Here is a 72,089-nt window from a genome sequence, read left to right on the forward strand (position 1 = left end):
TGACATCAGATCATTTACAGCAAAATGGTGGGATCTTGATAACATTATAAGGAGTGAAATAAGTAAATCAGAAAAAAACAAGAACTACATGATTCCATACATTGGTGGAACATAAAAATGAGACTAAGAGACATGGACAAGAGTGTGGTGGTTACCAGGGGTGGGGGGAGGGAGGACATGGGAGGGAGGGAGGGAGAGAGTTAGGGGGAGGGGGAGGGGCACAGAGAACTAGATAGAGGGTGGCGGAGGACAATCTCACTTTGGGCGAGGGGTACGCAACATAATTTAATGACAAAATATCCTAGACATGTTTTCTTTGAATATATGTACCCTGATTTATTAATGTCATCCCATTACCATTAATAAAAATTTATGTAAAAAAAAATAAACAAATTTAATGCAATTTTCCTAAAAACCCCAATTTCATTTTTTAAAAATAGAACAAAAATCACCAAGTTTGTACAAAACTATAAAAAACTTTGAATAATCCAAGCAATCTTGAGGAAAAAGGAATGAAGCTGGAGGTATCACATTACCTGACTTCAAATTATACTATAGAGCTACAATAATCTAAACAGCATGGCATTGGCAGAAAAACAGACATACATATCAATGGAATAGAATCAAAAGCCAAGAAATAAAACCATACGTATATGGACAAATTATCTTTGACAAAGGAGCCAAAACACACACAATGGAGGAAAGAAAGCCTCTTCAATAAATGGTGCTGGAAAAATTGGAACACCACACATAAAAGAATGAAATGATTAAAGTTTTTCCTCCTGCACAAAAATAAATTCAAAATGGATCAAAGACCTAAACATAAAATCTGAAACAATAAATTACATGAAAGATAACACCAGCATTAAACTAATGGAACTTGGCCATAGAGAACAATTTATGAATTTGACCCCAAAGGCAAGGGAAGTAAAGGCATAAATAAATGAATGGGTCTATATCAAACTAAAAAGCTTCTGCACAACAAAAGAAACTGACAACAAAACAAATAGGCAACAAACTAAATAAGACATAATATTTGCAAACAACAACTCAGATAAAAGCTTAATATCTAAAATATAAAAGAACTCACAAAGCTCAACAAGCAAGCAAACAATTAAAAAATGGGGAGAGGACCTAAACAGACATTTCTCCCAAAAGGACACACTAATGGTCAACAGATATATGAAAAGATGCTTATCTTCACTAACTATTCCAGAAATTCAAATCAAAACTACAATGAGATATCATCTCACACCTGTTAGATTGGCTATTATCAACAAGACAGGTTGTTGGAGAGACTACGGAGAAAAAAAATCCTCATTCACTGTTGGTGGGAATGTAAAGTAGTACAGCCATAATGGAAGAAAGTATGGTGGTTCCTCAAAAAATTAAGAATAGAACTACCATATGACTCAACAATCCCTCTACTAAGTATTAACCGAAATAACTCAAGAACATTGGTACATAAAGACACATACTCCCCCATGTTTATCACAGCATTATTTACAGTAGTCAAAACATGAAAACAGCTAAAGTGCCCTTTGATAGCAGATTGGATAAAGAAGATATGGTACATCTATACAGTGGAATACTACTCAGCCATAAGAAATGATGACATGTTGCCATTTACAACAATATGTATTGTTCTTGAGAACATAATACTGAGTAAAATAAGTAAATCAGAAAAAGCTAAGAACTATATGATTTCACACATAGGTGGCATATAAAACTGAGACTCATGGACATAAATAAAAATGAAGTGGTTTCCAGGGAGAGGGAGATGAGGAGATGGGGGTGAGGCTAAGGATGTAAAAAGGAACAAATATATGGTGATGGAAAACAATTTGACTTTGGGTAATGGTTATACAACATAATCAAAAGTTCTAATGCTATGGAAACATTTTCCTGAAATGTATGTACATGTATTGATCAATGTCACTCTGTTAAATTTAATTTTCTAAAAAAAATTTTAAAAATTAAGCAGATTAGATCTTTTATAAAAAAATTGACAAATGTTTAGGTATACTAAAAAAAGATGACTCAAATAAATAAAACTAGAAATGAAAAAGGAGACATTACAACTGATAAAACAAAACTACAAAGGTTCACAAGAGAGGAGAGTCCAAGATGCCAAGATGGTGACAAAGTGGGAAGACATTCCAACTGCCACCTCCTAGGACCAAACTGGACTACAACTTAATTTATGAACATTTATCTTGAAAAACCAACTTTGGAATAAAGGAGGAAGAGTCTATAACCAAGGATCACTGAAGAAGCCACACCAAGACTGGTAGGAAGGACAGAGATGCAATAAGCGCTTCCTTGATCCCAGGAGTGAGGGGTGGCTGAGGGTCTAGAGAGACTTTCACTCAGGGGAGGGTTGACCTGAGAAGTGTGGGTGCTCAGCCCCAAGCCTGGAGCCCCAGCCTAGAGCCCCAGAACCTAGAAGAGGCACCCACACAACATTTGGTGATGAAAAGAACAGGGTTCTTGTCTGCAAGAAAGAGACTGAGCTTGCTGAGATGCAGACTCCATCTTAAAGCACCCATGCAGAAAATCTCATTCACAGCCACTTACCCAGGGTTCTGATAGAGGGAGAGCTGAGAGGACTGGAGTTGCATGATGAAAGTGTAGAGTTGGAGGCCCAGGGAGAGACGCTGTGGGGGACGGTCACCAGAACCCCTGTGCTGGGTCATTCTCCAGTACTGCAGTTACCATCTTCCTAAGGCAGAGCATTCTGTTTGTGCAGCATCAGCCTGGGGAGAAGTACTGCTCTGCCCTTTGAAGTCTCTTCTGTCCCAGTCATGGCCATCAGTCATTCCAAGAGACCAGAAAACAGGGGTCATGTCAATGACTCAGTTTCCAGGTGTTTAGACTGGAGCTCCCACCCACACACTCCCAACTCTAGGACTGGTGCTTCTACCTCCTGGGAGATTCAGTAGAAACTGTCCAGAGAGGGGGCAGACCACACCTCTGTGTCACAGAGGCCACACACACTGAACTCCTGGGCCATACCCTACTGAGGTCTGTGAAAAAGTCTAGACAGACTGACACCTGGGCCCTAGGGGTTTAGCCACATCCAACACCCTTCCTAATCCCTGAATTGCGGTAGGCTCTGATGCTAGCAGAGGTTTGTTCAGCAGCTGAGCCCAACAAGCAGCCAGCAGACAAAGGCTGCAGAAGGATGGACTCAGGGAAACTTGGCCTTTTAAGCGAACCTTGACCCAGGCCCAGTGTGGGTAAAAGCAAGCCTAGGAGTGCAGTTTGATATTTCCATATACAATTGGGCACCAGCAGTGACAGCCACAAACTCAGGATTGCTTGCAGCTCCAGGAAGTTTTCTGAGGGCTAGTTATGGGCAGTGTCTTGCATTGGTTTATACCAGGTTCCTGCAAGGAAGGCCCAGGGTTGGCACATCCTGGAGCCAGCTGTGGAAAGCATTGGTTCAAAACCTAAAAACCCTTGCTAGAGTGGTATCCTAAGGAAAGGCTCTTCACATCCAGCCCAGTTGAGGCAAATTCACCTCACTGTAATCAGCACTGGCACAGTGGCTCAAGTGCATTGGATAGGGTGGAACTTCACAGTCAGCTGGCCTGAGTGCTAGATATCCTCTCCTGCAGGACTAGAGTACACAAGGGGAAGGGATAGAGGCTTGGAGCATGAATATTTAATGTGGAGGGTCTCAGTGAGTCTATTGTTAGATTTGGTCAAGAGACCTAGCCACATTTGTGGGGGCACAACCAGCCCCAATAAGGTACTTTGTCAGTCTTCCTCCCTGATACCAGGTACTCACCAGCTGAAAGAACTTTTTCAGAGGGGACTGTTTGCCACATTTTCTCTGAACCTGCCACTCACTTTGTGGGGAGAAATAAAATTTGAGTGCCCAGTAATGGCTGAAACATTAAAGTAGGGGGCATATTCCCCATACTAAGCTCCTAAGCAAGAGACCCAAGATGTAGTGGGTTCCACTAACATGGTATTCACAACCTCAGCTACACTAACCCACCAAGCATGCAACCTTTAGAGGGGTTGGTTGGGTGAGGCCAGTCTGAGCCTACACTACAGTCTTACTACAGAAGACTATGTGGGAAAACCAGGCAACTGCAAGAGAAGGAGAAGCAGCTGAAAAGTGGAGACAAATCATACAGAGCTTGGGGCTTTTACAGAGCTTCTGTCATCTCTAAGAAGGAGGAAGTTGATTCTTATACAAAGGCTGGTCCTTCTCACACTACCCAGGCACAGAAAACACAGACACAAACAGTGAAAAGTGAAATAGCTCCAGACAGGTAGCCAACAGTGGGTTACAACCAGCTGATGCCAACCCAAGAAAATCTAGAGCCAACGGAACTGGTAGTAGGTGGCAGACTGCAGCAACCCCAGACTCAGCTAATTATACAAGCAGCACACCCAAAGGTGAAGTCTAGTAGGCACCAGACACTGTGGAGAATAAATATGCCCAACATGACAGACATTATACAGTGTGCAATACACATGATCAAGGTTGATCCTTACAGCTCAACAGCCTGAAGGGAAAAGACCAAGTGCATTTAATACTCACATACAACAAGAGAGAAAATAGTACCCTCAAGAAGAATTCCTAGAACAAGGAAAATAGGTGGCCTGGAGTTTAGTACCACCAGGACCATCTTCTTTACAAAGACACTAAGAAATTTCAAAGTCATACAGTACTACCAAATGCAAAGACAAAATGGGCAAAGAAATGCGACCCAAATGAATCAACAAGAAAAGTCCCCAGAGAAAGAAATGAATGAGATGGAAGTAACCAAACTACCAGATGCAGGTTAAAAATAATGATTTTTAGGATGCGTAAAGATCTTAGCACACTAATGGACAAAGAGAACAAGTACCTAAATAAGAGAGAGCAAGCATCAAAAAGGACATTGAAATCATAAAAAAGAACCAGTCAGAAATGAAAAGTAGAATATCAGAAATGAAGTCACCACTAGAAGGAATCAATAGTAGGCTGGATGAAGCAGAGGATCAAACCACCAATTTAGAGGACAGGATAAATGAAAGCACGGAAGCAGAGCAGCAAAAAGAAAAGAGGCTCAAAAAAACCTGAGGAAACTCTAAGAGAGCTCTTTGACAACATGAAGAGCAACAACATCCACATAATAAGAGTTCCTGAAAGAGAAGGAAATGAACAAGGGATAGAGAACCTGTTTGAAGAAATCATAGCAGAAAACTTTCTTAAATTGATGAAGAAAAAAAGTCACACAAGTTCAAGAAGCACAGAGTCCAATTAAAAAGGAATCCAAGGGGGTCTTCACCCAAGACACATCATAATTAAATGCCAAAGTTAAGAGAAAAAGAAAAAATACTAAAAATTGCAAGAGAAAAGCAATTAATTAACTACAGAAAAGCCCCATAAGGATGACATCCAACTTCTAAACAGAAACAGTTGAGGCCAGAAAGAATTGGCAAAAAATACTCAAAGTAATGCAAAACAAGAACCTACTACCAAGACTTCTTTATCCAGCAAGGCTATCATTTCAAACTGAAGGAGAAATAAAAAGCTTCACAGACAAAAAAACCCAAAACCTCAAGAAATTTATTACAACCAAACAAGTACTACACAAAATGTTAAGAGGCCTGCTGTAACAAGAGCAATGAGGAGAAAAAATGTAGAGAAAGAGGATTGTAAATTTAAAGAATAAAATGGCAAAAAAATAAGTGCATGTCAATAATAACTTTAAATGTTACTGGATTAAATGCTCCAATCAAAAGATAGGTTAGTTGCATGGATAAGAAAAAAAGAACCCATACATATGTTGTGTACAAGAGAACCAACTAGAAGCAAAAGATACACATAGACAGAAAGCTAAGGGATGAAAAAAAGTATTTCATGCAAATGGAAATGAAGATAAACTGAGGCAGCAATACTTATATCTGACAAAATAGACTTTAAAACAAAGGCTACAGTAAGAAAAAAAAAACACTACTTAATAGCAAAGGGAGCATTCCAACAGAAGGATATAACCATTGTAAATATTTATATGCCTAATATAGGAACTCCTAAATATGTAAAGTGGATTTTGATGGATATAAAGGGCAAGATCACAGAAATACTATAATACTAGAGGATTTTAATACCCCACTAACATCAATGTATAAATCCTCCAGACAGAAAATTAACAAAGAAACAGTAGCATTAAATAGCACACTAGATCAACTGGATTTAATAGATAACTTCAAAACCTTTTACCAAAAAGCTACAGAATATACATTCTTTTCAAGTGCACAAGGCACATTCTCTAAGATAGATCACATGTTAGGACATAAAATGAGTCTCAATAAATTTAAGAAGATTGAAATGATATCAAGCATCTTCTCTGATCACAATGGCATAAAACTAGGAATCAACTCTACTAGAAAAACTGAAAATAATCAAACACATGGAGGCTAAATAATATGTTGTTATATAACAAATGGGTTAACAGTGAGATCAAAAAAGAATTTAAAGATTTCCTTGAAACAAATGAAAATTAACATACAATAATCAAAATTTATGGGACACAGCAAAAGCAGTCCTGAGAGAAAAGTTCATAGCATTAGAGGCATACCTTGAGAAGCTAAAAAAAGCTCAAATAAACAACTTAACCCAGCATCTAAAAGAGCTAAAAATAAATAAATAAATAAATAAATAAATAAATAAATAAAACCCAGAGGAAGTAAAAGAAAGGAAATAATAAAGATCAGAACAAAAATAAATGACATAGAGGTTAAAAAACAATATAAAAAATAAACAAAACCAACAGCTGTTTCTTTGAAAAGGTAAACTAGATTGACAAACCATTAACAAACTCATCAAGAAAAAAAGAAAGAGAACTCAAAAAAATTAGAAATGAAAGTGGAGAAGTAACTATTGACAATGCAGAAATCTAAGGATTGTATGAAGATACTATGAAGATCTATATGGAAAAAAATTGGACAACTTAACTGAAATGGATAAATTCCTAGAAAGATACAATCTTCCAAGACTCAATCTTGAAGAATCAGAAAACCTAAACAGAGCGATTACAAAAATATGAAGTTGAAATAGTTATCAAAAATCTTCCAACAACAATAAAAGTCCTGGATCAGATGGCTTCACAGGCAATTTTACCAAATATTCAAAGAACTAACACCTATCCTTCTCAAGCTCTTTCAAAAAATTCAGGAGGAGGGAAGATTTCCAAGATTCTTTTATGAGGCAAGCATAACACTCATTCTAAAACCAGGTAAAAACACTACAAGGAGAGAAAACTATAGACCAATATTTCTGATGAACATACATTTTAAATTTTCTACAAAATATTAGCCAAACAGATCCAGCAATACATTAAAAAATAATACATCATGATTAAGTGGGCTTTATTCCAGGGAGGCAAGGCTGCTACAATATTCTCAAATCAATCAATGTGATTCATCACATAATCAAAAGGAAAGATAAAAATCGCATGTTTATATCACTAAATGCAGAAAAAAGCATTTGATAAAATCCAGAACCCATTTATGAGCAAAACTCTCAGAAAAATGGGAATACAGGGAACATATATCAACATAATAAAGGCCATCTCTGGCAAGCCAACAACCAACATAATGCTCAATGGACAAATTTAAAAGCAATCTCCCTGAGATCAAGAATAATCACCACTCTGATTTAACATATATCTGGAAATCCTAGCCACAGCAATCAGTCAAGAAGAAGAAATAAAAGGCATCCAAATTGGAAAAGAAAAAGTAAAACTATCATTATTTGCTGATGATATGATACTGTACATAGAAAACCCTAAAGTCTCAGTCAAAAAACTACTAGACCTGATAAATGAATTTGGCAAGGTGGCAGGATATAAAATTAATATTTAAACATAAGTGGCATTTTTATACACTAACAATAAACTGTCTGAGAGAAAAATTAAGGAAAAAATGCTTCACTATTGCAATAAGAAAAATAATGTATCTAGGAGTAAATTTAACCAAGGAGGTAAAACATTTGTAATCAAAATATTACAAGACATTGAACAAACAAATCAAGGAAGATACAAACAAGTGGAAACATATACTGTGTTCATGGATAGGAAGAATAAAGATCACTAAAATGTCTATATTACCCAAAGCAATCTATAGATTCAATGCAATTCCTTTTTTAAAAAAAACTAATGGCATACTTCAAAGAGATAAATTAAATATTCCAAAAATTTATAAGGAACCAAAAAAAAGCACTAATAGCCTCAGCAATCTTGAAAATGAAAAATAAAGTAAGAAGTATCACCCTTCCTGATATCAAGTTATTCTACAAGGCCAAAGTAATCAAAAGAGCTTGGTACTGACAAAAGAACAGGCATACAGATCGATGAAACAGAACAGAGAATCTGGAAATAAACCTACGTCTTTATGACCAATTGATATTTCACAAAGGAGGTAAGAGCATACAGTAAAGTAAAGACTGTATCTTTAATAAGTGCTGTTGGGATAATTGGACAGGTACATGCAAAAAAAATAAAATAAACCAAACCACCAACTTACACCAGTCACAAAATACTCTAAATAGATAAAAGACTTAAATGGAAGTCACAAAACCATAAATATCTTAAAAGAAAACATAGCCAGTAAACTCTCCAATATCTCTCGTAGCAATATTTTTGCCAATTTATCTCCATGGGCAAGTGAAATAAAGGACAAAATAAACAAATGGGACTATATCAAACTAAAATGTTGTTGCACAGCAAAAGACACCATGAACAAAGTAAAAACAATCCACAAAATGGGGGAACATATTTGCCAATATGTCTGATAATGGGTTAATAACCTCATTTTATAAAGAACTTCTTAAACTCAACACCAGGAAGGTAAACAATCCAAATAAAAAATGGGCAAAAGAACTGAATGCACACTTCTCCAAAAAGGACATAAATATGGCCAATAGGCTTATGAAAAAATGTTCAATGTCACTCATCATCAGAGAAATGCAGATTAAAACCACAATGAGATTCCACTTCACACCAGTCAGAATGGTGCTCATCAACAAAACAACATAGAATAAGTGCTGGCAAGAGTGTGGAGAAAAAGGAACCCTCCTGCACTGCTGGTGGGAATGCAGACTTGTGCAGACACTGTGAAAACAGTATGGAGTTTCCTCAAAAAATTAAAAATGGAACTGTGTTTTGACCCAGCTATCCTTCCTACTTTTAGGAATATATCCTAATACCAAATCACTGATTCAAAGAAAGTTATGCACCCCCATGTTTATTGCAGCATTGTTTACAATAGCCAAGATTTGGAAACAGCCCAAGTGTCTGTCAGTGGATGAGTGGATTAAAAAGCAGTGGTACATATACACAATGGAATACTATGTGGTAATTAATTTTTTTTTTTTAGATTTTATTTATTCATTATAGAGAGGGAAGAGAGAGAGAGAGAAAAGGGGGGAGGAGCAGGAAGCATCAACTCCCATATATGCCTTGACCAGGCAAGCCCAGGGTTTTGAACCGGCAACCTCAGCATTTCCAGGTTGACGCTTTATCCACTGTGCCACCACAGGTCAGGCATACGTGGTAATTAAAAAGAAGGAAATCTTACCTTTGCAAGGGCATGGATTGACTTGGAGATTATTATGTTAAGTGCAATAAGCCAGGCAGAGAAAAAGAAATATCATTGAGCTCACTTATATGTGGAATCTAATGAACAAAAATGAACTGAGAAATGGAATAGAGGCAGAGGTGGGGTCACAAAAAGCAGAGGGACAGTTGCCAGAGGGAAGGCGGTAAGGGAATGGGATCAGAGAAGATGAAGGGATTAGTAAAATTATATATACATAATAGATGATAAGGCATCAAATCTCAAAGGGAAGGGGGGAAGGGTGGGCAAAGGGGGACAACAATATGGAGGTAAAGGAATTATATTGATTGGGGGACTTGAATTCATGTTAATACAATAAATTAAAATTAATAAATAATAATAATAATAATAAAAAGGGTCACAAGAGAATGCTATAAGCAATTATACACCAGGAAATTAGATAATGTGGAAGAAATGAATAAATTCTTAGAAATATATATCCTTTGAAGACTAAATCTTGAAAAGTAATATACAAGGACCAAAAAATTACAAGGAAATTGAACCAGAAATTAACCAAAAAAAAAAGTTCAGGATCTAATGGCTTTATGGGTGAGTCCTATAAACCTTTAAAGAATTAGTATCAATTCTTTTCAAACTCTTACAAAAATAAAAGATGAGAGAACACTTTTAAACTTATGTTATGAGGCCAACATTACTCTGATGCCAAAATTCAACAAGGCATTATAAGAAAAGAAAACTGAAGAACAATTTCCTTAATGAATGTAAATGGAAAAATCCTTAAAAAAATACTAGCAGAATTCAATAGCATATTAATAAGATTATTCACCCTGATCAATAAAACGTATTTCTTGAGAAGCAAGGCTGTTTTATAATATGCAAATCAATAAATGACATACACCACAATAACAAAATAAAAAATAAAATGTGATTATTTCAAAATATGTTGAAAATCATTTGACAAATTCAGCATTCTTTCATGATAAAATGTGTCAACAAATTAGGTATACAAAAAGTGCTCCCCAAGATAGTAATGAACATATATAACAAATCCATGGTTGCAAGATTTTGCTCTAAGATCAGAAGTAAGAAAGACAAGGACGCTCACTCTCATCACTTCTATTCAACATAGTAGCATGAGACGTTCTAACCAGAACACTTAATCAAGAAATAACAAGGACATTGAAATCAGAAAGAAAAAAGTATAATTGTCTCTGTATGTAGATGACATTATTATATATATATTATATAATTTATATATCATCCCTAGATAAAGATTTCACAAAAACCTCTTAGATCTAATTAATAGAAGCAGTCAAATTGCAAAATACAAAATCAATAATACTTTTTTTTTTTCTTTCTTTCTTTTTGTATTTTTCTGAAGCTGGAAACGGGGAGAGACAGTCAGACAGACTCCCGCATGCGCCCGACCGGGATCCACCCGGCACGCCCACCAGGGGCGATGCTCTGCCCCTCCAGGGCGTCGCTCTGCCACCACCAGAGCCACTCTAGTGCCTGGGGCAGAGGCCAAGGAGCCATCCCCAGCTCCCGGGCCATCTTTGCTCCCATGGAGCCTTGGCTGCGGGAGGAAAAGAGAGAGACAGAGAGGAAGGGGGGTGGAGAAGCAAATGGGCGCTTCTCCTATGTGCCCTGGCCGGGAATCAAACCCGGGTCCCCTGCATGCCAGGCCAATGCTCTACCACTGAGCCAACCAGCCAGGGCCTGTTTCTATACTTAAAACTAAGAAAACAATCCAGGCCCTGGCTGGTTGTCTCAGTGGTAGAGCACTGAACCAGCGTTTGGAAGTCCTGGTTTCGATTCCTGGCCAGAGCTCACAGAAGAAGCAGCCATCTGCTTCTCCAACCTTCCCCTTCTCCTTTATCTCTATCTCTCTCTTCCCCTCCTGCAGCCAAGGCTCCTCTGGAGAAAAGTTGGCCCAGGCACTGAAGACAGCTCCATGGCCTCTGCCTTAGGCTCTGTAATGGCTCCAGTTGCAGTGGAGCAATGCCCCTGATGAGCAGAGCATTGCCTTCTAGTGGACTTGCCAGGTGGATCCCAGTCAGGTGTATGTGGGAGTCTGTCTCTCTGCCTTCCCACTTCTCACTTCAGAAAAAAAAATAGAAAACAATCCAATTCACCAAAACCTCAAAAAAATATACTGCTTAGGAACAAACTTAACTAGGGAGGTGATAAATTTGTATATTGAAAACTATATAATACACTAATGAAAGAAACTGAGGAAGACACAAATAAATGGAAAGATAGTCTGTATCCATGGATTGGAACAATAAATATTGTTAAAATGTCCATGTTAGCTAAAAAAGTCTATAGTTATAGAGCAATCTCTATAAAAATTTCATTGATATATTTCACAGAAATAGAAAATCAATCCTAAAATACAAAAAGACCATAAATAGACAAAGCATCTTGAGAAAGAACAAAGTTGTAGGCACCAGATACTCTGATTTCAAACTATATTACAAAGCCAAATAATTAAACAGATTTTATTATCTTAAATACAGATTCGTAGACTAATGGAACAGAATATCACCCAGATATAAACCGACAAATATAAAGGTAAACTAACCGTTAGCAATGGCACCAAGAACACACACTGGAGAAGAATTCTCTCTTCAACATTTCTGGGAAAGCCAGCTAATCATATGCAGAATCTAAGTGACAGTAGTCACAAAAATTAACTAAAAATAGGTTAAAATTTTAACTATAAGACCTACAGTTTTAAAATTAGAAAGAAACACAAGGAAAAGCTTTTTCACATTGGTCTTGGCAATAGTTTTTTTGATGTGACATCATAAGCATAGACAACATATGCAAATAAGAAGGAAAAGAAGAAAAAGAAGAACTACATTAAACTAAGAAGCTTCTGTAGATCAAAGGAGACAATCAACAAAATGAAAAGGCAACATACAGAATGGGAGAAAATATTTGCAAACCTTATATCTGATATTCAAAATATATAAGGAACTGATACAACTCAATGGCAAAAAGCCAAATAACTCAATTGAAAAATAGGCAAATGATCTAAATAGAAATTTTTCCAAAAAAAAGATATACAAATGTAAAAGTGGCCAACAGTTATATGAAAAGGTGTTAAACATGACTAATCATCATGGAAATGCAAAGAAACACCACAATTAGATATCACCTTATACCTGTTAGGATGGACTTCATAGAAGAAAATATTTAACAAGTACTGGCAAGGGTTTCTAGAAAAAGGCCCCTTGTACAATACTGAAAAGAATGTAAATTAGAACAGTCATTATGAAAAACAGTACGGAATGTTCCTCAAAATAAATAAATAAATAAACAAACAAACTACCATATGATCCAGTAGTTCCATTTCTGGGTATATATAAAAAAGAAATCAGTATCTCAAAGAAAGATATGCACAGTCATGCTCATGTATCATTATTTAGAATAGCCAAGATAGAGGAGAAACTTAAGTGTCCATTCATGAAATAATGCACATATGTGTATACACACACACACATATGTATTATTTAATCAGAAAGAATACAATTCTTCTATTTGCAACAACATGGATGAACCTAGAAGATATTATGTTAAGTGAAACTAGCCAGATAAAGACAGATACTGTATAATCTCACTTGGAAATGAAATCTAAACAAGAAAATTGAACTTATAGAAGCAGATTAAAATAATGATTATCAGGGATGGGGTTGGAGGGAGATTGGAAGATGCTGTTCAAAAAGTTCAAGTGAGCAAAGACTTCAGTTACAAAAGAACAAACTTTGGAGATCTAATGAACAGCATGCTGACTGTAGTTAATAATATGTAGTGTACTTAAATTTGTTAAGAGATTAGACCTTAAGTGTTCTCACCGCACACACAAAAAGAGTTTAAATATGTGAGTTGATAGATGTGTTTTAAGTAACCCTATTATGGTAATCATCTCACAATGTATACATATGTTAAATCATCATGTATACTTAAACAGAAAATTGTATTAGTCAATTCTACTTCAATAAAGCTAAAAACTTTTCTTTCTTCCTTTCTTTTTATTTTTAAGTGAGAAGAGGGGAGATAGTGATACAAGACTCTCGCATGTGCCCCAACTGGGATTCACCCAGCAACCACTGTCTGGGGCTAATGCTCAAATCAACAAAGCTATCCTCAGTACCTGAGGCCAATGCTTGACCAATAGAGCCACTGGCTGCAAGAGGGAAAGAAAGAGAGAAGGGGAAAAGGAGGTGAAGAGAAACAGATGTTTGTTTCTCACGTGTGCCCTGACCAGGGGTTGAACCCAGGACATCCGCAGGTGAGGCCTATGCTTTATCCACTGAGCAAGAGCCAATAAAACTAAAAATGTTTAATAATTAAGTTACCAAATGAAAAATACTTCAATGCAACATGTTCTTTAAAACTACTAGAAACTAAAGGATTTTAATATGCCCTTTTCTTTTACAACATATTACTCCCAATTAAGCAAGCAAATAATGATGAGGCAAAAATTGCTGTGATTATCTTATCACTGATTTGAAGGACATCTACATATCAACCCTTGATTTTCTTATGTTTTCTAATCTGTTATGTGTCAGGTCCTTAGTCACAGGACAGCAAACATTTTTAAATGAAAGGAACCAGGTGAATTGTCTTCTACTTTTTTTTTTTAATCTCTATCAATTTGTAAAGATAATCTAGCTTCCTCATATTTGCACAAGTTTTCTGAAACAGATGCTCATGGACTGAACATATCCTGTGGTATTTATATTACTATAAACTAATTATAAACAAATAGCTGGTTATAGCATTAGTAGCAAAGATTTCTGTTTTGTGAAATATTGCAAGTTTATCTGTAGCATAGATTTCATTTATTTTATTAAGCTTAAGTTTGAACCATTTTTATTATAACAATTTGACATTCAATCTTTATTGATTGTCCACAATGTGGTAGTAACTAGGGATAGAAAAAAAAAGAGTAATCTACAGCACTGATGTTTAAGTGAAATGTAATTTTATGGTAAATATAGATACATAAGAGATAAAAAGGAGGTTCTAGTCAAGAAAGTAGCATAGGTAAATGAAGTACCCAGAACCTTCCACAACCATACCAAAATTACAACTACATAACAGAATAACTGTGATTCAAAACCACTGAAATCTAGGTGAACAGAAGTCCTATACTTTAGATTCTAAAGTTTAGAAGTTAAAATAAAAGTCACATTGACACTAGTATGAGGGGCAGAGATGAGAAATTAGCTGATTCCACATCGATGTTTGGTGGATAAAAATCTGGAAGGATATCTCACTGTAGAGGTTCCCACTAAGAAGCAAGTCTTCTCAACCCCACATCAGAACTCCCCGTCCAGGGTTTCTGTGCCAGAAAGAGAAGGCCCCATAACTTCTGGCTGTGAAAACCAACAGGAATTGAAACTGAGGGAGACAAAGATTGCTGGAGTCCACATGTTCCTCTTAAAGAGCTGGCACATGGACATAATCAACTCACTCACTCTGAGTTTCAGTGCTGGAGCAGCAGCTGGAAAAATCACCTGGGACATATGGGGAGGAACTTAGTTGTCTGGCTTCAGGTCAAGGGCTGGAAGGGCAAATATATCCCATACAGAAGTTCTGACAGAGTCCATTATTTCTTTTCTGAGCCCTCCCCCAACAGAGCTGGCAGGTGGGTGCCATATTTGAGTCTCCATCCACTTGATTAATAGTTAGTCTCCACATATTCACCCCTTCCTAATTCATGAAACCCCCAACCCTACCCAACTTGTGGGCCCACCCAGGTAATATCCAGTGGCTTTTCCATACAAAAATAAAACAAAAAATCTATCTTGCCTAAAGCTCGAGACTTTCCTAAAGTATTTCAAGTAAGCAACATCTGACCTCTGCATACCCCATATCTCTTGTTAAGTGGTTCTATGCCTGGCACTAGGGACAGATAGCTTCTATTTGTAGTTTGATCTCTCCTAGGCACCTCCAAGTTCAGCACTAGCACCAGCCATCTGAAGATCACTCTATAAATGATGCTGGGTAGCCTCAGTAGTACATAAGTGGTAGCTGACCTTGCACTTTCTAGGAGAACCCAGAGTCAGTGCAGCCAGTGGACAGCTTTAGACCAAACCAGATAACAACCAGCTGACTCCATGAGTGAAACACTCAAGGGGCAGAACTCAGTGCAACAAAACCCCACTGAAGCAAGTCCTGCTTTGTAGAATCACCCCTGCACAGCAGCTCCTCCTCTGTAGTCACATCCCATGCTTGCATCCCATCAGCTTGGAGGTCATTCCCCTCCAGTGATGTACCAATACCAAAAAAGGCTCAACTACAACAGGATACTTCACATAGTCTACACAGGCGCACAACTGAAGTGTCCAGCTCAAGTGAATGGAGAGGCTGCATCACTGGAGATTACAGAACACCTACTACATAAGGTCACTCTACCACTTCATGAGACACAGAAGCTCTGCCTCATCTGTAGAAAAAATCACAACAAAGCATCTAAAATGAGGAGACAAAGAAACAGGTCCCAAATGAAAGAATAGGAGAAATCTACAGAAAAGTAACTAAATGAAAGGAAAGCCAAAAACTACCAGAACAGAGTCCTAACAGTGGTTATAAAGATGGTAAAGAAACTTAGTGACTTCAACAACATAAAAAAGGACATGGAAACCATAAAAAAAAAACCAGTTAGAAATGAAAGATACATTCACTCTGAAAAAATTATAGGGAATCAACTATAGAGTAGAGGAAGCAAAGGATCAAATCAACTATTTGGAATATTTGGAAGCAGAAGAAACACCTAATCAAAATGGCAAAAAGAAAAAGAATTTAAAAAATGAGAATAGTGTAAGGAACCTTGAGCCACTTCAAGTGTACCAACATATGCATCGTGGGGGTACTGGAATGAAAAGACAGAAAGCAAGAATGTAAAGTCTACTTGAAAAAATGATAGAAAACTTTCTTAACCTCATAGAAGAAATAGCCATACAATTCCAGGAAGCATAAAGATTTTCTATTAAGATGAACCAAAAGAGGCTCACACCAAGACACATCGGAATTAAAATGCCAATGGTTAAAGACAAAGAGAGAATCTTAAAAACAGCAAAAGAAAAGCAGTTAGTTACCTGCAAGATAGCACCATAAGACTGACAGCTGATTTCTCAACAGAAATATTATAGGCCAGGAGGACTGACCTAAAATGCTCAAAATGATGAAAAGCAAAGACCTATAATCAAGATTACTTTACTCAGCAAAGTCATCATTTACAATCAGAGAATAGAAAAAGAGCTTCTGAGACAAGGAAAAGCTAAAGGCTTTCATTATCACCAAGCCAGTATTATATAAAATGTTTAAGTGTCTTCTTTAAGAAGAAAAAAAAAAGATCCACAATATGAATAATAAAATGGCAATAAATGCATATTTGACAATTATTTTAAATGCTAATGGATTAAATGTTTCAATCAAAAGACATACAGTGGCTGACCAGATTACAAAACAAGATTCTTACATATGCTGCCTATAAGAGACTCAGTTCACATCAAAAGATATACACAGCCCAGGCTGGTTGGCTCTGTGGATAGAGTGACAGCCTGGAGTGTGGATGTCCAGAGTTTGATCCCTAATCAGGGCACACAAGAGAAGCAATCATCCACCTCTCTCCCTCTCCCACTTTTCTTCCTCTTCTCCTCTTTCAGTCATTGACTCAATTTCTTTGAGTGTCAGCCTTTGTCACTGAGGATAACTCGGTTGATTCAAGCATTAACCCCAGATAGGGGTTCCTGGGTGGATCTTGGTTGGGTCACATGTGAGAGTCTGTCTCTCTATCTTCACTCTTCTCACTTAGAAAAGAAAAGTAAAAAATAATTTAAAAAATTAAATGTGAAAAATATAACACTAAATAGGTTGTGCAAAGAACACTTATCTATAGTGTGGAGCTGAATCATTAAGCAGAATGTCTCCTGTTCAACTGCAGCTGAAAACATCTGCATAAGACAACCCAAACTCTTGCCTCTCTATATGTCCACACATGACTGTGAAAAGACATCAGGTATTAATTTTGAGCTTACAAATTGCAAATAGGCAAATTACCAAATATGGAATCCATGAGCAATGAGGGTTAACAATAGTATTTGGTTTTGCCTCTGGGGAGTTTCCTTACTATCTTCAAAACTTAATTATACATTTAAAAATATAATTGTAATATTTTAATCATTATTTCAGATGTTCTCTTAACAGAAAAGTGTCCATGTTATCTACTTCAGCATATTGCTAGAAAACAAAGTCCTTTCTATTGAATGGAAGCAAAATTTGTCACCCAAGATGCATCTTTCTGGCATAAGGATTAATTTAAGCTAATTATTTTCAGAAAACAAAAGACTCGGGAACCTTCTCTCTAACCACCTAAATAATTTAGAGAACCTTCTCATTGGTAATTATAGTACAATACAAACTAGGCATGATAAACATGGAACTTAGTGAAGTTCTTTTGATCAAAGTTCTCACTGTGACCTGATGTGTCTATGACTCCATGATGACAAAGCAAAATGCTGCACTTTCATATGGCTGTTACTGCTTCTTTGTCCCGCTTTTACTAATTCTGCCTTTTTAGCTTCTATAAACCTGCTTCCACATTCTGCATACTTATAACTCCACCCAACCTTGTGAACTTAAAGCTCAAAAGACCCTGTCAGTCAGGACTCATTAGACCATAGAGAATTAACTTCTCTGAGCCTGCTGGTGTATTAAACTGGTTCTCCCATTCTCTGGGTGTTGCTTGGCTTCTTGGACATTCCAGTCTGCTGCAACATTGGTTCCCTGACTGGGAAGCCAGCCATGCTGGCCTCTTGTACCACCGGCCCTGAAACAAGAGCAACTGAATGGCGGGGATCTTCCATGTGAGTGAGGTGGAGCCACTCGACATTTCCCAAGGGACCTCCTTTCCAGAGGCTCCCCCAAACCTACGCCTGAAGAGTAACAGAGAGATTGACTAACTTTTTGGGACGCGCATCTAGGTAAGGCCCGGGACCAGTTCCTCAGTCAGGTCTGTCCTGTCTCCAGATGGAAGGGAAGCTTGATCACCTTCCACAGTCTCAAGATTGAGACACCAGACAGGGATGCCTGGGATAAGGGGGGAAAGTAATAACTTCTGAGTGAATGAATGTGTGAGTAATTATTTCTGGCTCCACAGTGCTAGTTATGGAGTCTGACTAGGCCCTAACCTGCAGTTCTGTGGTGACATCATCTTGCATAATGGTGACTCATTTTCTTCTGGGAGACAACCAAGCCTGGAGTTTATATGGGTGCACCTTAACCAAGACTCACCTTAAAATCTCGTGAGAGATGCTGCCAGCAGGCAACTGAGTGGCCTCTGAAGAAGGGGCTCCCATCTTTTGTCTGTTTCACAGCTCCAGACAAAAGAGGGGTTATCAGAAGTACATTTTTAAACTAGAAATGGGGTCTGGTCAGTCCAAATTTACCATCTTGCACTGCATGCTTAGGAATTTTAAAAAGGGTTTTTCTAATGAATATGGCATGAAGTTGACCCCCGGAAAACTCCGCACCCTATGTGAACTCAAGTGGTCACCCTTTCAGATTGGGTGTCCTTTAGAAAAAATCCTAGTTTTACCAACAGTTCAGGAAGTGTACTGGCTCATGACAGGTAATCCCAGCCACCCAGATCAGTTTCTCTATATAGATTCCTGATTACAGATAGCACAGACCCTGCCCCCCTGGGTTTGGTTCTGTGTTAATAAGAAGGAACAGTGCAAAGTCCATAAAATTAGGCCCTGAATGTTCATGGTCAGCATGATGGTAGGGGGCTAGCCAATGACTTTTATGGTGGACATGGGAGCAGAACACTCAGTAGTCACCATGCTGGTCACATCTTTTACTGACTGAAGACCGCCATAATTGGAGCCATGGACACTCAAACCTCTTGCCCCTTCTGTGGTCTCAGACATGCCAACTCGGAGGACACCAGGTTATTCATGAGTTTCCTGTATCTGCCTGAATGTCCTATCCTTCTTCTGGGATCCCAAATAACTTTTACTCCTGGAAAATCTGCCAGCCTAACTTTAAGAACACAGGAGACCCTGATAATGTCTGTAATAGTTTCTAGAAAGACCGAATGAAAACTCCATGCTCAGGCAATAAATAAGCAAAACCTCCTGAACTACTAGAGGAATTCCCACTATTGTGGGCCATTAAGAACCTCTGCCCCAAGACTAGCTAAGAACCACACACCTTGTTGTGGTAAATCTAAAGCATGGAGCCATCCTGACAAAGCAAAGGCAGTACCCAGTGCCAGGGAAGCTCGGATTGAGATTCCGGAACACATTAAAAGACTCAAAGAAGCCAAGATTCTGGTAGAGTATCAGTCCCCTGGAACACACTTTCACTACCAGTGAAAAAGCCAAATGGGAGTTGATACCAGCCCATCCAGGAACTGCAAGTGGTCAATAGCACAGCTGTTACTCTGCACCTGGTTGTCCCAAACCCCTATTCCCTCATGAGTCTTCTTCCCCCTGGAGCGAGCTGGTTCACCTGCCTGGACCTTAAAGATACCTTTTTCTGCCTATGATTGGCTCCAAAGAGCCAGCTGCTATTTGCATTCTAATGGGAAGAACCTCACACAGGCAGGAAAGTTCAGCTAACCTGGACACACCTGTTTCAGGGATTCAAGAACTAACCCACTGTGTTTGGTGAGGATTTGACAGCTGACCTCACAGCCTTCCTGGGGGAAGAAGTACATTTTGCCCTCCTACAATATGTAGATGATCTCTTCACAGCCAGCGACTCCTGAGATGATTGCTAGGAAGGCACGAAAATCCTGTTACAGTTGCTGACTGACACAGGATACAAGGTGTCATAAAAAAAGGCCCAGATAGGCCAGCACTGGGTCTGATATCTTGGGTTCATCATCACAAAAGGGCATCAGTCTCTTGGGTCTGAGAGGAAGCAAACGATCAGCTCAATCCCTAGACTCAACAACAAAAAAACGAAGCTTTGAGAGTTACTCGGAGCAGTGGGGTTCTGCTGCATCTGGATCCCCGGGTTCTCAGGAAGGCAAAGCTCCTGGAGGAAACATTCAATGGGCCAGAAGAGAAACCCGTTGGCTGGGGTGAAAAACAGGAGATGGCATTCCAAGAAATAAAGAGACTGCTCACCAGTTCCCCAGCATTAGGACTGTCAAATGTAAGTCACGGATTCAATCTCTTGGTTTACAAAAAAGACCATTGTAGCACTAAGGGTCTTCACCCAAACTGTCAGACCATGGCAAAGACCAGTAGCTAAACTCAGTGGCCTCCAGGTGGTCCCCTTGCCTCCGGACACTAACCACCATGGTGATGCTAGTCAAAGAGCCTGACAAGCTCACCTAAGATCAGAACATCCATGTGAAAGTCCCACATGCAATGACAACCCTGATGAATAGTCAGGGGGTACTGGTGGCTCACCAGTACTAGGATGGTCCAATGTCAGGGACTATTGTGCAAAAACCCACAGACAACACTAGAACAGTATGCACACTGAACCCAGCCACATTCCTCCCCACCAAGGCTGGGCCACCAGATCATGACTGTGAGGAAACCATGGATGAGGTCTACTCTAGCCAACCTGATTTAACAGAAACCTCCCTTACTGAACATGAACTAGAACTGTTCACAAACAGAAATATCTTCATTTAAAATGGGGAACAGAAAGTTATCTATGCAGTGACCAACTGGAACTGGGACATTGAGGCAGAAGCATTGCCACAATGAGTAGATTTGTTGGTTCCCTCTCTGTTAAGATGTCTGCTCTGAGTGGGGCAGGAAAAGATTGCCCTTACATTTCTGTGTGTGTGTGTGTGTGTGTGTGTGTGTGATAGAGACAGAGAGAGAGAGATAGAAAGAGAGACAAACAGACAAGAGAGAGATAAGAAGCATCAATTCTTCATTGTGGTACCTTAGTTTTTCATTGACTGCTTTCTTATATGTGCCTTGACCAGGGGGCTACAGCAGACTGAATGATGCCTTGCTCAAGGCAGCAACCTTGGGTTCAAGCTGGTGAGCTGTACTTAAAACAGATGAGCCCATACTCAAGCCAGCGACCTTAGGGTTTTGAACCTGGGTCCTCTGCATCCCAGTCCAACACTCCATCCACTGTGCCACTGTCTGGTCAGGCTACTCTTACATTTCAAAGACATGTTATCAGGTATGCTATTTGTAAGAATGAGATGGCACTCAAACTCCAGGTGTGCAGGCTTTATTAGAGTAGAAAGACCTGCCGGGGCACTTCTCCAAAAGAAGGGCCCCCAAAACAGACTGAAGTAAAACTTTATAGGGTTGGGGATAGCCTCGAGCAAGGGTGTGCTGGTATGTTTGGCTTTCTGGAATATTACTTTTTGGGGTGATTGACCAACTTCCTGGAATTCCTTTGTCCTGGGGTGATTGTCCAGTAATTAAGGGTGGGGTCAGGCAGCCAAGCAGAACAGCAAAAGGGCAGTTGTAATTCATATATCTATCATTTCTCAACTCTGTGGTTACATATAAAAGAAAGGCAGTTATTAATTTTATAATATATGGTGAGGGGTGACGAGGAGAAAAAATTGGAAAATTATTGCTTTTTCTGGAGAGAACTCAAGAAAAGAACCTTGCCAGCCAAGTCCCCCATCCAGTTAAGGAGGTCATCAATTTCCGTGCTGTGAGGTCTGAATCAGGCGATGTCTTCGAAAACCTGAGTGAGGAAGTAAAAAAATCTTGCAAGGTAATAATTGTCAGTTGCTTGCTGCAAGTGCCGATTGGACAGGATGACATGGTGATACATGGTCTCCTGGATGAGCCTCATGAGACCTGCTGGTCTGGTTCCTCTCAAATGGGAGGACATCTGGAGAGTTTTAGAGACAAGGAACTTGTTGGTGTAAGTTTTTAGAAGGACTGAATATGTGTGGTTTAAAAGAAAGGGAGTTTGGAGAATATTCAGGAGGGACTTCTCAGGCTGAGGGGTGGCTTCTTCCTGCTGTCATCCCTACCTATTTGATATTTCCCTTGTGAAGTTCTCCTTGGGGTACTGGGTAATAGGAGTGTAGGAGCATTTGATTGTAGGTAATTCTAGAGATTTCTCTCATCCAGGCCTGTAGGAACTTGATAAAGAAGGGGGCAAGTATTTGGAGATCAGGAATGCAGAGATAAGGAGGGTTGTATAGCAGGGGGTAAAAGTTCTTCCATGGTAAAGTTAGAGATATTCTTTCCTGGCAGCCCTGGAGAGAGCAGTTAGCTTGAGCTAAAAGAAGTGTTTCATGTCCGTTTGTAGGCTCTTCTTCAGCCAAGAAGACCCAGCGATCTTGTCCCCTTACTATGTGAAGGGTAAAAAGATTGAGAAGTGTTAAGAGGTGAATGCTATTGATTCTTCTAGTTCTTCAAGGATATGGGAGAGCTTTAGGATTAGGGGACCTGTAGGTGTTGAAAGATAGGATTTAGGAGGTTTACTGATATAGGGTTTCAGATTTTCTGTTTTGTGAGGGCAAGTTTCAGGGTTGGTGTGTAGAGTTAGGTAGATTTTTCCAATTTTCTGATTGGCGAAGGTCTTCATGCAGTTATGTAAGAAATTATTGAACAAGCATAAGAGGCAGGTTCCAAAAGTTAGAAAAATAAATAGGAGAATGAGTGGACCATTAAAAGGCAACAGTCAAGACACCCAGTTTGTGTGAAACCACTGATTCCATGACTCAGTTTTTCTTTTACAAATTTGCTGGGCTTTAGAGATAGAGAAAGTAGGAATAAGACAGGGCAGTGGCCAGTCCCTCTGCCCCTAGACCTATTTTTGTAGAGATTTTTAAAGCAACATGAAGAGGGATTACCTGTACAGCTTGTTTGGTTCTTAGATTGATGGGTAATGTACAAGAAATTAAAAGAGGCTCATGGGGTAGGATTAGGTAGGTAGTTGGGGTGAGATAGATTAGGGTACAGGGTTTTGTCTAATTAGTAGGAAGACACATATAGGTTTTGGTCCTACACGAGTAGAAAGTCCCTGATTGGGTGAGGTAGTCTGAGAGGTAAATAGAGAATAAAAGGACAAGGGGTCAGTTTTGTTTCTGTTTCTTAGCTCCAGATAGTCAGAGTGGAGGAAAGAGTCATCCCAATAAGTGGGGAGAGTAAAGGATTGTTAGTTAGGGTGACTAATTAAACATTCTTTGAAAACCCGTTTTCTGATTGTTCAAATTCCTTTTTCTTGGTACAAACCTCCTACAACCTGCACAAACTTTATAAACCTTCAACTTTCATAAACTTTCTTATCTAGAAATAACTGGCCTGCATAACAACTTGCTTTTCCTTTTTCTTTCTAAAGTATTTCCATACCTTATACCATCTATTATCAAAACCATATAATTCTTTTCTAGTCAGAACTCTTGACTTAAAATTTTTTAACATTTAGTGATAATTAAGTTGACTTTCTTTTTACCCTAGTTTCCCTTTTCCCAAGGTTTGATTAAAAGAGTCTTTAGTTTTTCATATATTCACCATACATAGACCAACCAACTTCCGGTTTGTGGTGGAGTAAGCCATGCTGTTTTTCTATTTTAGCAGCAGTGGGAGTTGTCAGGATCATGGTGTGTGGACCTGTCCATGTGAAAATCAGTTTTTGGGTGATATAATGCTGGAAGCACTTCTTGGACAGTCTTTGAACAGTTTGCTGAGTAACCTGTAAATCCTGAAAGTACTTAGGGAAAGGGTGGTTACATTTCTACACTTTGCAGTTAGAGTTTAAGTCCTAGTGACCACTGTTTCTAGCTGGAATTAGCAGCAGGTCCCAGCCTACAATAGGCATGGGGCATTGAGACAAGAGGAATAAAGGAGATACTATACATTAAATAAAGTAACAAAATCAGATTGTCAATACCCACAGTAGAGATCTTCGAGGGATAAATAAAACTTAAATATTCAGGCAAGGTATAGTAGATGGCCCTTGTGTTTACAAGAAATGAGATCAGTTTATCTGCTACTTGGAAGAAACACCTTAGGCTCGTGAACGATGTCCTTGGGCCTTCAATGGCAATTTCCAGCATGCTGGGCAAGGTCAGGTCACAGGTAGCTGGAGCAGGGCTAGAAGAGACTGAACCGTCCCTCCATGGGGCAAGGAGGCAGCTTACCTTCTCATGTCCCTCTTTCCACAGCACAGGTGTGTCCCTTGATGGGGCCAGGAAGCCTGGTAGGCTTCAGTTCAATGACCTTTTATCCACTCTTGAAGTAGGCCCCTGATAGAATCCTATGAAGCCCTTTAGGGCACTGGAGCCTTTAAGAGTGTATGCCAAAAGCTAGAATTTCCTGACTTCTTTTGGGCCTTCTTTGCCTTCTTTGTTACTTCCTTGGCCATTATAGACTTTAAAAGCCATGCTCAGAAGATTTCACTGAGGGGCTTGACTAAGAGAGAAAAATTGGGAATCCAGTGTTTAAAGAAGCCTGTTAGACTGAGGCGAGAAAGGATTTGATCTGCGGTGGTAGGTGGTTGGACTGCAGAGGGTCTGAGTTTGATCTAGGGTGAGACTTCAGGTGGTGGGGGTTAAGGCAATGCCCAGATAGACTACAGACTGAGAATGAAGTTGAGCCTTAGCAGAGAAGATGTGATATCTCTTCATGGTGAGGAAGTTAAGAAGGGTGGTGGTGTGTCTCCTTGAGGCAGGCAGGAAGGGGCTGCAGAGGTGTAAGTCATCTACATATTTTAAGAGAGTACTAGTTTTGAGATTGCATGCTGCTAAATTCTGAGCTAATGCTTGCCCAAATAGGTATTGGCTGTTTTTGATCACCTGGGGTAAGATAGTCCATGTAAGTTGCTGGGCTGCATTAGTGTCCGGGTCAGTTTAAATAAAGGTAAACAGAAAGTAAGAGTCAGGGTGTAGAAGAATGGTAAAGAAGGCATTCTTGAGGTCTAGGACTGTGAAGTGAGTGGTGTTTGAGAAAATGTGTGACAATAACTTGTAGAGATTAGGGACTACTGGATAAAGGGGAATTACTGCCTCATTGACTAGGTGTAAGGCTTGTACAAGGTTATAAGCTCCTGAAGGTTTTCAAACAGGAAGGGTGGGGGTATTGCAGGGAGTGTTCATGGGGATGGGTAAGCCTTGACTTAAGAGGTGGGTAATTATTGGTTTAAGGCCTTGGAAACAGACACAGTTACACATTAAACAAAGATTTTACAAATTATGAATTAAGGAATTTAAATAAGCACTCTTTACTTGTTTCAGTTAAAATTATACTAGAGATATTTTCTGACAAACAAAGAGACAAGACAGATTACTTACTCACATAGCTTAATATACAATTCTGCTTTTTTAAGTTTTTCAAGATGGCAGGGAGTTGCCAGCATAGAAGGGAGGAAGAGAGAAAGCAGACAGATGGACAGTGTGAGCAGCTGGATGGAAAGGAGGATCAGAATCTGCAGGAGGAAGGGCGAGAGCATAGCTGTAGTGGAAGCTGGTGGGGAGAGGGAAATGGGCAAAATACAGCCAAAGCCAGTGGGGAGGGGTTGAAGAAAAGGGACAGGCACCATAGCTGGAGCCACAGCTTTTAAGGAGGGAGGAAGGAGTTAAGAACAAACTGGAGAAAGGAGGGGGTTTTCTGGAGGGAACAGTCTGGAGCAAAGAGATTTTCAGAGGGACTAGAGAGGGGTTCTGAGAAAGGGGTGCCCTCAGGGGTCAGGTAGGAGGAAGAAGAGTTGGGAGTCCACAGAAAAGGAAGGATTAGGAGTGGAGGTTTTAAGTGAGGTTTCTCTGGCCAAAAACAGCCTGCGTGTAGAACAAGCAGCACAGAGATTAAGGACAGGAGCAAAGGGAGAAGAAAGGCCTGTGCATAAGGAATCTGATGCCCTCCCTGTCTGGTGGCAAAAGTTGTCAAGATTTTTTAGGATATTGTAATGGTAGTAGAAAGCAACTGGCTTGGCACCTAGACTTTTGAGGAGGTCCATAGAAGCAGGCCACTTGGAGTAGAAACCTCTCAAACTGTGAACCTCAGAGAGTAGGGTGAGTCCTGAAGGAGTAGAGGAGTAGCCTCTGAGGCCTGAGATTTGGAGGAGCCCATGTTCCAAGGGGAGCCTGACTGGATGGTTTGGACTGAGAGGAGTCCACAGTAGAGGAGACTGGTGAGAGAAGGGGGCATCCCCGCCTTCAGTCACAGTTCTGAGAGGAGAAAATATCCGTAGAAAGAGAGTCTCAGACAGGAGGTTGTCACCCCAAGGCTGTGATCCCAGGACATAGGAGAGGGGCCTGGCTAGGCACGCCTAGACTTTCATAGAAGTCCATAAAGGAGTAGAGGCAGACCACTTGTAGATATGAGGTCCAAAGTCAAAACCATCTGACCAGGAATGGATGTTTTTAGAGAGAAATTTGGAGGCCAACCGGGGAAAAGGAGGGAGAAACTTACCATCCTGGTCTGGCAGGGTTCAGGACAGGGTCGAACTGCTGGTCGCTCAACTGCGCTCGCACAGCTGAACAGAAGTTTGGCTGGCAAGGGGATCGTCCAGGCAGCCGGTGCCCCATCCAGGGTTTCAGCAGCAGATGTAAGAATGAGATGGCACTCGAACTCCAGGTGTGCAGGTTTTATTAGAGGAGAAAGACCTGCTGGGGCACTTCTCCAAAAGAAGGGCCCCCAAAACAGACTGAGGTAAAACTTTATAGGGTTGGGGATAGCCTTGAGCAAGGGTGTGCTGGTATGTTCGGCTTTCTGGAATACTCCTTTTTGGGTTGATTGACCAACTTCCTGGAATTCCTTTGTCCCAGGGGTGATTGTCTGGTAATTAAGGGTGGGGTTAGGCAGCCAAGCGGAACAGCAAAAGGGCAGTTTGTAATTTATGTATCTATCACTATTGTAGATGCAAAAGACAACAGACAAGATTAAGGTAAGCATTGACCTTTGTTAGAGAAAAATACCTCCCTAAGACATGACTACCCACCATGAACTGTTTTTAGTTAGAAAGTTTTTGAATTTCAGACCATACTGTGTGGTTACTTTAGATCTATGGCCTCTGAGTTTGCAAGGCCACCATTCAGGCTTTCCCTGAGCATGTCAGGTTCCACAATTGGCTCCTTTTTTTGTTCACAGCCTTTAGTTAAAAGGGGCAGGCAGGCACAGGGTAAGCAGTCCAGCATGCCAGGTAAAAAATTCAACTTGAAGGAGCATTGGAGCCCAGATGTGGATGTGATCAGGGAAAAGCAAGTCAGTGTGGCTAAAAGGCCAACCGCACGGTGCAAGGTCGAGGGTTGAAAGATGAGGCTAATGGGAGGCTGGGGCTGTGCTTGCCATACTAAAACATGTTCTTTTTCACTTGAAGTCCAGGGTCTACCCAATCATTTTCCCCAGTGGTTGGTATATGGGCTCTATAATCAAATAACTCTGGGAAACTCTGATAAACATGTTTTAAATGGGTCCTTTCAGAAGGATTGGGAAGTGTCCTTAAAATGCTAGCATACTGTGAATTTCTAAGAGAGAAATACAGCTTTTAGTCCTCCCCATAGATTTGGAACCATTACATGCTTTTCGTTACATAGCAGCTGTAGGGTTGATGCTGGACATGGCCCTTCTGCCTCTCCAACTATATGGCACTGTGGTAAACAAGTGTGTACCCTTCCCCCTATCCCTACTTACATGCTTAATTTAGCTTGAGTAATGGCCAGAGTTTAGCTGTTTAAACTGGGACCCCACCCTGTAGACAGAACTTTTATCTACCCACCACCATTGGTACTGCTCCTGCATGTAAGGAATAAAAGGTATTTTAGCTCCATCTGGTCAACTTTGTGGTTTCTTTGGGATCCTGCAACAACACCAGGTCCATTTTCTGGGTCTGGACTTCCTGTGTTACAGCATCACATAGGACATATTGTCCCTCAGAACTCACTGTGAAAAACATATTGCAGGCAATGGGGACTTGTTTAGTGAACACAGCAGAGAAGTGTGATGACATCCGTGCACTCGTGTTGATCCTCTGAAGCATATAGGTGATTTGGATCTGAAAAAGTCAAAACAGAGTATTAAGAGACTAAGAACCGTGTCCATGCTAAGTAAAATTATCTTTAGTCCATTGATACCTTCCTTTTCAAGAGCCTTTTCTCCCTACCTTATAGCTTCCTCCACCTCTCCTCAAATTCTGGACACCTTATTTTGGGAGTTTGACCATTATTGCCAGCTAAGTCATCAACAATATCTGACACTGTGTCTAGAATATGTGGGATTAAAGAGTATTAGGCTGCAAGTATTGTATAGAATGTTGAAAGCTTATGGAATTTTATTTTTTAAAGATGGTCTTGAAAACCAAAATATCTTCAAGATTCAAAAGAATAAATTGTAATGGTGGAAATGTAGACACAGGAGTTGATACTTTAGGAAAGTAGAAAGCAAATAGCTCCAGATATACAGATACCTTCCTAGCTTTGTGATAGGGTTGCCCTTGTGATAGATAACCTTTATTTAGATAAGATCCATTAAACTTTCATTTTTTTAAACCAGTAAAATGTGAAATATCAGAGTTGCAGCAAATATTATAGAACTAGTGACTTAGTTTTGAGAGTAGTATTCTACAAAGTATAAGAGAAATCTAATGAACAAAACAAGCTAACAAACAGAATAGAAACAAACTCATAGATATGCAGAACAGACTGAAAGCTGGCAGAGGAGATGGAGGTTGGGGAGCTGGGTGAAAAAGTGAAGGGATTGAGCAAAGAGGAAAAAATTTATAGACACAGACAACAGTGTGGAAATTGCAGGAGGGAAAGTGGGTAGGGGGAGGTAATAGAGGGTAGTGGGGGAGGTAGACGGTGGCAGAGGGAAATTTGACTTGGGGAGGTAAACACACAATGCAATATACAGATGGTGTATTGTAGAATTTGGCACTTGAATCTTGTATAATTTTATTAATCAATGTCACCCTAGTAAATTCAATAAAATTTTAAAAATAAATAAATATTAGGATTAGACTTAGAAAAGTATATATTTATAGAACTTGTGAGCATTAATATTAATTATGAAAATATTAGCCATTAAAATTTTCACTCAGTTCTTAAGAGAAACGAGCAACAGTCCCCAAGGAAAACTCATGTATCTCTGAATAAAATAGAGGTTTATCGGCAAATATACGTTAGGACAATAAAACACAAATTTTCAACATGAGTAAGTCTTGGGGCCAACGTTTATTTGAGCATAATTGTTCTCTATATGTAGGGAAGCATAAGCAGACCTCACATCTAAAAATTTGAGAAATTAGTTTCCTTATTTTATTCTAAAACTTTTTCATTCTAGGGAAAGCTAAACATTTCCTGAAAGAGAAGTAATGTGGCTGTGAATCTTGACTGAAGCAGGTAGCTTATTCTTGCATTTTGGAGCACCAATTCAAAGAGATTTTCTTCTACTGTCAGTTTTAGCTTTAGGCATCTCAAAATTAATAGACTGGGTTGAGTGAAGGGCATATTTTCAGCTTGTGTTGGATAAAAGTGAACAGAAATATGCTGCTACCAAATGACTATGAACAAACATTTATAGAGAGATGAAATCTTTATAGTATCCTGGAACAATAAAGTAATTAACTTGAATCTGAGAAAGTATACACTGCCTCTTGCTTGTCATCTATAACAAGTTTTATTTTGTGTCTTGTTATTTTTATCATTGGGCTAACTACATGAAACACTCACTTTGCTTTGAATCTATTCATGTGATGACACTCCAGCTATGTGAGGCTTACTCAGTGGCTCGTGGTGATTCATATATGAGAACATAAATGCTTGTGCTAGATATTATTGTTTTTTTAAAATTTTTTAATTTTAATTTTTAAATTTTCTTAAGTGAGAAGTGGGGAAGCAGACATCAGACTCCCACATATGCCCCAACTGGTATCCACCTGGCAAGCCCCCTATCAGTAATGTTCTGCCCATCTAGGGCTTGTGCTCCATTGCTCAGCAACCAAGCTAATTTAGAACCTGAAATGAGGCCATGGAGCCATCCTCACCACCTGGTGCCAATTTGCTTCAACTTAGCCATGGCTGAAGGAGGGGAAAATGATAGAGAGAGGAGGAGGAGGGGCGGGGAAGCAGATGGTCACTTTTCCAGTGTGCCCTGACTGGGAATCACATACCAGGTTGATGCTCTACCACTAAGCCAAATGGCCAGGGCCATAAATATTATCAAAAAATAATTTTGACAACTTTTTTAAAAAATTTGGTTGTAGATGAAAGTTGAACTGAACAAGAAAGGTTTAAGAGCAATGCCTGGCCACAGAAATAAACAGATGATCCCACATAAAGCCCTAATTGGTTTTAAAACATCATGGCATCTGAATAATTTAAAGAAATAAGTATTATAAACATTATACTTCCCATCATTCAGTTCATTGTAAATATATAATTTATGTACAGTGATACCTTGAGATACAAACAGAACAACATACTTTTTTAAGATATGAGCTGTGACTCAGTCCATATTTTTGTTCGAGATCCAAGTGAAATTCTGAGATACAAGTTGTAATTCAGGAAGCTGCAGCTAGTTGGTGTGTTGGCGCACGGGTCCAGTATAGGCAGTTTGATATATGAGTTGACTGACTTACGAGCTCAGTTACAGAACGAATTAAATTCATATATCAAGGTACCACTGTATTTTCATATATTTTATTGTGTATCAACCAAGGAAAAAATTGTAAAGCTTGAAACAGCCAACATTGACCTCCCCAATCTATTTTAATGGAGAATATAGCATTTTTATGTTCTTGTTATTTTTCAAAAGATAAAGGAAAACATTTGTACCCTGAATATTCCAAAACAACATATAATAGTTTGTATCAGAAGTAGGGCCAGCTTCACAGGCCTTCTGAGGTTGGTAAAGTGACACAGGGCCCATGCTCAGAATAAGGCCCACAATTGGTTTAATGTTTTGTAGATACCATCTTGAAATTCTTATTAAACTTAATTTTTATTTTTATATTTTTAAGTGAAATGAGACATGGAGTATATATAGCTCATAGCTGTGAGGGTCTGCTCTCACCCTGCAATTATTACTGAGTTCAAGAAACTGTGGCTTGGAATACTGAATAATAAATGACCATGACAGATAAGTAAAAGACAGGCATTTACCACGGAAATAGAAAAAATATATTTTTTTAACAAGGGACCCTTCATTTTCATTTTCACTGGTTTGTATGAATAATGTAGCTGATCTAGGATACTGCTTGTGTAAACAAGTTATGACTAATAGTAGGTGTAAATCTAATAACATTCCTGATACTCCCACCCACACACACCACCACCACCACCACCATTGTATTTGTGGTTAATGAGTCATTATGTGGCTTGGACTCCATTGTGGCCCAGGATGACTGTGAGTACAGTAGGTGGTAATGGTCCCTCCAATGCCACTTAATGAGCTTTCTTCCATATGAGAATAAATAAGGAAGGGGGGAGAAGAAAAAAATGGGGTATACAGCATATCCTCTGCAGCATACCCTCTTTTTTAATTCTCAATCTTTAAAAGGAGAGGTGTTTGTTTTTTTGTTTTTGTGTTTTGCTTTGTTTGTTTTCCTTTTTATTTCTTGACTTTAATACTGACTTGGGATTCAGGATATGCAACTGCATAAGGCAAGCTTTGTATGTGTGTAGGTTACACTCCTGATATGGATTTGGTAAGTTCCATCCCCAAGACCATCCTTTTCCTTTGTGTTCCTGTGTGGGTCATTTCAGCATGGCTGGCTCTCATTGTCTTTTTTCCTAATAGTCTCTCTGTCCTGTGTCTTTCAACCCTTTCTGGTCAACTTGGAAGGTGATTAAAACTTTCAAAACTTACTCTGTCATCCTCACTGGTTTTCCTTTTTTGGTAGTCTTCATTTGGGGCCATTTCCCTATATTTAAATGCCACTGTATTATTTGATTTAAATGCCACTGATTAGATGATAAAACGAAAGTAACATTTGATGATAATCAATACATTACTTTTCACGTCATTGAACCCAATAACTTTGTAGTGCGTTAAACATTAAAGTAGCATTTTATGTGTGAAAGATTTATTTATGCATATATTTCTCTGTGCCCAAAGGAAAGCAATCATTAAGCATTCCTGTAGTTACAGAGTTTAGTTTCATAAGTTTTTTGGAAGAAAGCCTGCCAAACTATTTTTAATAGTCTGTAGTTGTGTTAATATTGAAGTTAAGTGTTTACATTCCAACTAAATTATTAGATATCATTTCTTTAAATCTCATATAATCATAGTCATAATGGAAAGACTACTGCATGTTATTTCAATACACATCCTGGTCTTGGACCACATGTGCCAGATAGGTAGCTTAGCACAGCATTCTCAAACACAGCGTGGTAATACAGGCTGCCTCCCTGCACCTGTTCTCTAACTGACCTCCATTCAGGGATTTGCTGGAGAACAGGGTATGCAAAACTTAAAATTCTGATAAAAATTCTGCAGCATACCATTGGTGAACTGTTATAGGAGGAGAGAGACAAGAATAATTAGGAGTCCCTCCCCAATCTCCTTGTCTTGCTCAGTGTGCCTCTCCCATGCACACAGAAGTAATGATATCCTCATTAAGGAAGTCTTGCGTTGGATTTCACTTTTCTAGCCACAGAACAAAATTTTCTTGCAATTTCCCTGGTAGCATATGGTGACTTGTCATTACTATCTCCAGATGCCACAGCAACACAGCCCAAAATGAAAGAGGGTCTTGGGAAAGCCAAATCTATTTTGTTATCAGTAACTCTGGACTCTGTATTGGACAACATAAATAAACATTTACATAAATGTTTTTAAATTTGCCTGATTTACTTGCCTATTTTGTGCTTCATAAAAATTATATATAATTTAATAAAAGCCTATTTTTTTATATAATTTTATTTTTTTAATGGGGTGACATCAATAAATCAGGATACATATTTTCAAAGATAACAAGTCCAGGTTATCTTGTCGTTCAATTATGTTGCATACCCACCACCCAAAGTCAGATTGTCCTCTGTCACCTTCTATCTTGTTTTCTTTGTGCCCCTCCCCACCCCCTATCCCTCTCCCATTCCCCCCTCCCCCCCGTAACCACCACACTCTTGTCAATGTCTCTTAGTTTCAGTATTATGTCCCACCTACGTATGGAATAATACAGTTCCTGTTTTTTTCTGATTTACTTATTTCGCTTCGTATCATGTTATCAAGATCCCACCATTTTGCTGTAAATGTTCCGATGTCATCATTTCTTATGGCTGAGTAGTATTCCATAGTGTATATGTGCCACATCTTCTTTATCCAGTCATCTATTGATGGGCTTTTTGGTTATTTCCATGTCCTGGCCACTGTGAACAATGCTGCAATAAACATGGGGCTGCATGTGTCTTTACGTATCAATGTTTCTGAGTTTTGGGGATATATACCCAGTAGAGGGATTGCTGGGTCATAAGGTAGTTCTATTTGCAGTTTTTTGAGGAACCACCATACTTTCTTCCATAATGGTTGTACTACTTTACATTCCCACCAACAGTGGATGAGGGTTCCTTTTTCTCCACAGCCTCTCCAACATTTGCTATTACCTGACTTGCTAATAACAGCTAATCGAACAGGTGTGAGGTGGTATCTCATTGCCGTTTTGATTTGCATTTCTCTAATAGCTAAAGAAGATGAGCATCTTTTCATATATCTGTTGGCCATTTGTATTTCTTCCTGGGAGAAGTGTCTATTCATATCCTCTTCCAATTTTTTTATTGGATTGTTTGTTTGTTTGTTGTTGAGTTTTATGAGTTCTTTGTATATTTTGGATATTAGGCCCTTATCTGAGCTGTTGTTTGAAAATATCATTTCCCATTTAGTTGGCTTTCTGTTTATTTTGTTATCAGTTTCTCTTGCTGAGCAAAAACTTCTTAGTCTGATGTAGTCCCATTCATTAATTTTTGCCTTCACTTCTCCTGCCATTGGAGTCAAATTCATAAAATGCTATTTAAAACCCAGGTCCATGAGTTGAGTACCTATGTCTTCTTCTATGTACTTAATTGTTTCAGGTCTTATGTTTAGATCTTTGATCCATTTTGAGTTAATTTTTGTACAGGGAGAGACTGTAGTCCAGTTTCATTCTTTTGCATGTGGCTTTCCAGTTTTCCCAGCACCATTTATTGAAGAGGCTTTCTTTTCTCCATTGTGTGTTGTTGGCCCCTTTATCAAAGATTATTTGACTATATATATGTGGTTTTATTTCTGGACTTTCTATTCTGTTCCATTGGTCTGAGTGTCTATTTTTCTGCCAATACCATGCTGTTTTGATTGTCGTGGCCCTATAATATAGTTTGAAGTCAGGTATTGTTATGCCCCCAGCTTCATTCTTTTTCTTTAGGATTGCTTTGGCTATTCGGGGTTTTTTATAGTTCCATATAAATCTGACGATTTTTTGCTCTATTTCTTTAAAAAACGTCATTGGAAGTTTGATGGGAATTGCATTAAATTTGTATATTGCTTTGGGTAATATAGCCATCTTGATTATATTTATTCTTCCTAGCCAAGAAAAAGGTATATTCTTCCATCTCATTATATCTTTTTCGATTTCCCTCAACAATGGTTTATAGTTTTCATTATATAAGTCCTTTACATTCTTTGTTATGTTTATTCCTAAGTATTTTATTTTTTTTGTTGCAATCGTGAAGGGGATTATTCTTTTGAGTTCCTTCTCAGTTGTTTCATTGTTGGCATATAGAAAGGCTATTGACTTCTGTATGTTAATTTTGTATCCTGCGACCTTACTGTATTGGCTTATTGTTTCTAGTAGTCTTTTTGTGGATTCTTTGGGGTTTTCGATGTATAGGATCATATCATCTGCAAAAAGTGATACCTTTACTTCTTCTTTTCCGATATGGATGCCTTTTATTTCTTTGTCTTGTCTGATTGCTCTGGCTAGAACCTCTAGTACCACATTAAATAAGAGTGGAGAGAGTGGACAACCCTGTCTTGTTCCTGATTTAAGGGGGAAAGCCTTCAGTTTAGTGCCATTTAATATGATGTTAGCTGATGGTTTATCATATATGGCCTTTATCATGTTGAGATATTTTCCTTCTATACCCATTTTGTTGAGAGTCTTAAACATAAAATTGTGTTGTATTTTATCGAAAGCCTTTTCTGCGTCTATTGATAAGATCATGTGGTTTTTGTTCTTTGTTTTGTTGATATGGTGTATTACATTAACCGTTTTACGTATGTTGAACCATCCTTGAGATTCTGGGATGAATCCCACTTGATCATGATGTATTATTTTTTTAATATGTTGTTGTATTCGATTTGCTAGTATTTTGTTTAGTATTTTAGCATCTGTATTCATTAGAGATATTGGTCTGTAGTTTTCTTTTTTTGTGCCATCCTTGCCTGGTTTTGGTATGAGGGTTATGTTGGCCTCATAAAATGTGTTTGGAAGTATTGCTTCTTCTTCAATTTTTTGGAAGACTTTGAGTAGAATAGGAACCAAGTCTTCTTTGAATGTTTGATAAAATTCGCTGGTATAGCCGTCAGGGCCTGGACTTTTATTTTTGGGGAGGTTTTTAATGGTTTTTTCTATTTCTTCTCTACTGATAGGTCTGTTTAGGCTTTCTGCTTCTTCTTGACTCAGTCTAGGAAGGTTGTATTTTTCTAGGAATTTATCCATTTCTTCTAGGTTGTTGAATTTAGTGGCATAAAGTTTTTCATAGTATTCTACAATAATCCTTTGTATATCTACAGTGTCCGTGGTGATTTCTCCTCTTTCATTTTGGATTTTGTTTATATGAGTTCTTTCTCTTTTTTCCTTGGTAAGTCTTGCCAAGATTTGTCAATTTTGTTGATCTTTTCAAAGAACCAGCTCCTTGTTCTATTAATTTTTTCTATAGTTTTTCTGTTCTCTAATTCATTTATTTCTGCTCTGATTTTTATTATCTCCTTTCTTCGGCGGGTTTTGGGTTGTCTTTGTTCTTCTTTTTCTAGTTCCTTAAGGTGGGAAGTTAAGTGGTTAACTTGGGCTCTCTCTTGTTTGTTCATATATGCCTGAAGCGATATGAACTTCCCTCTTATCACTGCTTTTGCTGCATCCCATAGATTCTGATATGTCGTATTGTCATTTTCATTAGTCTGTATATATCTTTTGATCTCTGCACTTATTTCTTCTTTGACCCATTCATTTTTTAAAAGTATGTTGTTTAGTTTCCACATTTTTGTGGGATTTTTTTCCTCTTTTTTGCAGTTGAATTCTAGTTTCAAGGCTTTATGATCAGAAAATATGCTTGGTACAACTTCAATTTTTCTGAATTTGCTGATGTTGTTTTTGTGGCCCAACATATGGTCAATTCTTGAGAATGATCCATGTACACTGGAGAAAAATGTATACTCAGTCACTTTGGAATGAAATGTCCTGTAGATGTCTATCATATCCAGGTGCTCTAGTGTTTTGTTTAAGGCCACTATGTCTTTGTTGATTTTCTGTTTGGATGACCGATCTAGAGCCGTCAGCGGTGTATTGAGGTCTCCAAGTATGATTGTATTTTTGTCAGTTTTTGTTTTAAGATCAATAAGTAGCTGTCTTATATATTTTGGTGCTCCTTGGTTTGGTGCATATATATTAAGAATTGTTATGTCTTCTTGATTCAGTGTCCCCTTAGCCATTATGAAATGGCCATTTTTGTCTCTGAGTACTTTTCCTGTCTTGTAGTCAGCATTATCTGATATGAGTATTGCTACACCTGCTTTTTTTTGGATGTTATTTGCTTGGAGTATTGTTTTCCAGCCTTTCACTTTGAATTTGTTTTTATCCTTGTTACTTAGATGAGTTTCCTGTAGGCAGCATACAGTTGGATTTTCTTTTTTAATCCATTCTGCTACTCTGTGCCTTTTTATTGGTGAGTTTAATCCGTTTACATTTAGTGTAATTATTGATACTTGTGAGTTCCCTATTGCCATTTTATATCTTGCTTTCTGTTAGTTTTGTGTCTTGTTTGATCCTTCTCTTTCGTTTTTCTATATTTTGTTTTTATTTGGTTGTATTCCATACATCTTTCCTCTGTTGCTATCTTTTTTATCTCATGTGTTTCTGTGGTGGTTTTTTCAATGGTGGTTACCTTTGAGTAATGAAAAGGGTCCCTACCCTGTTCATTGTAGCGAACTATTTTGTGAGTACTTTTGCACTCCATTGTCCTTTGCTACTATTAATCTCCATCTTCTCCCCCTCTTTCTTTTTGTTGTTGTCACAGTTTAAATTTGGTTTTATTGTGTTCTTCTTGGAGCTTTTACTTGTGGCTCTGTTTTTTTTTGTTCTTTGTATCTGATTGGAGAACCCCCTTTAGTAATTCCTGGAGTGGGGGTTTTCTGATGATAAATTCCCTCATCTTTTCTGTATCTGTGAATGTTTTTATTTCTCCTTCGTATTTGAAGGATAGCTTTGATGGGTATAGTATTCATGGCTGAAAGTTCCTCTCTTTCAGGACTTTAAATATTGGGGTCCACTCTCTTCTAGCTTGTAGAGTTTCTGCTGAGAAATCTGATGATAATCTAATGGGCCTTCCTTTATATGTTGTATTCTTCTTTTCCCTGGCTGCTTTGAGAATTTTTTCTTTGCTGAATAAAAGCCTATTTTTAACCAGCAGAAACACTTTTCTGAAAATTCATCTTGTTTTATACTTTATTATGCCTTAAATACAAATTAGAACATATTATACAATACCTTTGACCTGTTCAAACATTTCAGATCTTTATATCCTCCTAATTACAGCTTTGGATTGAAATCTGAATATACCTATAACATAGAATATACATCCCCTTTATAGATTGCTGGCAGGATTTGCTTTTCACTTCAGAGATAAATCTATTCATTATAGAATATTCCCACACATGTGTGTCTATTTCTCAGAGCAGTGCCACAAAGGATATGACCCCTTTGCTCCTAGTCACCTTTCATGGTGCTTAATTGCCTTGGACGTTGGTGCCAGTCAGCTAGATTTGATTTGCTATGGTAAGAATAAGATTATATGTAACAGGCGATGTCATCTCCAAGTTCAATAGGCACAGATTTAAAACTAGTCTTCTCTCTGACCCTCTGGATTCTCTTGAATTCTTGCACCTTTTTTGACAGTGTTTGTGAATGAATGAATTCATGAGAATTCAAGGTTATTTTAATGATAATGGCACTGCAGGGACAAAGGAAGAAGGAATGGCTGGTCATCCCAGCTCTGATGCTCCTTCACCATAGCAACTTCTTTCCTGACAGACTGACTTCAGAGTGAATTCCTGTTGATGGTCAAAAGCTGAGAGTAGTTGTGTGTCTGCAATAGTGCTGCTGCTACTTATCTGTGAACATGACATGCCTGAGAATATCTCATTACCATGGCAACCACAAACATGGGGATAAATTTCATTAGCTGCTGTGACTCAGTGAGTCAAACAGATAATGTGTTGGGAAGGCCAAATGCCTAGAATGGCATATGTGAGAGTTGAGATGAATTAACATCCACTTGTTATATATGCCTACAATGATAAAAACAAAAAAACAAACAAAAAAAAAAACGTTTGCTTATCTAACTATTCATATTTATGAGAGTTATAAAAAAATTCTTAAAAACCTATTTAAATAGCCCATTCCTTGGAATGTTTACTTACAACTACCTTTCGTTTATTTAAAACAACTACCATCATTTTCACTTCTTCCATTAATCTAGATTACTTTTAAAAATTATGTTTTATTTCCTGAAAGTAAGTGATAGAAAATTTTTACAATTTTTTTTAAATTTTATTAATTTTAATTTATTGTGTTAACACGAATTCAAGTGTCCCACTCAATAAAACACCCTCACCCTTGACCCCCGTGTCCTCCGTTACACGCCCTTTGCTCCCCTCCCCCTAATTCCTTTCCTCTTCTGCTCTGGGATTTGCTGTTTTGTTATCTATATCTCTGTGTTATGTGTATATAATTTCATTAATCCCTTCACCTTCTCTGATCCCATCACCTCATTCCCCTTCCCTCTGATAGCTGTCCCTCTGCTCTCTGTGACTACATCTCTGCCTCTATTTCATTCCTTAGTTCACTTTGTCCATTAGATTCCACATATAAGTGAGATCATATGATATTTGTCTTTCTCTGCCTGGCTTATTTCACTTAGCATAATAATCTCCAGGTCCATTCATGAGTCGCAAAAGGTAAGATTTCCTTCTTTTTTACTGCTGCATAGTATTCCATTGTGTATCTTTACCACTGCTTTTTAATCCACTCGTCCACTAACAGACATTGGGACTGTTTCCAGATCATGGCTATTGTAATCAATGCTGCCATAAACATGGGAGTGCATATCTTCTTTTGAATCGGTGATTTGTTATACTTAGGATATATTCCTAAAAGTGGGATAGCTTAGTCAACAGGCAGTTCCACTTTTAATTTTTTGAGGAAGCTCCATACTGTTCTCCACAGTGGCTGCACAAGTCTGCATTCCCATCAAGAGTGCAGGAGGGTTCCCCTATCTCCCCACCCTTGCCAATATTTATGTGTTGTTTTTTAAATTTTTTTAAATTTATTCATTTTTAGAGAGGAGAGAGAGACAGAGAGGGAGAGAGAGGAGAGGTTGAGAGATAGAAGGGGGAGGAGCTGGAAGCATCAACTCCCATATGTGCCTTGACCAGGCAAGCCCAGGGTTTCGAACCAGCGACCTCAGCATTTCCAGGTCGGTGCTTTATCCCCTGTGCCACCACAGGTCAGGCATGTTGTTTTTTTAGTGAGCACCATTCTGACAGGTGTGAGGTAGTATTTCATTGTGATTTTAATTTGCATTTCTCTGATGATTAGTGATGTTGAACATTTTTTCATATGACTATTGGCCATCTGTATGTCCTTTTTGGAGAAGTATCTCTTCAGTTATTTTGCCCATTTTTAAATTAGATTGTTTGCCTACCTCGTATTGAGTTTTAGAAGTTCTTTATAAAGTTTGGTTACTAACCCCTTATCAGATATACTGGCAAATAGTTCTCCCATTGTGTGGGTTGTCTTTTTATTTTGTTAATGGTATCTTCTGCTGTGCAAAAGCTTTTTAGATTGATACAGACCCATTTATTTACCTTATTCTTTATTTTATTTGCCCATGGAGATAAATTGGCAAAAATATTACTATGAGAGTGATCAAAAACTTTACTGCCTGTTTTCTTCCAAGATGTTTATGGTTTCATGACTTCCATTTAAGTCTTTTATTCATTTTGAGTTTATTTCTGTGAATGGTGCAAGTTGGTGGTCAAGATTTATTTTTTTTGTATATGCCTGTCCAAATTTCCTAACACCGTTTATTAAAGAGAATGTCTTTACTCCACTGTATACTATTAACTCCTTTGTTGAATATCAATTCACCATAAAGGAGTGCTTTTATTTCTGAGTTCTCTCTTCTGTTCCATTGTTTTGTATGTCTGTTCTTATGCCAGTACCAAGCTCTTTTGATTATTATGGCCTTGTAGTATAACTTTATAGCAGGAAGTGTGATACCACCCATTTTATTATTCTTGTTCAAGATTGCTGATGCTATTTATGTTCTTTTTTTGTTCCATATAAATTTTTGGAATATTTTTTCTATATCTTTGAAATATGCCATTGGTATTTTAATAGGAATTGCATTGAATTTATAGATTCCTTTGGGTAGTATAGACATTTTAATGATGTTTATTCTTCCTATCCATGAACACAGTATATGCTTCAACTTGTTTGTATTCTCCTTGATTTCTTTTCTCAATGTCCTATAATTTTCTTAGTACAAAATTTCCTTGGTTAAATTTTCTCCTAGGTACCTTTTATGTTGTTGTTGCAATAGTAAAGGGGATTGTTTCCTTAATTTCTCTTTCTGACAGTTCATTGTTGGTGTACAAAAATGCCTCTGATGTTTGAATATTAATTTTATATCCTGCCACCTTGCTGAATTAATTTATCAGGTCTAGTAGTTTTTTTTAAAATATATATTATTGTTATTATTGATTTTATTTATTCATTTTTAGAGAGGATAGAGAGAGGGAGAGAGAGAGACAGAGAGGAGAGAGAGAAAGGGGGGAGGAGCTGGAAGCATCAATTCCCATATGTGCCTTGACCAGGCAAGCCCAGGGTTTCAAACTGGCAACCTCAGCATTTCCAGGTCGACGCTTTATTCACTGCGCCACCACAGGTCAGGCATGGTCTAGTAGTTTTTTGACTGAGACTTTAGGATTTTCTATGTACAGTATTATGTCATCAGCATATAATGATAGTTTTACTTTTTTTCCAATTTGGATGTCCTTTATTTCTTCTTCTTGTCTGATTGCTGTGGCTAGGACTTCCAAAGCTATGTTGAATAAGAGTAGTGAAAGAAGGCACCCCTGCCTTGTTCCTGATCTCAATGGGTTTGCTCTTAAGTTTTGCCCATTGAGTATGATGTTGCCTGTGGGTTTGTCATAGATGGCCTTTATTATGTTGATGTATATTCCCTGTAATCTCACCTTAATAAGAATTTTGGTCATAAATGGGTGCTAAATTTTATCAAATGCTTTTTCTGCATCTATTGATATAATCATGTAATATTTATCTTTCCTTTGGTTGATAAATCACATTGATTGTTTTGCAAATATTGTAGCAGCCTTGCCTCCCAGGAATAAATCCCACTTGATCATGATGTATGACTTTTTTATTGTATTCCTGGATCTGGTTTACTAATATTTTGTTGAGAATTTTAGCATCTATGTTTATCAGGAATATTGGCCTATAGTTTTCTTTCTTTGTACTGTCTTTAAACAATTTTGGTTTTTTGGTTTTTTTGTTTTTTGTTTTTTTTTTCATTTTTCTGAAGCTGGAAACAGGGAGAGACAGTCAGACAGACTCCCGCATGCGCCCGACCGGGATCCACCCGGCACGCCCACCAGGGGTGACGCTCTGCCCACCAGGGGGCGATGCTCTGCCCCTCCTGGGCATTGCCATGTTGCGACCAGAGCCACTCTAGCGCCTGGGGCAGAGGCCAGAGAACCATCCCCAGCGCCCGGGCCATCTTTGCTCCAATGGAGCCTTGGCTGCGGGAGGGGACGAGAGAGACAGAGAGGAAAGCGCGGTGGAGGGGTGGAGAAGCAAATGTGTGCTTCTCCTGTGTGCCCTGGCCAGAATCGAACCCGGGTCCTCCGCATGCTAGGCCGATGCTCTACCGCTGAGCCAACCGGCCAGGGCTAAAACAATTTTGGAATGAGAATCATACTTGCCTCATACAAGGATCTTGGAAGTATTCCCTCCTCATGAACTTTTTGAAATAGCTTGAGAAAGATAGGTGTTAGTTCTTCTTTGAATATTTAGTATAATTCACCTGTGAAGCCATCTGGTCCAGGACTTTCTTTTGCTGGGGGTTTTTTGATAACTGATTCAATTTCATTTCTTGCAATTGGTCTGTTTAGGTGTTGTGATTCTTCCAGATTGAGTTTAGGAAATTTTTATGTTTCTCAGAATTTATCCACTTAGTGTAGGTTGTCCAATTTTTTGGTATAAATATTTTTATAGTATTTTTTTACAATCCTTTGTATTTCTGTGGTGTTAGTTGTTTCTCCTTTACTTTCATCTTTAATTTTATTTATTTGAGTTCTCTCTCTTTTTTTGTTGAGGAGTCTGATTAAAGGTTTGTTAATCTTGTTTGCCTTTTGAAAGAACCAGCTGTTGGTCTCATTGATCCTTAAAATGTTTTGTTTTGTTTTTTTAGCCTTTATGTCATTTATTTCCACTCTGATCTTTATTATTTTCTTTCTTCTACTTCCTCTGAACTTTATTTGGGTTTTTTTTCTAGTTATTCTAGGTGTAATGTCAGGTTGTTTATTTGAATATTTTCTTGCTTCTTAAAATATGCCTATAATGCTATGAACTTCCCTCTCAGAACTGCTTTTGCTATGTTTCATAAATTTTGAGCTGTTGTATGTTCATTTTCATTTGTTTCAATGAAATTATTTATTTCTTCCTTGATCTTGTTAACACATTAATTATTTAATAACATGTTATTTAGCCTCCAAGTGTTTGAATGTTTTTCCATTTTTCTATCGTAGTTGAATTCTAGTTTCATGTCATTGTGACCAGAGAAGATGCTTGATATGATTTCAATCTTTTTAAATTTATTGAGACTTATGTTGTGTACTAACATGTGGTCTATCTTAGAGAATGTACTATGAACACTTTAAAAGAATGCATATTCTGCTGCTTTGGGGTAAAAGTTCTAAAGATATAAATTAAATCCAGTTCATCTAGTATGTCATTTAAGGCTATTGTTTCTTTATTAACTTTCTGTCTGGAGAATTTATCCATTGATGTTAGTAAGGTATTAAAATCCCCTACTATTATAGTATTTCTGTCTATCTCACCATTTATGTACATCAAAATCTTCTTTATATATTTAGGTGCTCCTATATTAGGCACATAAATATTTACAATGGTTCCATCCTCCTGTTGGATTGCTCCCATTATCATTATGTATTCACCTTCTTTATTGCTTACTACAGCCTTTGTTTTAAAGTCTATTTTTTCAGATATAAGTATTGCTACCCCAAGTTTTTTTTTTTATTTCCATTTTCCAGAAATACTTTTCTCCATCCCTTCACTTTCAGTCTATGTGTATCTTTTGTTCTGAGGTGGGTCTTTTGTTGACAGCATATGTATGGGTCCTGCTTTCTTATCCAAGCAGCTACCCTATGTCTTTTAATATTTTCTCTTTATCGCTTAGCTTTGGTATTTTAATTATGATGTGTCTTGGTGTAGGTTTCTTTGGGTTTCTCTTTAATGGAATCCTCTGTGCTTCTTGGATTTGTGAGAGTTTCTCTTGCATTAATTTAGGAAAGTTTTAAGCTATGATATGATTGAACAAAGTCTCTATCCCTTGTTCTTTTTCTTCTTCTTCAGGAACCCCTATGATGTGGATGTTATTTTTCTTCATGTTGTCACAGAGCTCTCTAAGAGTTTCCTCTGACTTTTTGAGTCTCTTTTCTCTTTTCTTCTCTGCTTTCATGCCTTCATTCCAGTTGTCCTCTAACTTGCTGATTCGATCCTCTGCTCTATCTACCCTGTTTTTAATTCTTTCCATTGTGGTCTTTATTTCTGATATTGTATTTGTCATCTCCGACTGATTCTTTTTTATACTTGCTATTTCTTTATTTAGGTTTTCATAATGACCATCCATTGTTGTTCTAAGATCCCTAAGCATCCTTACAATCATTATTTTGAACTCCGCATCTGGAAGTTTGATTATTTCCATATCACTCAGTTCATCTCTCGAAGGTGCCTCTTGTGGTTTCATTTGGATTGCATTCCTTTGTCTTCTCATCATGGTGTTTTATTTGTAGAGTTGGTTGAGTCTAGGCTTGGTGTTGTCTGCCTCCAGTTTTTAGTTGTGTTATTTCTAGGTCTTCTTGGGTTGGTATCAGCTGTTATCTGTAATCCACTTTTGGATTTGGGCAGCTTTGAAGTCTTGATTTGTTTGTTTTCTTAACAGGTGATAGTCTTGTTTACTGATCTCAGCAGGGGGCTTCCTTGAAACTGTATCCAGGAATGCGATGGGTGTAACCTGAGACTCTGAAGGCCTCTTTAGCCAGCTAATCTCACTGAGGGCAGGGCATTTTCTCAGCTTCAGTAGGGGGAGGTGTATCTCAGATCTTCATGGAGACCTGAGTTACTGCCCCTCCTCCCCACTTCTTGTTTTCAGCTGTGTCTTGTTGCGCTGATTGGAGCTGGAGAGATGTCTGGAGATCTCTGATCTGGAACCACTTCAGCTCTGTTTTGTGAAAGGTTCAGTCCCTCCCCCAGCTATGGCCGCCTCCAGCATGGATGAGTCAGCTTTTTTTATTTTGTTTCCTGCATTCCTTAGCCCTTCACAGTCTGTCCCTCTCCCTGTCCTTTCCACTTGGGAGATTAGCTGGTCTTTTCAATGCACCTTGCTCCCTGGTCACCAGGCAAGTGGCTATGAGCAGTAGTTTCTGCTCTTTTCCCTCTGAGATCCTCTCTGGGCTCTCAGCCCCCCCCCATTCCAGTAAGCAGAGGAGGTTCAGGCACTCCTTACCAGGATTGTTGTGGTTTCTTCTTTGCTCCTTGGTTTTTGAGAGTTGTTCTTGCAGTTCAGAGTTGGTTTTCATGCTGATTTTTCCTAAATTCATTTGTATTCCAGTTTGGTGGTGAGAGCTGGGCGTCTGTGCATCCGCCTACTCCACTGCCATCTTTTTTCCTAAGTGTATACATTTTTTAATGAGAATGAGTACAAAGTCTTTCAGGATGTTTACAAACCATTTCTCCCCTTAAATATTTCAAGTATTCCCTTTGTTTCATACTCTCATTGTAAAGAGTGAAAAGATCAACTTCAGCTAAAGCTGCTTTCTTTTTTACAGGGGAAGTAGAGACAGACTTCTATATATATTTGACTGAGACCCATCCAGCAAGCCCACTAGGGGCCCTTACTCCATTGCAACTGGAGCTATTTTTTTAAGCACCTGAAGTGGAGGCCATGGAGCCATCCTCAGCTCCCGGGGCCAACTTGCTTTCATTAAGCCATGGCTGCAGGAGGAGTAAAGAGAGAAAGAGAAACTGATGGGCACTTCTGTGTGCCCTCACCGGGAATCAAACCCAGGACAACCACATGCTGGGCTGACACTCTACCACTGAGCCAACCACCAGGGTCTAAACTTTTTTCTTATATATTTTAAATTCTAAATACAATTTTTGAATTGTTGAGACTCTTCCATGCTAAAAAATAATCAATATTCATTAATATACAAATTCTTTATTTATAAACTAAGATAATTGTACATTGCCCATCGTTCTGAGCCCTAAGACCTTGTTTGATAAGAGACAAATACCTTAGTAAAAAAAAAACTAATCTTTTTCAATATAGTATCTTTAATAAACTGTGAGCTCAGCTTTTTAGTTTTTTTTTGTAGGTGTTTTAGAGCTGGGCAAGGTGAACTTCCTCCATCTCTACTTTGTGCCATGTCTCCATGTGCATATGTGCCTTTCATCAGCATTGCAATAACTAGTGGGTCAAAGGTAAATAGCCTATACTCTACATGACTGTTTAGTAATTGTATTTTTGGCTTTTCCTCAAGTCTCTCATGTGTTCCTGTTAATTTTTATTATTGCCAACCTCTTTGATAAAGCCAAGCCTGCCCTCTCATTCAGTCTGAATGTCAACATATGTACCAGGTGACAGAATTACAAGCAAATTGAGCATCAGCACCCCTATACCATTTTCTCAGTAGCTGATCCTATGTTTGCTCAGTGCTATTTTAAATTCAAATTCATTTATCTTATGCTGGAATTTTACTGATATTTAGAAGGAAAATAATTTATTCAAGGTAAAAGGGAGAAGCAGACATCTTTTTATTTTTTCTGGATTAGACAAACTAAAGAAGAAACTACAGATTGACACCTTGTTCTTTTAATGGGCTATATGAAATCTCTACAGTTTCTTTCTGTCTTACTTTCTTCTAACCTCTTAGGTAGCTTCTGCCAAGAATTAATTTTCTACCTTTATATTGTAATAAAGCTTATGGCCTCTGGGTGAAACTATGCTTTAAGACTATCAAAAAACTGTTTATAAGACAAAAGTTGTGAATCTTCTTTATTTTTTATTTTAGAGAGTTGAGAGAGAGAAAAAAAGAGGAGAGGAGCAGGAAACTTCAACTCCCATATGTGCCTTAGCCAGGCAAGCCAGAGATTCCAAACCAGTGATCTCAACATTCCAGGTCAATGCTTTATCCACTGTGCCACCACAGGTCAGGCCCAAAAGTTGTGAATCCTAAAAAAAGCCTTATTTCACCAAGCCTCTAAACTGCTGACCACACCCTTCTTCTCATTTTTGTTTTCTGCTAATGCTTCCAAAACTGTGATGTTCTTAATACTATGAGGTTATCTACCATAGAGATGACCTTCTTGTGTATGAGTAACTTGAAAGATTCATTTATAAATTCCTCTAGTACAATAACAAGAAGTCCTCAAAATATTATCCTACTGATGGCTTTTACTTAGCCATAAAGATGCCTGCCCTTCCAAATGACACTGTAAAGTATTCCTACTCATTCCTCTCAAGCCCTGTTCTTCTCTATAGCTCATCTCCTTGCTGCTTCTCACCTCATTACTGGGCCAATCTGGGGTGAGGGTTCCTATAGTGTTGGTAAAGAAAAAGAAGCAAGAGACACACGTGTACCCGTTGCTTCCTGCTCTACAGTGAAAGCAGCATCCACCCTCTGATTCTGTCTGCTTATTCATTCATCTGTTAAACAATATTTAATAATGGTCTCATATGTGCTTAAGACAAAGTGGGGTTATGAAGACATTTTCACATACCCAGAATTAAATATATTATTTCCTCAAGAAATAGTCATCTATCATTTAAAAAAAAGAACAGACTAAGAGGAATACTGTAACATTTTTCTATATAAATTAGCCTTTCCAAAGGGAGGACAATCCAAAAGTCTCAGTCCCACAAGTCAAAGTTAACAAAGGAAATATTTTCAAGATTAAAATGAAAATCAGTTGTAGAAAATGCTGTTAATAAATATCAGACCACACCTGCCAACAACTGGTACAAGTTTTCTGAAAATACTGTTTTTCTTAGGACTTTTTGTCCACTGAACTATATTGGACAAAAAAATTATGTTGATTATCTGGAACACACTTTGTAAGCATATTAAGTCAATCATTTTTAAATATTAAAAATCATTTACTATGTCCCAAACCCTCAGAATAGAAGCATAAATATCAAAGGGCTTTCATCCAAGAAGCATGTCATCTAATGGGAGAGACAGATGAGGACAGGATACAAATAACTGCAATTTACTGAAGCAGGTGCTGTGGCAGCACTAAGGATGAAGTGACCAACAGTGTAAGGACAAGGGTCAGGCAGAGCAAAAGCATAGTCAAATACTTGAGATTAGCAACATTCTGGCAAACACAGGTAGTCCAGTCTGGCCAGAGAAGAGCTTATCAACCAGACATGTTTAAAGTTAGACTGGAATCCTACTGTGAAAGGTTATTCTATCCTGAAGGACATTGAGCATGAAAGAAAGAAGATCAAATTTGCATTTTAGAAAGGGCCAAGTGGCAGAAATGTGAAGGATAAGCTTAGCAAAAGGACACTAGAGCTAAAGCCTGCCAGGCTTACATGCCTCTACTGTGAGGAAACAGGAACACTGGAAGGTAGGCTTCCCCCTCACTCCTCTAAGGGAGGGTTCAGTCTCTTCCAGCCCTGCTCCAGCCACCTATGACCTAACCTTGCCCAGAAAGCTGGGGTTTGCCACTGAAGGCTGAAGGTGCCCAGGGCCGTCAGCCCCATCTATGACACTGTGGACGAGCCCAGGGTATTTGTTCCAAGAAGCAGGTAAACTGATCTCATTTGCACAAGGGCCACTTAACTATGTTTGGCCTGAATAGTCAGGTTTTTTATTCTTCCCTCGAAGATCTCTGTTGTGGGTGTTGATAGCCCTATGTTCTGCTGCTTTTCTTAATATATAGTGTTTCCTTTATCCCTCCTACCTCAATGCCCCACTCATATTTCAGGCTGGGACCTACTCCTAATTTAGAGCTCTCTTTCCCCCTTTTGATAGCTTCTATTATAAATCTACCTTTGCCACCCAGCTGAGTGTATCCCAAGGTTCTCTTTACCATGCCACAGTCACAGAGCTCCAGGGAAAAGCTACCTGGTCTCATCTCTCCAGGCAGAGGAGAACAGAAGCTCCATATCCATGCATGCTGCAAATGGCTTCTCCAGTCTACCTGAACCATTACCAGCTAGAAGCAACAGTCACTGGGACTTGGACATGAGCTGCAAAGTATAGAATGGTGACAACAATTCCAGTGCCATGTGGACTTTTCCTGGATATGGACTTTTCCTGGTCTCCTGCTCCCTGTGACAGATCCTACAGACTGAACTGTGGTTGGGTTGCATTTCTCAAGGATTTGACATGGTGATGGGGCCAACTTGGACTTGGTGAAAATGTTAAGGACACTACTCTTTTATGGATTCTTGCTGTATTGGCCAAGAGTTTGCTTAAAGGCTTTTAATCACTGTAAAAAGAAAAAAAAGAAGGCTGGATAAAGAAGATGGGGCACATATACACCATGGTATACTAGTCAGCTAGAAGAAATGATGACATCAGATCACTTACAGCAGATTGGTGGAATCTTGATAACATTATGCAGAGTGAAATAAGCGAATCAGAAAAAAACAAGAACTGCAGGATTCCATATATTGGTGGGACATAAAAGTGAGACTAAGAGACATGGACAGGAGTGTGGTGGTTACGGGGGGTGGGGGGAGGGAAGGAGGGGAGAAGGGGGAGGGGTACAAAGAAAACTGGATAGAGGGTGACAGAGGACGATCTCTCTTTGGGTGATGGGTATGCAACAGAACTAAATGACAAAATAACCTGGAAATGTTTTCTTTGAATATATGTACCCTGATTTATTGATGTCACCCCATTTAAATAAAAATTTATTTATTAAAAAAAGGACACTAGAGATAGAGAGAGAAAAAGAGAGATAATGAGGGCATAAATTTGAATGGCAGTACTTCAGTAGTGCCCTCTGAAATTGATGCATGCCCTCTTTAATATCTCATTCTCGCCCTCTCCATATGCGCGCGCACACACTTTGTGTAGTGTTCACTTCTAATCAGTCGTCTCCATTAACAAAATCTCATGTCATTTCATTACTTGAAAAAATAATGTTTCTCAAATATATTTTAAATATAAATTTTCTAATATTACATCTAATGATATATTTTTTATGACCAAACTGCTTGAAGAGTATTATGGCATGATTACAATCAAGCAAAGAACAATTAATTATTTAATTAAGTGATGTGATCATACTTAAATTTTAAAAAGCAAACAGCCCAGGACAAGTAAGTAGAAGCATAATTAAAAATTAGTAAGATGAATCATGATTAGTGTTTGGATAAAGTTTGGAAGAAAAACTATGAAATTTTTACCCATTGGGTTGCTGATCTGCAAGGAAGGCCAGAATATGGAACAAGTGCTGACAGACTTCATTATCACAGGATTTCATAAGCTTCCTTGGTTTAAAACGGTTGGCATTGTCTTTGAACATCACGCCTAACTCCCATACACCATCACTTTATTAACCTTTACACCCCATATCGGACCCAGATAAATGAGACCTCTGACTTTAAGAGTGCTAACATGGGAAAGGAATCAAGACAAGAATTTTCTAGAGATTATAATCATGACACTATACATAAGGCACTACCAAATCACCTTATGTAACCACGCATCTAGTGTAGACCTTACAAGGAGAGAGACATAGAATGCTTATGGCCCACAGTATGGTCTCGGTGATACCAAATCAGTCATAGGATGTACACATTGGGAGAGAGTTGTAATTGTTGGACATAATTGCCACCATATTAAGTACTTGTCAAACAATTATTAGAGTATTTAGTCTGATTTAGTCTCTTGAAGATTGATGCAAATTAGAACTTGAAGTAATTTAGAAGGATGATGTCAAGATGGTTCCAAGAATATATTGATTTGCTTATATGGAATAAAGGAAAGCTAAGCAATAATATAAGTTTTCAAAGATGTAACAGAAGTTCTTAAATGAAAGTTGAACATTGATTATTATTTGACCTGCCCTATCAGCTGCATTTATTAGACACATAATGTGCTTACTCTAAATAAAATTTTTTTAAATGTAGGACTAAGCATATTATTGGGAAACTATTTTAGAAGAAGCTAGATAATACATAGAAAATCATTTCATGTGGGTTTTTTTGACCCCTCACTAAAAATATGTGCAATTAACCTGCTACTTTTCCTTTCTAACTCTGGGAATGAAACAGACTTATTCAGAGATTAAATAGGATACAATTATTCAAAATGTCCTTTTTTTCTTTCCTTTTTAAAAAAATTACTCTTTCATTTGATTAGCAATAGTCTCTTTTCAGAACTGACTGATAAAATCTTTCAAGAGGAAAAATACCTATTACTATTTTGAATGACAGAGATCAGGTGTCATTTAGACAAATGTTTGTTTTCTGCAATCAGCAATTCTATTTACAGCAAAAGATAACATACTGACAACTTTATGAACCAATTAGTACATACTTAATGGTAAAATTACTTTCCTCTCCTTTACATTTAGAAGTTATACATTTCTAAGTTACTTTCACGTGTAGTATACCACTATTAGGTGAAATGAATTTCCCCCACCCTTCAAAACAACACTTACCTAGTTGTTAGACAGCTTTAATGCTATTAAGGTTACATACTTTGGAACAAAAAATAGTTTTGCTCTGAAGATTTCATTGTCTCTCATTCAAGGGATTTTTAAAATTTGTTATTGTTTTCTTTTTTATATTCTTTTTTTTAGTTTTTTAAATTGATTGATCTTTAAGAAGAGAGAGAGAGAGGGTGGGAGAGAGAAAAAGGAGGGGGGAGAAAGGGAGAAGCAGGAAGCATCAGCTTGTATTTGCTTTCTGTATGTGTCTTGACTGGGAAAGCCCAAAGTTTCAAACTGGCACCCTCAGTATCCAGGTCAACACTTTATCTACTGTGCCACCACAGATTAGGCATTTTTTTCCTAAAATATACTTTGAGTTTCAATTAAACTATTCTTAAATATCTAAAGCACAATGTTGTCTTTATAGAGAATACTTATTTTTTTTCTATTTTTAAATTAAAGTATAATTAAGAGAGGTATTTGGATGGCAAGAGTGAATACTAAGAGATCTTTCCTTCTGCTAAAAGACAGTACTTATTTTTGATTCCTAAGGCCAAAATATTAGTCACTGTTAAATCCCCTTGGCCATGGAGTCTATCTCAATATTCTAAATGAATAAGCAATTACTGAATTAAGTATGCAAGTGAATAAATCGTAGTTTTATGGACAAAGTTTCAAAGATCTAAAAATTTTTTATTTTATATATAAAATATTGTACCATGGTAGTTTATCAAATATAGTAGTAAGAAATTATTAGAAACAAAATATTTAAAAATGTATGTTGGAGAAAGTAAAATAAAGCATTGATATGCATGTAAGTACTAAAAAGTACACTATCATGAAATAAAATAAAACTAAATACTGAACAGCTCCATATGCTCACTTATAATATAGAACTTTTATTTTCAATAAAAATTTTTGTTTTTGATCTGGTTGTTGCAAATTTATGAACTATACATTTTTTTAAAAACTACTAATTTACTGATTCCCACTTCCATTTGCTCAACTATCTTTTAATTTCTAAGCCAATATTTTAATTGGTTTTTATAGTAGCCAGTTTTTAATAGAATAATGTGTCAATACCATAATAAAACAATTGTTTCAATGGTTCTAGTTGCTCAATTCATCAGACAACAAAGTTGAGCTTTGTTTCATTAATTGAATGCAGGTGTAGTGTTTGTTGGATGAAAGACATAAATCCCTGTGGAACTGTAGAAATCTGGGTCAGAGATTACTAAAAATTTAGTTAAGCATGATGGGTCAACAGTGACCCAGACCAATGTCCTGCCTTTGTTTCTTTTTGTCACTTACTGTGCTCTTTCTTAAACACTGGTTTGTTGAGTTTGGGCATTTAGGTCAACACATATATTTCTGAGTCTGTAGTAAATTAGAAGCCTGGCTAAGATTCCTTAAAGTCACAAACACAGGATTCCAAACACCCAGCCAGTACTCACTTCCTAGGTTAAAAATAGTTTACTACATGTTTAATGGCTTTAAAGAGACAAGTGAGGATTATTTTTAATCTTTAAAGATGGATGATAGTCTAACTAGAGATGAAATTAATTTTCTTTTCTTGAAAAATAGAGAAATAAAACATAAAATATTCATTTATCTTAAAAGAAATATAAAATTGTTGAGAAAAAGAGTGATGCTAAGTCTAAGTACATTCTCCATTTTTAAACCCATTTTATAAATAAATAAATAAACCCATTCTTAAAATTTATTTCAAAGGCTTTTAATGCTCTCTAGTTAATCCATAGCCATGCCACTTGAAATTCTTTTATTTACTATCATTTTAACGTACTTTTAAAAACTTGATACTTATGATATTTTTTAAATTTTATTTAGAAAAAGAACTTTAACAGGATGACAATGATCAATAAGAATGCATAGGTTTTAGGTAAACGTTTCTATAACATTTGATGTGTTGATTATGTTGTGTACCCATCACCTAAAGTTAAATCATTTTCCATCACCTTATATTTGTCCTTCTTTATAGCTTTCACCCTACTCCCTTTTCTTGTCCCTCTTCCTTACAACTCCCTCCCTGGTAACCAATTCACTTTTATCTATGACCATAAGTCTCAGTTTTATATCCCACCTATGTGTGAAATCATATAGTTCTTTGTTTTTTCTGATTTACATATTTAATTCAGTATAATGTTCTCAAGAACAATCCATGTTGCTGTAAATATCACTATCTCATCATTTCTTATGGCTGATTAGTATTCCATTGTATGTATGTACCATATCTTCTTTATCCAATCCTCTATTGAAGACCACCTTGGTTGTTTCCATGTCTTGGCCAGTGTAAATAATGCTGAAGTGAACATGGGAGTGCTTATGTCTTTGCTAACATTGTTTTTGAGTTTTGGGGTTAAATATCCAGTAGAGGGATTGCTGGGTCATATGGTAGTGCTATTCTTAATTTTTTGAGGAAACATCACACTTTCTTTCATAATGGTTGTACCAATTTGCATTCCCACCAGCAGTGAAAAATAAAATAAAATAATTACTCTTTTATCAGAGTTAATGGCAGCATTGTTTTTCCGTCTTACTGATTCATATGACAATGATGTACATTACACAATGCTGGCATCTTAGATTTGAGGAAATATAGATGCAAATTATTCCTCATTTCAACAACAATATATTTTTTTGTGCAACACTTTTTCATATGTTTATCTGTGATCACACTCTATGATAGTGGTTGGAAAAACTGACAAGCTCCCATACTTAATGGAGGAGGAGGTGCTGACTAAATAGAATTGCTACGAACTGGTGCCACCATAAGAGCAATTTAGTTTTGTTTTGTTTCTGCATGTGTGCACATGACATCACAAGGTCTCCAAATGATTAATGAAACACAGTTTCTCACTTCAAAAAAGGTGACTATTTGTCCAAAAGGTTTTATTGGCTCCCAGAAAAGTTAAGTTTTCAAATGGTGTGCCTTCTCAATGAATCTCACTCAGTAATGGAATCAGCAGGTCCACATCTTTTAAATCTCTTAATGGTTGGAAGACTAGAGTTCATCAAGTTCAGTGAGGCTATGTTCAGACAAGCAGGTGCAAGAATGTTTACTTTTTAGACTTAGACTGAAGTCTGGGCCACTCAATTTTGGGGACTCAGGTAGAAACCAAGACTGGAGACACTTTTGAGTTGGGAGTGTGCAGTTTTTATGAGGTGTTGGAATAGTCAGACTGAATATCTTGAAGAGAGGAGTAGAGACAGTTTAAGCAGGAGTCTGAGGGAGGAGAACTAACTTCGTGTGAAAGCAACATTTGAAGGAAAGCCCTCCTTCAAATGTTATTCTTGGGAAGTAAAAGCAATGAAGTCCAGTGCCTACGAATGTCTAGAATAGACTTCCTGTACAATCATAGTCATAGCAAAGGCTGAGTGAATACTGCAGTCAGAGGGAAAGACAAAGGATTATGCTGCTTTTGATCATTTAATCATTTAAGACTAGAGTGAAATGACACCCTCTTGGTTGGCCCACAAAATATATAAATTGCAAAGGACCCTTAATTATGCCAGAAAACAGTAGTTTAACCATTCTGATTGCTCCCAAATCTAGTAGGTCAGTCCCAATGAAGGGAAAAGTATTTTTTATGGTAAGAATTTGTATTTTTTATTGCACAAATGTTCAAATTAAGTCACAAAGAGAGTAAATGACTTGCCAAAAGTCTAGTATTTCCTTAGCTTGATAGTGCTAGAACAAAGATAAAAGCTCTTTTTACTCTAAAGTTATCATTTTTTGCAATGCTATGTGTCATGTATACATTGCCAATTCAGTCACATTACTAGAAACCTATATGTAAGTGTCAAACTCTGTTGTGCAGACTCTATGTATATAAAACAATTTTTTAAAATAATTTACTATAAAAACTTGAAAAACAGACTCCAAATGTTTCTTTCCCTGATTGATTCTTTGCAGTGACTGGGTCAATTAAAAACTACTTCTGAAATTTTGACATCAATATATTTTTTTTTAAGGCACATAATTTAAAAACTCTTCAGGTGTGCTTTACACCAGGTGAATGTATTTTTGTCTACTAATACATTTTGATGTACATACATTATATAGTTCCAAAATAGTGGCTATTAAACTTTATTGCCTAAATTAAAGAATATTTAAAATAACATAAAATCAATTTTATTTGTATATACACAAGTATTTTATGTATAGAATTAAAATGTATCCATTATATTCAGTATTAAAATTTTTCTTAAGAGATAGAGTTATTTATCATGAAGCAATACAATGGTGATACATGGGGACTGTGTGTGTGAAGTGATATTTGTGTGAGAATGTCCAAGTGGCATTATCTGATTATTCTGTCTGAATAATTAAAATCATACTTCTTATTTTGTCTACATTACTCAGATAATTTGTAGTTAAAACTAAATAATTTAGAGTAAAAATTAGGGAGAAATGATTGACCTAGAATACTCAAATTGTGTTATAAGACTTTACCAGATAAGTACTAAATATTTACTTTCCTGAAACAAATCAAAACCCATCTAGCTAGACCTTGCAAGGTCAAGTTTATTTTCTGAAAGATCTTCCTAACTGATATGACCCTGCTTATTTTTTATTTTTATTATGTTATTTTTCCAACACTGCTTAAGTTTTAAAAACAACTTTGGCAGGTATGTTTGTTTCTTTGTTTCTTTGTTCTAATGTAAACTAGATTAAATTAGACTTGGTGATAGTTTTCATGGTTCAAATCTTAATTTCTGGCAACTGGAATGACAACTTTACCCTTTTTGAAGATAATAATGTCTTGAAGTCTGACCACGTAGAGGCGCATTGGATAGAGCATCAGACTGGAATGCAAAGGACCCAGGTTCAGAACTCCAAGGTCACTGGCTTGAGCGTGAGCTAATCTGGCTTGAGCTCAGGGTTGCCAGCTTGAGCATGACATTATAGACATGACCCCATGTTCGCTGGCTTGAGCCCAAAGGTCTCTGGCTTGAAGCCCAAAGTCGCTGGTTAAGCTCAAGGTTGCTAGCTTGAGCAAGGAGTCACTGTAGCTCCATGGTCAAGGCACATATGAGAAAGCAATCAATGAATAACTAAGGAGCTACAACAAAGAAATGTTGCTTCTCATCTCTCTCCCTTCCTGTCTGTCCCTATCTGTCCCTTTCTCTGTCTCACTGTTTCTGTCTGTCACAAAAGAAAAAGTCTTGAAAATAAAGCTTTTTAAATATAATTTTTTCATCAACATGTGTTCAATATAATGTTTTTCACTCTCTCATTTTCAATAGCAGGCACCATTCCTGGTTGAGGTCCCTACAGACTGTACAGAGAGAATCATAATCAAAAGACTCATTTCTTAGTAGTACAAAAAAAGAAAGATGTGACCCTACATAAAGGATAAAATAAAATTTGCAATATTTCTTTTTAATTTTTCTATTTATTGATTTGAGAGAAAGAAAAATATAGAGAGAAACATTGATTTGTTGTTCCACTCATTCATGCATTCACTGGTTTATGCCTAGATACACCCATATTAGTGATTGAACCTTCTACCTTGGCACATTGAAGCAACACTCTAACCAACTGAGCTACCCTGCCAGGGCCTATGTTTCGTTATTAATTTACCATTAATTTCTTATGAAATCTAATTTAAAATAAAGTAAATGCCTACACAGAAAAGATTTCAGAAAGGAAAATATAAAAGGAAAGAAGGAAGAAAGGGAGGAAGAATGGAAGGAAGGAGAAGAAATGAAAGGAAGAAAAAGAAAGAAACCTTTAAACAAAACAATAAGTAAATCAGAAAAAGCTAGAAACTGTATGGTTTCACACATAGTTTGGACATAAAACTGAGATTTGTCTACATAGATAAAAGTGAAGCGGTTACCTAAGAGAGGGGAACAAAGAGGGACAAATATATGGTGATTGAAAATGATTTGACTTTGGGTGATGGGCACACAACACAATCAACAATTCAAATGTTATAGAGATGTTCAATGGAAACCTATATACTTTTAGTGATCACTGTCAACCCATCATTAAATCTAATTTTAAAATTATAATAGTAAAATAAAAAAATAAAACAATTTCAAGTTTAAAATAATTACACACAAAACTTTAAAATACCACCTGACCCCAATACAATTACACTAATGGGATATATTTAAAATTGTATAGTATAATTTAAAGTGATTTTTATACCTTTATATTTTTAAAGTTGGAAAATGAATAAATTTCAGTTTTATAACATTTAAAATGAAACAAATGCTTCATTTTGCAGGTAAGCTCTGAAATGGGATGCCAAATTCTGATTGCCAAATGCATTGCAGGCAGTGCCAGAATGTCATTTACCTTTATTCAATTAAGAAATGACTGGAGAAGTTACCTTTCCAATTCTACCCAGAGTTATTCTATTGCTCATGTTCATCCTGTTCTCTTTTGTCTTGTATTGCAAAGGGAATGCATAGTCATTAAGAATAAATATAAATAGTTGGTTTTTGTTTCTCTAACACCAGGTACTAAGCCACACTTCATTTAAAGTAAGCCTTGTTGGGCAAGATTCAGGCTGATAAATATGGCAGAATGAAGACAGGGCCTTGGTAATTTACTAAAGCTAGGTCCTATGCATAGTGACACTTGTGAAGAGAAGCATTCAGATTTTCACAAATTTTAAAAAATATTTCTGAATATATGGAAAATTCTCTATTAAAAGAAGTAAAAGTAGAGTTCAACTACCTCAAAATTATTGTTCAACCATATTGGTTGAATCTCTATTTTATTTTTTTATTTTTAAATTATTTTTATTTATTTATTTTAGAGGGGAGAGAGAGAGAGAGAGAGAGAGAGAGAGAGAGAGAGAGAGAGAGAAGGGGGGGAGGAGCAGGAAGCCTCAACTCCCACATGTGCCCCGACCAGGCAAGGCCAGGGCTCCGAACCGGCAACCTCAGCATTCCAGGTCGACGCTCCATCCACTGCGCTAACACAGGTCAGGCTGAATCTCTATTTTGTTCAAAATAAATTTTTATTTTAATGGGATGACATCAATAAATCAGGGTACATACATTCAAAGAACACATTTCCAGGTTATCTTGTCATTTATTTCTGTTGCATACCCATCACCCAAAGAGAGATCGTCCTCCGCCACCCTCCATCTAGTTCTCTCTGTACCACTTCCCCTCCCCCTCTCCCTCCTTCCCTCCCCCCACCCCCCGTAACCACCACACTCCTGTCCATGTCTCTAGTCTCGCTTTTATGTCCCACCAATGTATGGAATCCTGCAGTTCCTGTTTTTTTCTGATTCGCTTATTTCACCCCACACAATGCTACCAAGACTCCACCATTCCGCTGTAAGTGATCCGGTGTCATCATTTCTCCTAGTTGAATAGTATACCATGGTGTATATGTGCCCCCTCTTCTTCATCCAGTCCTCTATTTTTTTTTACAGTGATTAAAAGCCTTTAAGCAAACTCTTGGCCAATACAGCAAGAATCCATAAAAGAGTAGTGTCCTTAACATGTTCACCAAGTCCAAGTTGGCCACATCACATTCCAAATCCCTGAAAAATGCAACCCAACCACAGTTCAGTCTGTTAGGAGCTGTCACAGGGAGCAGGAGTCCAGGAGAGTTCCCCACAGGAAAAGTCCGCATGGCACTGGAATTGTTGTCACCATTCTATACTTTGCAGCTCATGTCCAAGTCCCAATGACCACTGCTTCTAGGTGGTAATGATTCAGGTAGACTGGAAAAAGCCATTTGCAGCATGCGTGGATATGGAGCTTCTGTTCTCCTCTGCCTGGAGAGTTGAGACCAGGTTGCTTTTCCCTGGAGCTCTGTGACTGTGGCCTGGTAAAGAGAACCTTGGGATACACTAAGCTGGGTGGCAAAGGTAAATTCATAATATAAGTTGGCAAAAGGAGGAAAGAGAGCTCTAAATTACGAGTAGTTCCCAGCCTGAAATATGAGTGGGGCATTGAGGTAGGAGGGATAAAGGAAACATTATATATTAAGCAAAGCATAGGACTATCAACACCCACAACAGAGATCTCTATTTTACATGTGTCTCATTTTCTAGCCATAGATAATTTAAACCACATCTGAATTTGAAAGAGTCTTTTGCTTGATTTGCTTAAATTATTCTTTCCTTGAACTCCTATACTACCTAAGCAACCTTAGAATACCCTTCCTTCTATCTATAATAGATGCAGAGTAAAAGTAGTCAAATCAGGTTCTTTGTTTTGCAATCAGGTAGTAAAGCCATTCAGACACATATAAGTATTTATCTTGAGTAGTTAACATAAAAAATTTTTATTACACACATTGCAAATAATCCATTATATTAACAAATGCAAGAGACCGATAAATACTAAAGGATATATAGCATTTATAAGGTTAAATAACATGCAGTTATAGAGAAATTTGGCCTCTGAAAGTTCAGTCTTGTCATTTATTTTTGTTACTTCAGCAAGTTTCTTAACGTATATGGGCTTGTTGCATTTTCTCACCTGTAAAACGGAGATACAAATATTAGCAAACTCAAAGAGTGCAGAGAGATTAGTTATCAGAATAAAACAAATCACCAAATAGTCTACAAGACAATACTAGAAACTGTGAGCCATCACTATTCATACTATAAAGTAGTAATGTGCCACAATCATCTAATAATGTTTAAGAGGAAATATTTGGAAGAAACAGCTATTCACAAAATTTCTATGCCAATACATCTAGGAAAATTTTAATTAAAATATGTTTTAACTTAAATGTTTTGATAACATGTATTTAGTTCCTCTATTGTTATTATATAAAAGTTTTAGAGGTATAGTAATGTGTAACTTGCAAGAAGATGAGCATATATTAGTAATAATTTAATAAATTGTGGCCTGCAACATTTTCAATCAAACCATTTTTTAATCACTAACTCTTTGGTAATATGTTTCTACACATTATAGTTTGTGTTTATGTCCATTGTTTTTAAACCAATTTGGGTTTTCTGGGTTTATTTTCAAGACCTGTCTTAGGGAATAAAAGACCTTCTAAAATTTTCAATAAATATGTATGATTAAGTTTTGAGGAAAATGGAAAATGTTTTTATATTTATTTAACTACATACCAGTGTGAATCACTGACCTTTTATTAAAGCTGCAGCTGAGAATACAGAAAAACAATCTTGTGGGTAACATGTGGAAATATATATATCTGTTCCTTCTCTTAAAGCTAGCTGCATCAGGCATACGTTGTTTTCAAGCAAGACTCCTATAGCTCCAGCTGTCATGTGTAATTAAACATTTGGCCTCCACAATTACTCTACAGTGTACATATGCCAGCATCTCAAGCCTAGAATATGCATTTCAAAGAAGAATAATTCCCTGGAAATCCTAAATTGACAGGAGCAAAGACAGCCTGAAGGAAAGTAGTCAGCGAAAACTGTAAGGTCGGAATCTGATGATTAAAAAAGAAACTTCAAGAAGAACTTCAACCCTAACTAAACCAATGGGAAAAGGAACGACAGTTGGTAAGCAGATTTCTGCACAGGGATTCTGACTGGGCAACCTCTTGGGGTAATTTAATATTATCAGTGTGGTTCACCTTGCTATATTCTGCCTTACCACTAATATTATTTCAACAGATATTTTCCTTAAAGCGCATTTGGCATCACTTATTTCTTCATGAATCTTAAAATAATAAATTTGATGATTCATGTTGAGTCTGTAGTTGATTTATCAGAAAGCATTCCTCTCCACTCTTCCATCTTCACTGTATAACTCCTGCTCTGCAGATGATTCCACTTAAAAGATGCTAATATCTCAGGGAAAAAAGCAATGCTGAGTTGACATTTTCACTTTAAATCCCTATTTGTAGCAATTTGTTCTAAATTCCATTTCAAATTATATGAGGATAAAAGTAGGCACTTGTCATTAAAATGCATTTTTTGTTTTTAATACAAATAGTTAAATCAATATATTTCAGTTTATCTCTTTCTATAGTCACTTTTATGTTTGCTACATTCAAGATGTGCATAAAAATAAGATATTTTTAGGTAACAGAAAGAGGAAACTTTAAAGTAACTAGAAAGAAGTGAAAAGAATAGGACTCTCAACTTCTCTTTCCAGCCTTTCTGGTGTGGGTAAATGCTCATTTGAGTAATGCTGAGCTCTCTACACATACTGTTCCTTCTTTCCAGTAGCACCACTGCCCTCCATGTTGACCAAAACAGGAGAGAAAGGCCCTGGCTGCATAGCTCAGTTGCTTAGAAAGTTGTCAAAATACACAAAGGTTGCAGGTTCAATCCTCACAAGAATCAAAAACTGACTTCACAACCATGAACACGGTGTATGCTTCCACTTGTTTGTATCTTCTTTGATTTCTTTTATCAATGTTTTATAATTTTCCACGTACAAATCTTTAAACTCCTTGGTTAAATTTACTCCTGGTTATTTTATTTTTTTTTTGTTGTAGTAGTGAAAGGGATTGTTTCCTTAATTTCTGTTTCTGACAGTTCATTGTTGGTATATAAAAATGCCTCTGATTTCTGAGTATTAATTTTATACCCTGCCACCTTGCTGAATTCATTTATGAGATATCACCTCACACCAGTCAGAATGGCTCTTATTAACAAAACAACATACAATAGGTGCTGGCAAGCATGTGGAAAAAGGGGGACCCTCCTGTACTGCTGGTGGGAATGCAGACTGGTGCAGCCTCTGTGGAAAACAGTATGGAGATTCCTCAAAAAAATTAAAAATGGATCTGCCTTTTGACCCAGCCATCCCACTTTTAGAAATATATCCCAAGAACACCATATCACTGATTCAAAAGAAGAAATGCACTCCCATGTTTCTGGCAGCATTGTTTACAATAACCAAGATCTGGAAACAGCCCAAGTGTCCGTCAGTGGACAAGTGGATTAAAAAGCAGTAGTACATATACACAATGGAATAATATGGGGCCATGAAAAAGAAAGAAATACTACCTTTTGCAACAACATGGATGGAACTGGAAACTATTATGTTAAATGAAATAAACCCGGCAGAGAAAGAAAAATATCATATGACCTCACTCATTTGAGGAATCCAAGGAACAGTAAGAACTGAGGAACAGAGCTGAGACAGAGAGATCACAGGTACGAGAGGAAAAGAGGACAGAGGGAAAGGGGATGATAAGATGGGATAAAACTAAAGAGAAGGGGTAGAGTGACGTCACGGAAATGGCGCCGTGAGCAGTGTATCCGACAGATCTCCCCAAAATCTCAACAAATTTATCAACTAGAAACAGAAAATTTTATCCTCGGAGCATTCCGGAGTTCCACACACACTGAAAACGAAAGGACTGTTATCACTTGAATCTGAGAGACGGGTCAGAGCTGACGGTGTGAAGGAAGCTAACTACCGCAGGGACGTTCATTCAACCCAAGGAGGGAGTACGCCTGTGGTGAGTCAACCCACGCATGCAACTGCCCACCCACACTCGGGGGAGCGGCAGCCTGGGCACTGCAAGTGGCCGCCGGCATGCCCTGAGAAACCGTGCGTGCGCCCCGTGCGGCGGTCCGGTCGCAGAGCGAGCTCCATTGCACCGCCAGCATCCCCAGCGGCCCGTGCACTGCGAGTGAGAGTCCCCAGCCACAGGCATGCCCTGAGAAACCGCGCGGGTGCCCCATGCTGCAGTCCGGTCACAGAGCGAGCTCCCTTGCACCAACAGCATCCCCAGCAGCCCGCACACTGCGAGTGAGAGTCCTCAGCCACCGGTGTGCCCTGAGAGACTGCGCTCGCACCCCGTGCTGCGGTCCGGGAGGGGTGCCAAGGCTGTCTTCCCTACTCAGGAGATTCTCTCTGTGGGTGGAGCACCTCACCCAGCCATTCAAGCTAACAATCAAGCATTGGGGGAGGGGCACGCAGGCAGCCTGAAATACTTTCTGGAGCACAGCTGTGGATCCAATCACTGAAATTACCTTAACCCACGAAATCTGCACACCCACGGGGCTCTAATTGATAGGATCTCCCTCAGTTCAGTGATCCAAGACAAGAGGCGTGATATTTTTCAGTGCCTCTCGCTAAAGGGGCGGGGGCAACTTCTGATTGACAGAACCTCCATATTCAGGGATATATGCTAACAAGAGGGACTTGGCAGATATTAAGATCTATACAGCAAGCAGCGACTAGTGCCTCTTCTTCCCAGCCAAAACAGGCTACAAAGTGTGGAAAGCCTGGGTTGAGTGGTCCAACTGAATGCTAGGCGCTGAACAGTCACCTTGACAACAATTGACTCCCAGCCCCACCTGATTACGCTGGAGGCTCTGACTGCCAGAGCCTTACCCAGAGCCTTGCGCTGAGTGGGGATAGAGTGGGGATTTCCTAGCTCTTTGAGCCTCTTACTCCCCAGACAGAAGCAGTGGCAGCCTCATAACTGGATCACCAGGCTGCTAATTCAGGAAGGGGAGACTAGAAGAGAGACTCCAGAAAAGAAAACTCTCTCATTATTGGACCCTGCAAACGCCAACAAGCCTTGACTACCAGCGAGACTAAAGCCAATTATATGATATTGCCATAGAATCCCATCAACTGCAAATCCCTACCTAAGCGTGACACAGGGGCAGAGCCTGGGGTACAGAGTCACCGACCAGGAAGAGGGAGAGAAAAGCAAAAGGAAGAAGTTAACCTCTCAAAAGCAAGAAAAATCCACAGACTTTATAACTTGTTCCACTAATTCTTCGTTGTTGTTGTTTCTTTCTTCTATTTTATTGCCTTTATTATTATTTCTATTTCCTCCACCTCGGTCCTTTTATTCTCTGCCCATCTTATGCTTCCCTTTTCTTGAACTACACTATCCATGAGAGTTACATTTTATTTCTTTTCTTCATCCTTACTCTACTTTAGAGTTATACTCCAAAACCCTTAACTCTCACTCTCTCCCCTTTTGTTTTCTTTTCTTTTCCTTTTTTTCTTCCTTTGTTTCTCTCTTTTTCTTATTTTTTCCTTTCTATTCGATTCTTCTTTTCCCCTTTTACTTTTCCTCCCATTCAATCCTCAATCATGAACAAATTATTTAATTTGGGACTCAAGGTTTTTTTTTTTTTTCTTGCTTTTGTTTTTTGGTTTTCCTTTGTTTGTTTTTGTGGCATTTTGGGTACTTTTTACACTGCTTTTAACTCACTAGCATTCCTCCCGACCCAAGGTCTCCATTGTATTTAGTCTTCGCTCTACTTAATACAACAGATTTTTACTTATTATTTTTATTTTATTTTTTTCTTCTTTAATTATTATTTTTTCTCTCCTTTTTTCTGTTTCCCTCCTATCCCTCTCATTATATCTCTTAGTCGACCATAACTTAAAAGCAAATCATTTTATGCTTGTCTTAAGATTTGCTCCTATTTTTTTTGCATTTAGTAGGTCCCTACTACCTTTTTTGCCCCTTAAACTCTTCACCCCAAATCAGGCCCTCCATTATATGCAGTTTTTGTTCCATTTAGCATAATATAATTCACAGGTCATCACGATATTTCCCTAAGGAGGGGAGAGGTGGGGAAGAGAAGAAAGAAAAAGGGGGAAATAATAAACTATTACTGTTTCTTGGTGGAGTGTTTTTCTTTTTTTTCCTTTTTATTCTTTATTAATTCTAATTAATACTATCAACAAGACCACCCTCAGATGCCAATAAGAAAAAGGAAATCGAATATTATGGATACAAAAGATAGAGAGGTGACACAAATACATGTGGAAAAATCTATGGAGAAAAGATTTAACATATTGGAAGCCTTGGAGCCAAATGACAAAGAATTTAAAATAGAAATCTTAAAAATACTTAAAGATATACAAGAAAACACAGAAGGCAATTTAGGTAGATCAGAAAACAACTCAACGATCACAAAGAATATATTACCAAGGAAATTGAAACTATAAAAACAAATCAAACAGAAATGAAAAACTCAATTCACGAGCTGAAAAACGAGGTAACAAGCTTAGCTAATAGAACAGCCCAGATAGAAGATAGGATTAGTGAAATAGAAGACAAACAACTTGAGGCACAACAGAGAGAAGAAGAAAGAGACTCAAAAATAATAAAAAATGAGAAAGCCCTACAAGAATTGTCTGACTCCATCAGAAAGAATAACATAAGAATAATAGGTATATCAGAGGGAGAAGAGAAAGAAAATGGAATGGAGAATATACTCAAACAAATAATAGACGAGAACTTCCCAAGCCTGTGGAAAGAACTAAAGCCTCAAATTCAAGAAGCAAACAGAACACCGAGTTTTCTTAACCCCAACACACCCACTCCAAGGTACATCATAATGAAGATGACACAAACCAATGACAAAGAAAAAATTCTCAAGGCAGCCAAGGAAAAGAAGAAAACAACATATAAAGGAAGGCCTATTAGATTATCATCAGATTTCTCAGCAGAAACTCTACAAGCTAGAAGAGACTGGACCCCAATATTTAAAGCCCTGAAAGAGAGGAACTTTCAGCCAAGAATACTATACCCATCAAAGCTATCCTTCAAGTATGTAGGAGGCATAAAAACATTCACAAATACAGAAAAGATGAAAGAATTTATCATCAGAAAACCCCCACTCCAGGAAATACTAAGGGGGGTTTTCCAACCAGATTCAAAGAACGAAAGAAAACAAAACCACAACTAACAGCTCCACCAAGAAAACAATTAAACTAAATTTAAACTGTGACAACAAAAGAAAAAAAGGGGTGAAAGGATGAAGATTAACAGTAGCAAAGGATAATGAAGTGCAGAAACACTCATAAGATACGGTACTACAATGAATATGGTAGGTACCCTTTTCATTACTTAATAGTAACCACCCTTGAAATAACCACCACAAAAACACTTGCCTTAAAAAAGGTAGCAACAGAGGAAAGAAGTATGGAACACAAACAAACAAAAACAAATGATAGAAAAACAAAAGAGAAGAATCAAAGAAGATACAAAACTAACAGAAAGCAATTTATAAAATGGCAATACTGAACCCACAAGTGTCAATAATTACACTAAATGTAAATGGATTAAACTTACCAATAAAAAGACACAGAGTAGCAGAATGGATTAAAAAAGAAAATCCAACTGTATGCTGCCTACAAGAAACACATCTAAGCAACAAGGATAAAAACAAATTCAAAGTGAAAGGCTGGAAAACAATACTCCAAGCAAACAACACCCCCAAAAAAGTGGGTGTAGCAATACTTATATCTAATAATGCTGACTACAAGACAGAAAAAGTACTCAGAGACAAAAATGGTCATTTCATAATGATGAAGGGGACACTGAATCAAGAAGACATAACAATCATTAATATATATGCACCAAACAAAGGAGCACCAAAATATATAAGACAGCTACTTATTGACCTCAAAACAAAAACTGACAAAAATACAATCATACTTGGAGACCTCAATACACCGCTGACGGCTCTAGATTGGTCATCCAAACAGAGAATCAATAAAGATATATTGGCTTTAAACGAGACACTAGAACACCTGAATATGATAGACATTTACATGACACTTAATCCCAAAGCGACAGAGTATACATTTTTCTCTAGTGTACATGGAACATTCTCAAGAATTGACCATATGTTGGGCCACAAAGACAATATCAGCAAATTTAGAAAAATTGAAATTGTACTAAGCATATTCTCTGATCATAAAGCCTTGAAACTAGAATTTAACTGTAAAAAAGAGGGGGAAAAAGCCACAAAAATGTGGAAACTAAACAACATACTTCTAAAAAAATGAATGGGTCAAAGAAGAAATAAGCGCAGAGATCAAAAGATATATACAGACAAATGAAAATGACAATACGACATACCAGAATCTGTGGGATGCAGCAAAAGCAGTAATAAGAGGACAGTTCATATCACTTCAGGCCTATATGAACAAACAAGAGAAAGCCGAAGTAAACCACTTAACTTCACACCTTAAAGAACTAGAAAAAAAAGAACAAAGACAACCCAAAACCAGCCAAAGAAAGGAGATAATAAAAATCAGAGCAGAAATAAACGAAATAGAGAACAGAAAAACTATAGAAAAAATCAATAAAACTAGGAGCTGGTTCTTTGAAAAGATCAACAAAATTGACAAACCCTTGGCAAGACTCACCAAGGAAAAAAGGCACAGGACTCAAATAAATAAAATCCAAAATGAAAGAGGAGAGATCACCACAGACATCATAGATATATAAAGAATTATTGTAGAATACTATGAAAAACTATATGCCACCAAATACAACAATCTAGAAGAAATGGATAAATTCCTAGAACCACACAACTTTCCTAGACTGAGTCATGAAGAAGCAGAAAGCCTAAACAGACCAATCAGCAAGAAGGAAATAGAAAAAACTATTAAAAACCTCCCCAAAAATAAAAGTCCAGGCCCAGATGGTTATACTAGTGAATTCTATCAAACATTCAAAGAAGACTTGGTTCCTATTCTACTCAAAGTCTTCCAAAAAATTCAAGAAGAAGCAATACTTCCAAACACATTTTATGAGGCCAACATAACCCTCATACCGAAACCAGGCAAGGATGGCACAAAAAAAGAAAACTACAGACCAATATCTCTAAAATACTAAACAAAATACTGGCATATCGAATACAACAACATATTAAAAAAATAATACATCATGATCAAGTGGGATTCATCCCAGAATCTCAAGGATGGGTCAACATATGTAAAACGATTAACGTAATACACCATATAATTAGAAACAAAGAACAAAAACCACATGATCTTATCAATAGACGTAGAAAATACTTTCGATAAAATACAACACAATTTTATGTTTTAGACTCTCAACAAAATGGGTATAGAAGGAAAATATCTCAACATGATAAAGGCCATATATGATAAACCATCAGCCAACATCATATTAAATGGCATAAAACTGAGGAGTTTCCACTTTAAATCAGAAACAAGACAGAGTTGTCCACTCTGTCCACTCTTATTCAATGTGGTGCTAGAAGTTCTGACCAGAGCAATCAGACAAGACAAAGAAATAAAAGGCATCCATATCGAAAAAGAAGAAGTAAAGGTATCACTTTTTGCTGATGACATGAACCTATACATCGAAAACCCGAAGGACTCCACAAAAAGATTACTAGAAACAATAAACCAATACAGTAAGGTTGCAGGATACAAAGTTAACATACAAAAGTCCATAGCCTTTCTATATGCCAACAATGAAATATTAGAAAACGAACTCAAAAAAATAATCCCCTTCACGATTGCAACAAAAAAAATAAAATACCTAGGAATAAACATAACAAAGAATGTTATGGACCTATATAATGAAAACTACAAGGCATTGCTAAGAGAAATAGAAAAAGACACAATGAGATTAGAAAAGTATTCCTTGTTCTTGGATAGGAAGAATAAATATAATTAAAATGGCCATATTACCCAAAGCAATATATAAATTTAATGCAATTCTCATCAAAATTCCTATGACATTTTTTAAAGAAATGGAACAAAATATCATCAGATTTATATGGAACTATAAAAAACACCAAATAGCCAAAGCAATTCTAAGGAAAAATAATGAAGCTGGGGGCATTACAATACCTGACTTTAAACTATACTATAGGGCCATGACAATCAAAACAGCATGGTATTGGCAGAAAAATAGACACTCAGACCAATGGAACAGAATAGAAATCCCAGAAATAAAACCACATATATATGGTCAAATAATCTTTGATAAAGGGGCCAACAACACACAATGGAGAAAAGAATGCCTCTTCAACAAATGGTGTTGGGAAAACTGGAAAGCCACATGCAAAAGAATGAAACTCGACTACAGCCTGTCCCTGTGTACTAAAATTAATTCAAAATGGATCAAAGACCTAAATATAAGACCTGAAACAATAAAGTACATAGAAGAAGACATAGGTACTAAAATCATGGACCTGGGTTTTAAAGAACATTTTATGGACCTGACTCCAATGGCAAGAGAAGTGAAGGCAAAGATAAATGAATGGGACTAAAGCAGAATAAAAAGTTTTTGCTTAGCAAGAGAAACTGATATCAAAATAAACAGACAGCCAACTAAATGGGAAATGATATTTTCAAACAACAGCTCGGATAAGGGCCTAATATCCAAATTTTACAAAGAACTCATAAAACTCAACAACAAACAAACAATCCAATAAAAAAATGGAAAGAGGACATGAACAGACACTTCTCCCAGGAAGAAATACAAATGGCCACAGATATATGAAAAGATGCTCAGCTTCATTAGTTATTAGAGAAATGCAAATCAAAACTACAATGAGATACCACCTCACCCCTGTTAGATTAGCTATTATCAACAAGACGGGTAATAGCAAATGTTGGAGAGGCTGCGGAGAAAAGGGAACTCTCATCCACTCTCAGTGGGACTGTAAAGTAGTAGAACCATTATGGAGGAATATATGGTGGTTCCTCAAAAAACTGCAAATAGAACTACCTTATGACCCAGCTATTCCTCTACTGGGTATATACCCCAAAACCTCAGAAACATTGATACGTAAAGACACATGTAGCCCCATGTTCATTGCAGCACTGTTCACAGTGGCCAAGACATGGAAACAACAAAAAACCCTTCAATAGAAGACTGGATAAAGAAGATGTGGCACAAATACACTATAGAATACTACTCAGCCATTAGAAATGATGACATCAGATCATTTACAGCAAAATGGTGGGATCTTGATAACATTATACGGAGTGAAATAAGTAAATCAGAAAAAAACAAGAACTACATGATTCCATACATTGGTGGAACATAGAAACGAGACTAAGAGACATGGACAAGAGTGTGGTGGTTACCAGGGGTGGGGGGAGGTTGGATGCAGGAGGGAAGGAGGGAGAGAGTTAGGGGGAGGGGGAAAGGCACAGAGAAAACTAGATAGAGGGTGACAGAGGACAATCTGACTCTGGGCGAGGGGTATGCAACATAATTTAATGACAAGATAACCTAGACATGTTTTCTTTGAATATATGTACCCTAATTTATTAATGTCATTCCATTAACGTTAATAAAAATGTATTAAAAAAAAAGAGAAGGTGGTAGGGTGTTATTGGGAGGGGACAAAGGAGATGTTGACGGGAATAAGGGGGAGGGTGCATGCATTTGGGGTGACACTAGAATATATGTAAACACAATTAATTAAATAAAAAAATAAAATAAAAATATAACAAAATGGCTTCATAAATAACTGGAACAAGAAGTCCATGTCTCTTTCTCAAATCAATTTAAAATATTTTCTAAAAAAGAATGGACATAAAATTGATTATGAATATTCAAGAAATAATTTAAATCTTCCTTACTCTGTAATTTTACTGGGAAGTGTATAGAAAACATTCAGGTAAGTCTAATTGTATGACTTCTGGAGCTATATATGGGGTGCATTTACAAAGATTTTATCCAGAATTAGATATGTGAATGCATCATTTATTTCCATAAATCCATTAGCAGAAAATATACTTTTGGCCCTGGCCAGTTTGCTCAGTGGATAAAGCATTAGCCTGAAGTATGGATGTCCTGGTTTCAATCCTCTGTCAGGGCACACATGCAAAGTGACAATCTGCTTCTCTCCCCCTTCCTCCCCCACTTTTCTCTTTCTTCCCCTCCCACAGCCAGTGGCTCAATTGGTTCAAGCATAGTCCCCAGGCACCAAAAATAGCTCATTTGGTCCGAGAATCAGCCTAAGGTTGTGAGAATAGCTTAGTTGATTCAAGCATTGGTCCCAGAGAGGATTGCTGGGTCGATCCCAGTCCGGTCGAGGCGCATACAGTAGTCTGTCATTCTATCTTGCCACCTCTTATGTAAAATAAATAAATAAATAATAGCAAAGAATACTTTGCACAATTCAAAGTATTTAAACACTTACACAATACAAATTTTATTAGAAAATCTAGAACTGATAAAGCTTCCAACTTTACTCCCACCACTCTAACCCCCAACATAGCACCCCTACTCCCTATTCCTCTATAATATCCCCTTCCATGCTGAGAGAAGTTAACACCATTCAAGCCACTACTCAGTATTTAAGAAAAATGACAGAAAAACTTACATGTTTTTCAAAAATAAAAGTTTTGACAGGCTGAACTAATCTGTACATTAATAATAATAATCTATACATTTAGTAAAAAAAGAACTAAAACAAAAACAACCCTGATTTTTTTTACAACCCTGATTTTTCTTATATTAGTAAATCTTTAAGAAATGATCTAAACTGTATTCTTGTCTATATCATTATAATTATGTAAGACAACTTTGCTGAAAGTTGCTACACTTTCAGCAAAGGCAGCAAAACACATTTCATTAATTAAGAAATTTGAATTCCTCCAAAAACAAAGGTTTATACACAAATAAATAAAGAAAAAAATTGCGA

This window comes from Saccopteryx bilineata, chromosome 3, assembly GCF_036850765.1.
Source record: "Saccopteryx bilineata isolate mSacBil1 chromosome 3, mSacBil1_pri_phased_curated, whole genome shotgun sequence".
In the NCBI taxonomy this organism is placed as follows: domain Eukaryota; kingdom Metazoa; phylum Chordata; class Mammalia; order Chiroptera; family Emballonuridae; genus Saccopteryx; species Saccopteryx bilineata.